General features: G+C 40.1%; 2 protein-coding genes across 2 annotated transcripts; one reads left to right on the forward strand and one right to left on the reverse strand.

Annotated features, from left to right (window-relative positions):
* Nucleotides 1–19,298: 19,298 nt before the first annotated feature.
* Nucleotides 19,299–20,816, reverse strand: LOC140793709 (uncharacterized). The gene has a single exon (XM_073145363.1). It carries the CDS (start codon nt 20,814–20,816, stop codon nt 19,299–19,301), a length of 1,518 nt encoding a protein of 505 aa, XP_073001464.1.
* A 4,005-nt stretch (nt 20,817–24,821) lies between these two features.
* Nucleotides 24,822–37,002, forward strand: LOC140794224 (probable carboxylesterase Os04g0669500). The gene is made up of 6 exons (XM_073146152.1): nt 24,822–25,106; nt 27,606–27,658; nt 33,575–33,698; nt 33,780–33,901; nt 36,466–36,573; nt 36,677–37,002. Exons 1-6 carry the CDS (start codon nt 24,959–24,961, stop codon nt 36,815–36,817), a joined length of 696 nt encoding a protein of 231 aa, XP_073002253.1. The 5' UTR covers nt 24,822–24,958; the 3' UTR covers nt 36,818–37,002.
* Nucleotides 37,003–72,089: the final 35,087 nt, after the last annotated feature.

Here is a 72,089-nt window from a genome sequence, read left to right on the forward strand (position 1 = left end):
CCTTGACCCCCGTCATAACTGCACTGTCATCATGAACAACCAAAAGTGCATATGCCATTCTGTTAGTACACCGTGCAAACTTCTGGGCCTTTTTCTTCTCGGTCTACTAACTGCAATTAATTTTCCTTTCTGTAAAATTTTCTGAGCTGAGGTCTCCACCTTATGCGAACTTGAGTCTCCTACATCCAAATTTGTAGACTTTAGCGGAGCACTAAGGATTTCATTCTCCACCTGCTGTGAAAAGTCTTTGCTTATGTCATTCTGCCAAATTCTTCGATTCAAAATAGAAGACTCTCTAAAAGTTACAATTCTCTTGGAGACCTCATTCTTCAAATTTGGGCTTTGTGATTCATGACCATGTTTGCCTTTCACAATCTTGCCCTGCAAAAAATACAAATTCATTTTCCGAAAGCCTTTCATCACAACTCGAATTCCCAATGCAATTTTCAAAGTTCCATCTATCATTGTGATTGTGAAGCCTTTGGATTCCAATGCACTCAATGAGATGAGATTCTTCTTCAAATGAGGGACATATCGTACCCCTATCAACTCTCTCACTGATCCATCATGCAACTGTAAACGAACTATGCCAGTTCCTTCAATTTTATAGGTATTATCGTTACCCATAAAAACAATGCCATTGCTCAGTTCTTCAAAAGTGCAAAACCAATCTTGATGAGAACACATATGATAAGTGCAACCCGAATCCAAAATCCACTCATCTGTATGACATGGTACAGATGAACTACTAAGTGCAATATCGAGATCCAAATCATCAAACTCATCTTCAAGATCTGCCACATTTGCCTTTCCCTTCTGCTGATCATTGCCACATTCCAAAGTTATTGGTGCCATCAAATTTCTCTATGTCAAATTTTGCATTTGAAATAAGTTTCCCCAATTTGGATGATCCCGACATATTTCCAAATCAATGCTATCCCCAAATTTAGAGCTATCCCCAAATTCAAAGCCATAGGTTTGAGACATTGAAGCTCTGATACCAAATTTTTGTGCAAATACTCAAATGGGTGAGGGAAGCAGAAACAAAATCCTTCACCCTCAAACAAATCCAAATAGAATAGCAATAATTTGGGGCAAACCAAATATTAGCAAACCTAATATCAATATCAATGTGAGAACTCCAAATGCAAGATGCTAGTTGTAGAGAACTTCAAATACCCAAGGTAATCACAAATATGAACACCAAATCAATGCAAACCATAAAGAGAAAAGAGAGAGAGACACAATTTACGTGGTTCATCGATGTGCCTACATCCACGATCAGAGTAATCTTCAATCCACTATGCAAATCTTTAAATACAAAGAGATTATAACTCTAATCTCTCTCTAAACAATAATGGCTCTCCCCTACAAACTTTTCTCTCTTGCAAAATACCCACACAAAACCCTAAAACCCAACATTTCTATTTATAGGGCCGGTTCAGATTGGGATTTTCCACGTCACATTCGAACGTGAAAAACCCCTAGACACAAGTATGTATCTAAATACTAGGCAATGATAACACTCATTCGCTTAAGTAAAAGTCCGTAGAAATATTAAGAACGAAAACAGAGATGAACGCCAAGATTTTAACGTGCAAAAACCCAAATGGGAAAAAACCACGGATCCAAACTTAGATCAAAACCAATCATTAGAATAGTAGCAGTTACAAGACTGACTCACAAAACAACCCGTTGATCAAAATGACTTTGTTCTTCTCAATCTTACTCGCTAGAATCCACGATTCACTGCTTCTCGTGATTGAAGTCCAACCTCAGTAACCCTCGAGATTGATCTTTCGTCTAGATAACCCTTAAGACGAAATATTAACTTTTTAATGATGAGTGGAACCTTGTTAGTTGAAAGGCCTGCTACTCATGCACATAAGATTATTGTCACGGCTAGTGAACAAGATGGAAACATTAGAAAATAAAAGGGACAAATGTTTACATTCAAGGATCCAAGTATGAATTCCAAGGGATTTCTTCTGCGTTGGTAGTCTTAAAGGCATTCATCATATTGTGGCAGTACGAAAAGATAATCGCCTTCCACCTATATGATAGGTTACGGAACAATTCCTTCAAGATCTAAATTTATTACACGAAGCAATCCGCACCACCGAGAGAAAATATTCATCAAATATTCTCTCATAGTCAAAAAATTATAAAGCCAAGTTGGATATGTTAAAAATTGGCTCAAATTTAATTTCAGCAAAAAATTCAGCAAGTATCAGTATTTCTGTGCCATGCGTTCGAACGGGCCCTAGGGGCATTCAAACACGGGACACAGCCAGAGAGCAATCCGTGATGCAGGCATTCGAATGGCCCCAACCATGTTCGAACGCGAGCCAACCCAAGAGCAGCTATTTCTGCAGGCATTCGAACGGGGCTTTGGTGTTCGCCAGTCTGCATTTGCACTCGGTGCATTCGAACGCGCCCACCGAGCGTTCGAACGCCCCTTTGGTTCTGCTGCTTTGATATGTGCGCGTTCGAACGCGCCTCCGAGGGCGTTCTGTTAGGTTTTTATTTGTTGGCAATTGTCTACAAAATATTCTAAGTGTATTTTTTTCATGTATATGAGCTTTACACAAGTCTAAAATATCTCTGGTTTGAAGAATTGCAAGATTATTGGACTTTCGTGAGTACGGATAAGACTTGGATTTGGCTCTATCTTGGAGATCATATATAAGGATTGTGATGCCCTATCTCTAGGGTGGTTGAAGAAGCATTATTGAAAGAGACTTCTTGAGGCTACATCGGTTCTTCAACTAACAAGGTTCCACTCATCATTAAAAAGTTAATCTTTCATCTTAAGGGTTATCTAGACGAAAGATTAATCTCGAGGGTTACTGAGGTTGGACTTCAATCACGAGAAGCAGTGAATCGTGGGTTCTAGCGAGCAAGACTGAATTGTGAGTCAATCTTGTAACTGCTACTATTCTAGTGATTGGTTTTGATCCGAGTTTGGATCCGTCGTTTTTTCCCATTTGGGTTTTTCCACGTTAAAATCTTGGCGTTCATCTCTGCTTTCGTTCGTAATATTTTTATGGACTTTTACTTAAGCGAACGAGTATTATCATTGCCTAGTATTTAGATACATACTTGTGTCTAGGAGTTTTTTTCAATTGGTATCAGAGCAGGTTCTCTCACCTTTGAGAGAGATCAGATAGGCATGAATTTTCATAGAGATGGACCATCATCTATTAGACCTCCTATCCTAGATGGATCAAATTATAGATATTAGAAAGCTAGGATGAGAGCTTACTTGAAGTCTATAGATGAACGAGTATGGTTTGTCGTTGTGAACGGTTGGAGTCCACCAATGTACATGGTGGATGATAAACTTGCTGATAAACCGATAGAATCATGGGATAGGTTAGACTATGAAAAAGTTGGATGGAATAGCAAGGGAATAAATACAATTTTTAGTTGTGTTTCCTCGGAATAATTTAGAAGAATCTCTACTTGTGAGATAGCAAAACAAGCTTGGACGATCTTAGAAATTACTCACAAAGGAACTATGGCTGTAAAACTTTGCGTTTGAACGCCCCTTTTTTTTAAGTAAAAAATCTAAGAAAAAATCAAAAAATCTTTTTGGAGATGCACCTCTAAAAATTCAAAATAGATTTAAGACATAGAATATGACAATCGAATGAAATAAGTCATACACAGATCAATCAAATCATCAAAAGCATATTATAATCAATTCTAATGCATCACTCAAAATTAAATTAATCTTGATTGATCATAACAATATACATATGTAAGGTGAGCATAGATAACATAAAATATTCTTCTTAAATAAACTTTCCTATTTAAACAATGATACAACAGAGTAGTCAAACCAACTTAGTATTTAAATTTGCACTTTTCGACTTATTCTCCATAACCGAACAGGAATTTTTCTTGTAATATTTTTTATACATAAACCATATAGGTGCAATGATGGCTTTCACACATGAGTAGGTAGCCATTTTCTTTCAGTACATATCAAACAATGTGCAAGAAGATATTCACAAATATCGAAAATTTTATTTAATTTGCAAGCAATGTATTGAGTCAAACTAGACTCTAAACAAGATGGCTTTCACACAAACTCATTGTACCCTTTTTCATTGATTTTTTATGAACACATTTATGATGACTAAGCATGAGGTCAAACTGTGCAAATCAACGTCAATAGTGAGCTATTTAAAAAAAAATTTAGGACAAAAACTCTTGACAAATCTGGAACTAAAACCGAAGAAAAGTTCAGAGTAAAGAAAAACTAAAAAGAAATGAAAAGAAATAATAAAAAAAACACGCAAACCAAACCAAAAAAAAAAATCAATCCAAAGCACAAATCCCTAAAGAAGTACGAAGATACTCAAATCTCTGTAAATCTAAAGATTTTGTAAATAGATCACCCAACTGTTTCTCGGTCTCAACATATTCTAGTGTTATTGTTTTGTCTTCAACTAACTCGCGTATAAAATGATGTCGGATATCAATATGTTTTGTATGCGAGTGTTGAACAGGATTTTCGATATATTAATAGCACTCATGTTGTCATAATAAAGCACCATAGTATCTTGTTCAATGCCGTAATCTTTGACCATCTATTTCATCCATAGTAACTGAGAACAACAACTTCCCGCTGCAATGTATTCGGCTTCCGCAGTAGATAAAAATATCGAGTTTTGTTTCTTACTGTGCCAAGCAACCAGATTGTTTCCAATATAAAAATATCCACCTGAGGTACTTTTTCTTTCATCACATGAACCTGCCCAATCAGAATCCGTGTATCCAGATATGATAGCTCCCGAATCATACATAAACCAGATACCTAAGTTAACTGTGCCACCGACATATTTTATAATACGTTTCACAGCAAACAAATGTGTCTCCTTAGGTTCAGACTGAAACCTAGCACATACACCGACACTAAATGCAATGTCTAGTTTACTAGCGAGTTAAGTACAAAAGACTACCAATCATGCTCCTATACGATTGTCGATCAACACTTTTTCCTGAAATATCCTTACCTAGTTTGGTAGTTGTACTCATAGGAGTTCTAGCATGTTTTGCATTTTCTAAACCGAATTTAGTCACAAGATCCTTAGAATACTTGGTTTGAGCGATAAATATCCCTCTTTCCAACTGAGTAATTAGAAGTCTCAAAAAGAACTTCAACTCACCCATCATGCTCATCTCAAAATGACTATGCATAAGATCTGCAAACTCCTTAGCTAATGATCGACTCGTTGCCCCGAAGACAATGTCATCCACATATATTTGTGCCACAACTAAACTCTTGTTTGACCGTTTAATTAACAATGTCTTGTCCACTCCCCCTCGAGTGAACCCCACATCCACTAAAAAAGTGGTCAACTTCTCATACCAAGCTCTTGGAGCTTGTTTTAGCCCGTAGAGGGCCTTTTTCAGAATAAACTCATGAGAAGGAAATTTTTGATCTTCAAACCCTTTTGGTTGTTCCACATAAACATCTTCATTCAGAGTACCATTTAAAAAAGCACTTTTAACGTCCATTTGAAACAATTTAAATTTTAAATGACAAGGAATAGCAAGCAGTATACGAATAGATTATAATCTAGCAACAGGAGCAAATGTCTCATAAAAATCTATACCCTCAACCTGAGTATATCCCTGTGCTATGAGTCTAGCTTTATTTCGAACTATATTACTATGTTCATCACTTTTATTCTTGTAAATCCATTTTGTTCCAATGACGTTCACATTCTTAGGTCTAGGAACTAAATACCAAACATCATTCCTAGAAAATTGCTCTAATTCCTCGTGCATAGCATTAACCCAAGAATCGTCTAACAATGCTTCCTTCACATTTTTAGGTTCAAAAGAAGATGTATAACAAGTAAATTATAACATTAGCAGATTCCATAACAGTAGAAGTGTCAAGATTAAATACTCTGTAGGCTCTACTATTATTCGAATACCCCAAGAAGATGGCTTCGCTACTTCTAATGTCAAATTTAGTCAAATATTCTCGATCACGCAAGATATAACATTTACTACCATAACTCGAAAATATTTAACACTAAGTTTCTTACCTTTCCAGATTTCATAAGTAGTCATTTTTGTACCTGGTCTTAGATAAATACGATTTATCACATGTACCGCTGTATTGACCACCTCCACCCAAAATCTTTGAGTAACCTTTTTAGCGTGAAAGGCAACCCAGGTATATCTGGAGTAATCATCGACCATTAAGAATATATAGCGTTTACCTCCAAGACTTCTCATTTTTGTTGAACCCATCAAGTCCATGTGAACTAATTGAAGCACACGGTCGGTGGTAGCTGCATTTACCTTCTTGTCTGAAATCTTAGTTGGTAACATATCCTGATCATCTGTACTATCAGTATCAACAACAGAATCGATATTAAGTAGAGGAGAGGCAAAAGCAACAAAGTTTTCTTCGTCTTTTCCAGAATCATCATCAGATTCATCTAAGTCATCTCAAGTAACTTTCATAGCTTTACCCTTCTTCTTAAGGCGATTAGGGCATTCTTGTGCTATGTGTCCAAAACCAGAACATTCAAAACATCAAACTTTATTCTCAAAATTCTTATTTTTCTGTTTGACACTGTTGTTGCTCACACCTATATTTGAACTCGTAATATTCTTCTTTTTCATAAAGGCTTTGCTTTTCTCAAGTTTTTCAGCATTCAACTTGTTTGGCTTTCGAAACTAGTAGTCAACCTTTGAAGTTTAGAAAGTTTTACAGCCATAGTTTCTTCATGAGTAGTTTCTAAGATCGTCCAAGCTTCTTTTGCTATCTCACAAGTAGAAATTCTTCTAAATTCTTCCGAGGAAATACAACTAAAAATTGCATTTATTGCCTTGCTATTCCATCCAACTTTTTTATAGTCTGACCTATCCCATGACTCTATTGGTTTATCAACAAGTTTATCATCCACCATGTACATTGGTGGACTCCAACCGTTCACAACGGCAAACCATACTCATTCATCTATAGACTTCAAGTAAGCTCTCATCCTAGCTTTCCAATATCTATAATTTGATCCATCTAGGATAGGAGGTCTAATAGATAATGGTCCATCTCTATGAAAATCTATGCCTATTTGATTTCTCTCAAAGAGTGAGAGAACCTGCTCTGATACCAATTGAAAAACCCCTAGACACAAGTATGTATCTAAATACTAGGCAATGATAATACTCGTTCGCTTAAGTAAAAGTCCGTAGAAATATTAAGAACGAAAGCAGATATGAACACCAAGATTTTAACATTGAAAAACCCAAACGAGAAAAAACCACGGATCCAAACTCGAATCAAAACCAATCACTAGAATAGTAGCAGTTACAAGATTAACTCACAAAACAACCCATCGATCCAAACGACTTTGTTTTTCTCAGTCTTGCTTGCTAGAACCCACGATTCATTGCTTCTTGTGATTGAAGTCCAACCTTAGTAACCCTCGAGATTAATCTTTCGTCTAGATAACCCTTAAGACGAAAGATTAACTTTTTAATGATGAGTGGAGCATTGTTAGTTGAAGAACCGATGTAGCCTCAAGAAGTCTCCTTCAATAATGCTTCTTCAACCACCCTAGAGATAGGGCATCACAATCCTTATATATGATCTCCAAGATAGAGCCAAATCCAAGTCTTATCCGTACTCACGAAAGTCCAATTTTATCAAACTTCGTTGGTGCGTTCGAACACGACCCGAGTGCGTTCGAACAGCATGACTTGATCTCAAGTGCGTTTGAACGGGCCCGAGTGCGTTCGAACGCGACAACTTGAATTCTTCAGGTTGCGTTCGAACGCGTTTGTGAACGCAGCTCTCGGACTGTGTGAACGCAGTACCCGCGTTCGAACGCGTTTATGAACGTGGCTCTCTGTCTGTGTGAATGCAGATTCCGCGTTCGAACGCGTTTATGAATGCGGCTCTCTGTCTGTGTGAACGCAGATTCCGCGTTCAAACGCGTTTGTGAACGCGGCTCTCTGTCTATGTGAACGCAGATTCCGCGTTCAAATGTGTTTTTGAACGCAGTTCTCTATCTGTGTGAATGCAGATTCCGCGTTCGAACGCGTTTGTGAACGCGGTGTGAACTCAACTGCTTTTCTCCAATAATCTTGCAATTATTCAAACCAGAGATATTTTAGACTTGTGTAAAGCTCATATACATGAAAAAATACACTTAGAATATTTTGTACACAATTGCCAACAAATAAAAACCTAACAGAACACCCTCGGAGGCGCGTTCGAACGCGCATATATCAAAGCAGCAGAACCAAAGGGGCGTTCAAACACTCGCTGGGCGCGTTCGAATGCACCGAGTGCAAATGCAGACTGGCGAACGCCAAAGCCCCGTTCGAATGCCTGCAGAAATAGCTGCTCTTGGGTTGGCTCGCGTTCGAACGCGGTTGGGGCCATTCGAATGCCTGCATCACAGACTGCTCTCTGTCTATATCCCGTGTTTGAATGCCCCTAGGGTCCGTTCGAACACATGGCACAGAAATACTGCTACTTGCTGAATTTTTTGCTGAAATTAAATTTAAGCCAATTTTTAACATATCCAACTTGGTTTTATAATTTTTTGACTATGAGAGAATATTTGATGAATATTTTCTCTCGGTGGTGCGGATTGCTTCCTGTAATAAATTTAGATCTTAAAGGAATCGTTCCGTAACCTATCATATAGGTGGAAGGCGATTATCTTTTCGTACTGCCACAATATGATGAATGCCTTTAAGACTACCAACGCAGAAGAAATCCCTTGGAATTCATACTTGGATCCTTGAATGTAAACATTTGTCCCTTTTATTTTCTAATGTTTCCATCTTGTTCACTAGCCGTGACAATAATCTTATGTGCATGAGTAGCAGGCCTTGCAATTAGTACTAAGCAATGTCTTGTTCAAGCTACCTTTAATATTAGCATATCTATAATTGGCAAAAGAATGAAGTTGACTACAATCATTATCTCAAAAAAAAAATAGCTAACTTGGCTAGAAATTCTCCAGATTTCTAGTCCTTGTTACTTTTTGATATCTCATATGATTATAGCACAAGAGGGATGTAACTAGCTCTTGCGCTCTTTAATCAGAAAAAAAGAAATCTCCAAATTCAATTTTGTTTAGTCCGATTTTCTTAATCTATATTTAAATCAACTATAGAAAATTAAAAACTTTCAACATTTGAATCCAATATGGTAGTATCGTACTAACCTAAGAGTTCAATTTAATTTGTATAAGGGTAAATATGTCAAAACACTCTACACCATCTTCCCAAACTCCCCCTAATCTTTCTACCATTGCAAGTCAAACCTCAACCGCTTGTCAATATTTGCAAGGTCAATAAGGATTACAAGGTCGTCTTTCTCGTCTTACAGTGCAGCGACAACTAACGCGGCGGTGGTCAACACAAGGACAATCATAAAGGAAAAAAAGAGAGAAATAAAGAAAGTAAGTAAGAATGTGGAGTGTGGGCCGATCGATTAGGGGTGATGTCGTAGGATGATGATAGCAATGGTAAAATATTTGCCTCCAAATACACACATATCTTGTGCGGGTGAAATGTATTTTTTTCATGACCTGTTAATCAATATTTATACATAATATATAAAATAAAATTTTAAAATTTTCACAATAACTCAAATAAAATGAAGCTCAACATACCTCATGTCATAATAAGCTCCAAAATACATATCCATGTACACATCTAATACAAATGCCTACATAGGGGCTACAACTCATCCAACTTATTTACACGAATAAAATAAATATATAAATTATAGATAATGCTCTCGAGCTTCTCCATGAATTTGAGATCATGTATTAATATAAAAATATTTCTATTGAAGGTGAGTATAAAGCTTAGCAAAGTATACACCTCTATAATATAAAAGTAACGTAAAGAATGATACAACATAATAAATATATGTCAACTATGATCATAGTGATGCATACATATAATATGACAATCATTTCCATAACTATAGCTCACAAGTATTAATAATTAAAAATATTATAATTCTGATTGGCTGAGAGCTTTTTTAGATGCTATATTAATGGATGCATCTAATCTAAAAATTATTATTTAATTTGATGCACCAAATCTAAAAAATAATTAAACTTAGATATAATCTTTGAGTATCCACTTAGAACAAATAAATGTCAAAAGATTGCATCTAGCTATCACAATCTGATCTCATCTTTCTCATCTCATTTGATCCCAACCAATCTTTCTCCTCTTATCTTCTACCATTTTCATTCTCTACCCTAATTCATATTTTCTCTCCTATCTTCTATTTTCTTCTAACTAAATACTTTTAATTACTAAATATAACATTATGAAATATAACTAACTAGATATGTGTTTTACAAATACAATATTATGAAATACAATAAATCAAATAAGTTATTTATTTCTCTAGATATACCATCAAAAGAAATTTGCATCTCTTAATAAATATGTATTTCTAAATACAAGAAACCAAACAACTCCTATATGCATCACCCAAGGAAAAGGGGCCTATGCACTCAAAAAAAAATTTTTTTTTTTTTTTTTTTTTTTTTTTTTTTTTTTTTTGCGAGATACAACTGAATGAAAACAAAAAGGAAATAAAAAGTCAAGAGGGAACGATAACTTAGTGTTAGATTCTTTTTATATATTTTTATTACTTTTTTCTTAAGTGTGATACATAGGTACCAAATTCATGAGAGCTACAAAAATATATAAAATACTTGCCCAATCCAAATATTGTAAATTATAAGTTTGTCACAATACGAGAAAGAAGTAGGAAAGATAGATCTCCAACCTTATATCGCACAATCACTAAAACATGTATTAAATCTACACGAGGTACAAAAATATGGAAAACAGTAATGGGAGCCATCCCCAGCCGGTTGGGTAAAGCTCAATTCAGTTGGGGCTTATGACAAAATGGACTATCAAGGAGGGGCCGACTGTCATTCACAATGAGAGTGGACAAGTTGTGGTAACAATAGCAGAGCCTACTGCCAAGGTGTCTTCGGAATTCAGCGAGGCAGCGGCGATTGCTTTTGGGTTGTAGGAAGCTATAGGTAGAGCTGACAGATTGGTGGATGAAACAGATGTGGAAGTCATCATATAGATTCTTCAAAGGACATAGGGTAGTATCGTGGCAGCTTCTGGGTATCATAGTGGAGTGTTTAGAGTTAACAAAGGCACTCAGGAATGTAAAATTTTGTCATATCTATAGGGAAGCAAATAGAGCTGGAGGAATTATAGGTAATCCTCCGGAAGGATAGGATGAATTAATTTGTAACTTTACTATACTAGTCAGCTGGCTTTCAGCTCCTTAATAAAAAAAGGAAAAAGAAAATAGTAGCCAAATACAAACACTATATAGCATCTAAAGATATGTTTTTGGAGAATCAGGTCCACACTTAAGCTCGATCTACAACGTCATCAACTGCCACTACCTATAGTGAACCCAACTTTATTTATGATGTCTTCAACTAAGAAGGAAAGCTGATGTTGAGCATAATGCATTCCACAACAACAAACTACGCATAGATAAAATAACCCAAAAAAGTAGTGGAGAAGGCAAAACCAACAACAAATCAAACCTAAAGTTGGAGAAATAAAAAATCTACCAAACAATTCTACTAGCATGCTCTTCCTTCCTTTGGAATATCACTAGGGTTCAAAACTGATAGAAGTTTAGCTCGGCTTGGCTCGAACTCGAGAGCCTAACACTATGGGGGTTTGGCTCAGCTTGTTAAGATTATTAAGCTGGCTTAATTTTTAAAAAATATTTGATTACATATTTACTTTATAGCTACAACAATATAACCTTTTAAGGGTTGGGTATATATATAAAGATGATTCTTAACTCTTCATTTCTCCATGTGGGATTAAATTGTCATCCAACCAATTTAAGAAATTGAATTGAGCATTACTAGCTTGCTTTACTATAATATGTAAAATCTAAGATTCAAATTCATATCATCATATTTGAGATTGAAGTGCATTACTAGCTTGATACAACACAATATTATACATACATTTTAACAAACAATATACATTATATTATATTAAAAGAATATATATCAAGCTAATTCAAGTCGAGCTCGAGCATGCTTTCTAGCTCAGCTGGACTTATTTAGAGCTCTAACTAATGTCGAGCTTAGCTCATTAACTTTAGGAGCTATTTTGACGGTCCTAAATTGAGCATATGAGACTAATGTTGCTTATGAAGGAAGCCAATAGATATTTTAGTTTGAGTTAAGAAATTTCATTATGAATTATTCGCATCAAGCATCCAAAAAGATAAAATCTTAAAAATTAGCATATTCTTGCTTTGTGAGGTATCCAAGGATATAAATGGAAATCTGCTGATACAATCCATCTATATAATTTTTAAATAAAAAAACTAATATTGTTAGCATCCAATGGTTTGGATCCACCTTTTCCCTGACTAGAAATTTAATGAGACGAATTAAGCATCTAGAATATATTTGTTTTCTCGTGAAGCAGAATTTGAACAATGAGATGCAAAAAGGACTACTATTATGTCTATAGTAAACTAATAGTCATAATTAGTATTAGGTATACTTTTATTTACATTAAATAAATAAATGTCTATGTTCTGGTGAGCAATTTGCAGTAAAAAGCTCTTCAGTTTTTTAATTAGCAAAAATATGTCTTCCTATTATTGAATTGCAAATTTAGGTATTTTTTAATGATTTAGATAATTTACTATTTCTCTAACCCAATCCAATCGTTTAATTTTAATTCGCGTATTGTTAAAAATTAGAGTGTACTCTTCACATAAGCGATGCATATAAATTATATAGGTGATGTATAATTATATTTTTTGAAATTTCGATGCGCATATCGTTAAAAATTATAGTTTTGGATAAGCAATACGTATATATTACTTAAGTAATGCGTGACGTTATTTTTAAAATTAGAGCACACATTTTTATATAGACGATGTGTATAAATTACATAAGTAATACATAGCCTCCAATTTTAAAATCTTAATATGTATATTGTTAAAAATTATGGCGTATATTTTGCATAGTCGATGCTTATAATTTACATAACTAATGCGTGACGTTTTTTAGGACACGTCAGTTCTTTTGTAATTTGTTAGGACTAAATCAGTAAAAAAATGTCAAAATTTAAAATTGATAATAGGGAGGCTATTTCTGCCTATTAGAAAACTAGAAACCTTCTTACTATAAATTTTGCCCATCTTCCAGCTACACTAATAAAAATTCATTGACAATTTGCTGCAGAGTTGTATAATAAAGAGTCCCGCAAACAGGCACAGTTTGGACAATTAATATATGCAATTTGGCGGATACCAATATTGACCGTGCATATTGGATGGTCACAATCTCATATGAATTGGAAATATAAATGGTTATTATGTTTTGCCTTTATATGATCGTAGTGGTTCAATATGTATAATGTATACATTGGTATGCATCAAGTAATTTGCCCTTATGTATGTTAATACTTATACCATTGACTAGGTAATTGAAAACTACATCTACTAGTATAGTCCAATAGAGGAGATAATATCCAATATCATATGTGAAACACCCAAACCTCCAAATACACGTGTAAACCGCGTGAGTAAATCCTCCCTCGCGGTGCATCACATAACCTGTCAGTACAAAGATTTCACAAGGCACACAACAGCACAATTTCACCATAAATAAACTCAACTATAAGAGTCCGGATACAAGTTTCACAGGCCACAACAAGCCTTCCAAATATATATCCAAAATACAATGCTAAAGTCCAAAATACAACATCATCATAACGTCCTCGCAGGGGCTTAATACAACTAACATACATACTGAAAAGGAAAGGCAGCTACTCCTCGCTACTCGCACCTGCGTCCCCTAGCTCTGAAATAATACCACCACGAGGTGGTGAGCTTACAGCCCAGCGAGTAGGATCCATATAATATAAAATAATGAAATCACATTTGTATATCCAATTTATGCCCATATTTGCTAACAATAACGATATGCTTGTTGAAATGACTTACCGCAAATTACTAAATCAATGCAATTGATAAAGATTACCAGCCACTATCCTGGAACATGTTCCTAAACGTATCACGATAAGTTCACACAAATATAAAGCTTAATACAATCTCTTATTCGTACACATCCCAATCATAGGTTTTACATGTATGCATAGCAATAAAATAGCAGTTTAGTCATCTCATGTCTACCAAAGCATTAATCATACTTATCATCGCTCACCGAGCTATTCACCACACAGGGTAAATACTCTCAAGAAATAATCATCCATCACATAATCATCCATCATCTCATACATCGAGGGGGATATATACACATCTAGCGGTAATGCCACCTACACGTGTATGGCGACACTACAAGTGACCGGTTGTCTCTAGCCATCAGACTAAGGACCTCGGTCGTGAGCCCATATCTCACTCTCTCTAAATCATCACCGCCCTCAGCAGGAGAATCGGGAGCCCTCAGCTCACCAACAGTCGCCCTAATCCTGCGTCGTCGGGTACCGCTAGAGTTATATCCTCGCCACACAATCATGTTATTCTATCATCATAATCGAGTTCTGACTATGCAGTGTAACTACCTAAATGCCACACAGGCTCTCGACCTCAGGTGTAGGCCGCTAAGTATAGTCATATAAACTACACTCTGCTCTTAACTCTGGGCTGAGTGAGTAAGGGTACTGCCTAGTCAGGATTCGACTACTAATGATAGGTGGAAGTGGTGCAGTGTCTATGAGTGTATCAAACATGTCATAGTCATCATAATTGTTACATTCTACATTCACAACAAGTATACATATAGAGCATCATCACACTAATGTTTATGCTATATTAACATTCTCATAATATCACAATGAGCAAATCATCAATAACTGCATATGTAAAGACATAGCATGGTATACTAAATGCATGTATTAACACTGACACTTCCTACAGTGTCATGACATGTATAATGACTGAAACTACATTATTCTAGATTTTGTATAACTCTACTCGCCTAGGGGGTCTACACGGTATGGTAAATCTCGTCAACTAGCCGACTCCTCCGGAATCCCAAAATCCTCCTCACGCGGTGTCAATCCTATTAATTCACGCAAGTAACGCCATACGTAAAATTAGCGAACTAATATAATTAATTATCTTGTTAGCGCATTTATGCTTGACAAATACATGAGTTGGGATCTCCTAGGGTGAGTCTTATGTTATCCTACAATTCACATGATACTAAATTGTCATTACAACGGATCAGGCTAATTTAATCAGGTGAAAAAGATAAACAGGATTATAGGGTCCAAATGGCTCCAAATAGGCTAGGCTAGAGGCAATGGGTAGGCTCAAAACTAACCCAAAAAGCAAAAGGGCCTCGGTGGGCTAGGGGCCAGCCACAGCCAACCAAGATTGGATTAGTGGGCTGCAGACTGCAGCCCACCAAACATTGGGTTAGTGGGTTGCAGCTTGCAGCCCACTCGGGTCCAAGGCCAAGTGGCTGCGGCCTACAGCCCACCCGAAACCAGTCCAGACGGGCTGCGACCTGCAACCCACCCACACCCATCTCTTTAGAGCGAGGGAGATAGCAGGGCAAGAGGAAAGCCCAAGGGCGGTGACGATGGCGGCGCGGCACGAGGCCGACGGTGCCGACGGCACAGCACGGGACCGGTAGCACAGCGCGAGGTCGGCGGCGCAGCACGAGGCCGGCGGCACGGCCACGAGACCGATGGGTAAGAAGGGGGAAAAGAAAGGGAAAGAGGGGAGGAGGAGGGCCGACGGCAACGGGCTGCGCTCCATAGTCGGCGGCCATGGAGGCACCTCCTCTCCTCAACGAGGGCCTGAAGCCCAGAGATGGCTTCTCTCCCTCCAACGGGGCTTCTCGGATCGGCGGCTAGACGCGAGGTCGTCGGCCGTCGTGGGCTCCGACGACGGCGAGGGAGGGGGGTACACTATTGAAATTAATGGCAGGGGGGAGGCTTACCGGGGGGTTGGTCGGCAGGCTCGATAGCTCTCGGTCCGGCTTCGTCGGCAACCCGCGAGAGAGGGAGAGAGGTAAACGGTGGAGAAGAAAATGGCGCGGTCCGGGGAGGGGAAGGTGGAGGTTAATGGAGGTGGGGGGGGGGGGGGGAGGTAGCGTGCACGGCAAGGGAAGGGGAAGAAGAGGAGAAGATAGGACGGGGGTGGTTAGGGGGTGGCAGGCGCCTATGACGCACGCGCTCGGCGCGTGCGTCACGAGATTTTTTTTTTAATTTGCTGTGTTACAACTGTCCCCAACAACAAGAAATTTCGCCCTCGAAATTACGCACCTGAGTCAATAAATAAATGAGGGTAGGTAGACTGAATCTCTTCCTCAGGCTCCCATGTAGCTTCCTCTACTCCATGGTGCCGCCAAAGGACCTTGACCAAGGGTACGACTCTTCTTCGGAGCGTCTTCACACATCTATCAATGATCTGTACCGGTTGCTCCTCATAGGACAAGTTCTTCCTCAGCTGGATAGGTTCTTCCCTCAAAGCATGTGACGGGTCATACAGGTACTTCCTCAACACCGACACATGGAATACATTATGAATCTGAGATAGCTCTGATGACAAATCCACCCAGTAAGCAACCGATCCTATCCGTGCCAAGATCTCATAAGGGCCTATATATCGAGGGCTCAGCTTGCCCTTTTTCCCAACTTGAAATACCCCTTTCCACGGCGAGACCTTGAGGAAGATCTTGTCCCCGACCAGAAACTCTAGATCTTGACGTCGATAGGCAGCATAGCTCTTCTGTCGACTCTGGGCAACCTGCAAGTGTTTCCGTACCTTTCGTACTTTGTCCACGGTCTCCTGTATCAGCTCTAAGCTCTCTATCCTCCGTTCCCCCACTTTATCCCAATTGACAAATGTCCGACATTTCCGTCCATATAAAGCTTCCTAGGGGGCATCCCAATGCTTGGAGTGATGACTTATTATAGGCGAACTCAATTAGGGGAAGATGTCAGTCCCAACTGAGTTCGAAGTCTGCAACTGAGACACGTAGCATGTCTTCTAAGGTCTGGATCGTCTGCTCTGACTGACCGTCAGTCTGAGGATGATAGACAGTGCTGAATTACAATTTGGTACCTAGTGACTTAGCAAAATGATGCCACAGCGTAGAGGTGAACCTAGGGTCACGGTCAGAAGTTATAGAAACTGATACCCCATGGCGAGCAAAGATCTGATCCCGGAATAAAGTGGCTCGATGATCCATAGAATCAGTGGTACTGACTGGGAGGAAGTGAGCTGACTTGGTCAATCGATCCACAATCACCCATATAGAGTCCTTTTTCTTCAAGGTCTTCGGCAGACCCACCACAAAGTCCATAGTGATATGCTCCCACTTCCACTCAGGAATAGGTAATGGCCTGAGTGTCCCAGCCGGCCTCTGATGTTCAATTTTGACATGCTGACAAATCAAGCATCGAGCTACCAACTCTGCAATGCTCTTCTTAAATCCCGGCCACCAAAAGTATCTACGAACATCATGGTACATCTTCGTCTCCCCAAGGTGCACACTGTAAGATGTCTGGTGAGCTTCCTCCAAAATCTCCCGACGAAGTCCGCCCACGTCAGGTACACAAAATCTATCTCCAAACTTCAGGGTTCTCAATCGATCGAGGAAAAAACCCTTTTTACCTGAATCTCGAACTTGCTGGAGGACTTGTACTAAATGGGGGTCTTATGCCTGTGCAACTCTAATCCTCTCCGCTAGAGTCGGTCTCATAGTTAACTGGGTCAGCAGTCTAGCACCCACATCTTTGGCTATGATGTGCGTGTCCATCTTCTGCAGATCTCATAGGATGTCCTGCTGCTGAGTAATCAAACTAGCCAAGTTCCCTATCGACTTCCTGCTCAAGGCATCAGCCACCACATTTGCCTTCCTAGGGTGGTAGTTAATAGTGCAGTCATAATCATTCACCGGCTCAAGCCACCTGCGCTGTCTCATGTTCAGCTCCCTCTGGGTGAATAGGTACTTCAAACTCTTGTGGTCAGTGAAGATCTCGCACTTCTCCCCATAGAGATAATGCCTCCAAATCTTCAGAGCGAACACTAACGCTGCTAGCTCCAAGTCGTGGGTAGGGTAGTTCCGCTCATGGTTCTTGAGCTGCCTAGATGCATAAGCGACAACTCCGCCCTCCTACATGAGGACACAGCCCAAGCTTGAGTATGAAGCATCACAGTAGACCTGGTAGCCTCCTCCACTGTGAGGAACTACAAGGACATGTGCAGATGTAAGTCTCCTCTTCAGCTCTTGGAAGCTCTCCTCACAATCAGCTGTCCATTCAAAGCACTAATTCTTCTGGGTTAGCTTAGTGAGGGGACTGGCAATTTTCAAAAATCCTCCCACAAAACGCCGGTAATACCCGGCCAAACCCAAGAAACTACAGACCTCCGAGACAGTACTCGATTGCCTCCAATTGAGGACAGCGGTGATCTTGGATTGATCAACCCGGATGCCCTCTCCTGAGACCACATGCCCAAGGAACACCACTTCCTCCAACCAAAATTCACAATTGGAGAACTTAGCAAATAACTTTTCCCTCCTTAGCACCTGTAGTACCAACCGTAGATGCTCTTCATGCTCCTGCTTTGAGGCAGAGAAAATCAAGATATCATCAATGAAGACCACCATGAACCGATCCAAGAAAGGGCGGAAGACTCAGTTCATCAAGTCCATGAAGATAGATGGTGCATTGGTCAAGCCGAAAGGCATAACTAGGAACTCATACAATCTGTACCGGGTATAGAAAGTGGTTTTTGGGACATCCGCTTCCCTAATTCTCAATTGATGATACCCAGATCTCAGATCAATCTTCGAGAAGACACGCGCTCCACGCAATTGATCAAACAGGTCCTCAATGCGAGGCAATGGATACTTGTTCTTCACAGTCAGCTGGTTCAGTTGCCGATAATCAATGCAAAGGCGGAGGGTACCATCCTTCTTCTTCACAAACAAGACTGGAGCGCCCCAAGGGGATGAGCTAGGCCAGATGAGTCCCCTACTTAGCAGGTCATCAATCTGCTCTCTCAGTTCTTCCATCTCCTTCAGAGCCATACGGTAAGGTACCTTGGAGACTGGCCCCACCCCCGGAATCAGGTCAATGATGAACTCAACTCCTCTGTCTGGGGAAAGCCCTAGAATATCCTCAGGAAAAACATCTAGGAACTCCTGCACCACTAGTAAGTCAGTCAGGGTTTGGGTCCTAGCTGACTCGATAGACATGATCGCCACCAACTGTGAACGGTCCACCTATCGATCCTTACATAATCGACACTCAATGCCATCACTAAGCTGCAAGATGACCTCCTTGCTGTAGCAGTTAATATTGGCATGGTAGGCAGCTAACCAATCCATCCCCAAGATTAGGTCAAAGTCCTGCATCTCGAGGGGTAGGAGGTCCGCCTTAAAGTCCCACTCGCCAAAAGTCAAGGTCCAAGAACGATAAACATGGCGGACTTCCAAAAAGTCTCCAAGTGGGATAGCTATGACTAAGGGCTCCACAAGAGGTCCTGGCGCCACATCCGCATTCTCCAGGAATGATGTAGAAATAAAAGAATGGGTGGCCCCGGGGTCAAATAAAATCCTAGTGGTGTGTGCAAATAAAGTCATAATACCTGTGGCCACGTCATTGGATGCTTCAGCATCCTGTAGGGTCATAGCAAAAACCTGGCTGGTACATCCGCCCTGCCCTCTGCTAGGAGGTCCCAATCGTGTGCCCCCACGACCCTTACTCACGGCAGTACTGGCTCCCGATGCTCTAGATATAGCAGGTGTGGTACGAGTGGCTAGCGCTCTGCCCAATAGGGGACACTGCGTGCGGATATGCCCAATAACGCGAGCACCAAGGCAGTCACGAGATATGTGACCCCTCTTGCCGCAAGCAAAACAAGTTCGACCCTCAGGGGTAGGCGGCCGTGCAAAACCACCACTGCCCGAACTACTCGACACTGCTGATGACCTCCCTCCACTAATAGAATGTCGAGCCCTACTCGGCCCGCCTGAACCCTGAGGGATGGGTCTACTCGGGGTAGCACTAGATCCTGCACCATCAGCATAGGGGTGACACCTCAGTCGAAGGAAGGTCCCACCAGAATGGCCCCCATGTGGATGCCCATCAAAGCGGTCGGTACGACCCGCTGCCCGCTCCTGATGCTGTGAGCGCTCCTCAAGTAAGTCCCTCTCCGCTATCCCCGCACTCTCTACCAGCTCTGTATAAGACAGGTTCTTCTCCATGTTCACCTGCTTGCGGATCTCAATCCGGAGGCCCATCTTGAACTGATCAACCCTAGCAGTATCGTTAGGTATAACTCTAGGGCAGAAGCAAGACAAGGCATTGAATCTGTCCTCGTACTGTGCCACGGTCATATCCCCCTGCCTCAACTGGGTAAACTCCCTCGTCAGCTCGAAATGTTGAGATGGAGGGAAATATTTCTGGTCGAAGGAGTCCGAAAATGCCCTCCAAGTGATGTACTCCCCAGCAAGGCGATCCGGCATCATGCGCTCAGTGGCCCTCCACCACTCTTCCGCCTCCCCGCGGAGAAGGAAAGTGGCGAAGGTCACCTGACGACTCTCCGGGCACTCAAAAGCGGTCAAGATCTTCCGCACATCGACCATCCACCTATTAGCTTCCATGGGGTCCGTCGTGCCGCTGAATAAAGGGGGCTTAAGCTGCATGAACCGATTCAGCGACCAGGCGGACCCACCTCCAGTCTGCTCGACTGGAGTAAAATGCCCTGACGGTTCCCTCGGTATGTGCATCCTAGACATGGCCGCTGTGCGCTCCCGAACTAACTCCTCGATGAGCCTCTCTTGCTATCTGACAAGCTGTCCCAGGGCCTCAATGCTAGCTGAAGTACCGGCAACTGGTTCGTCAACGGGGGCTGAAGCCCGTCCACGACCAGTCGCACGAACAAACCGAGCACGTCTAGGCGGCATTCCTGGTAAGTTCAACGCAGTTTAGTTCTTAATTCACAAGTATATCACAAGTCGTGTGTGACTCTATTATTCATTACTCCTAGTTATTCATTATTATTATTCATTTCCTATGTATTTGGATGATATCTAGGAAGACTTGCCGGATTTATGGTGAACCTAGGCTCTGATACCAAGTTGAAACACTCAAACCTCCAAATACACGTGTAAATCGCGTGGGTAAATCTCCCCACGTGGTGCATCACATGACCTGTCAGTACAAAGATTTCACAAGGCACACAATAGCACAATTTCACCATAAATAAACTCAACTATAAGAGTCTGGATACAAGTTCCACAGGCCACAACAAGCCTTCCAAATATACATCCAAAATACAATGCTAAAATCCAAAATACAACATCATCATAACGCCATCGCAGGGGCTTAATACAACTAACATACATACTGAAAAGGAAAGACAACTACTCCTCGCTACCCGCACCTGCGTCCCCTAGCTCTGAAATAATACCACCACGAGGTGGTGAGCTTACAGCCCAACGAGTAGGATCCATATAATCTAAAATAATGAAATCACATGTGTATATCCAATGTATGCCCATATTTGCTAACAATAACGATATGCTTGTTGAAATGACTTACCACAAATTACTAAATCAATGCAATTGATAAAGATTACCAGTCACTATCCTAGAACATGCTAGTTCGTAAACGTATCATAATAAGTTCACACGATATAAAAGCTTAATACAATCTCTTATTCGTACACATCTCAATCATAGGTTTTACATGTATGCATAGCAATAAAATAGCAGTTTAGTCATCTCATGTCTACCAAAGCATTAATCATATTTATCATCGCTCACCAAGCTATTCACCACATAGGTAAATACTCTCAAGAAATAATCATCCATCACATAATCATCCATCATCTCATACATCGAGGGGGGATATATATACATCTAGCGGTAATGCCACCTACACGTGTATGGTGACACTACAAGTAACCGGTTGTCTGTGGCCATCAGACTAAGGACCTCGGTCGTAAGCCCATATCTCACTTTCTCTAAATCATCACCGCCCTCAGCAGGAGAATCAGAAACCCTCGGCTCATCAACAGACGCCCTAACTCTACGTCGTCGGGTACTGCTAGAGTTATATCCTCGCCTCACAATCATGTTCTTCTATCGTCATAATCGAGTTCTGACTATACAGTGTAACTACCTGAATGCCACACAGGCTCCCGACCTCAGGTGTAGGCCGCTAAGTATAGTCATATAAACTACACTCTGCCCTTAACTCTGGGCTGAGTGAGTAAGGGTACTGCCTAGTCAGGATTCGATTACTAATGATAGGTGGAAGTGGTGCAGTGTCTATGAGTGTATAAAACATGTCATAGTCATCATAATTGTTACATTCTACATTCACAACAAGTATACATATAGAGCATCATCACACTAATGTTTATGCTATATTAACATTCTCATAATATCACAATGAGCAAATCATCAATAACTGCATATGTAAAGACATAGCATGGTATACTAAATGCATGTATTAACACTAACACTTCCTATAGTGTCATGACATGTATAATGACTGAAACTACATTATTCTAGATTTTGTATAACTCTACTCGCCTAGGGGGTCTCCACGGTATGGTAAATCTCGTCAGCTAGCCGACTCCTCCGGAATTCCAAAATCCTCCTCACGTGGTGTCAATCCTATTAATTCACGCAAGTAACGCCATACGTAAGATTAGAGAACTAATAGAATTAATTATCTTATTAGCGCATTTATGCTTGGCAAATACATGAGTCAGGATCTCCTAGGGCAAGTCTTATGTTATCCTACAATTCATATGATACTAAATTGTCATTACGATGGATCAGACTAATTAAATCAGGTGAAAAAGATAAACATGGTTATAGGGTCCAAATGGCCCCAAATAGGCTAAACTAGAGGCAATGGGTAGGCTCAAACCCAACCCAAAAAGCAAGAGGGCCTTGGTGGGTTGGGGGCCAGCCACAACCAACCAAGGTTAGATTAGTGGGCTGCAGACTGCAGCCCACCCAACATTGGGTTAGTGGGCTGTAGCCTGCAGCCCACTCGGGTCCAAGGCCAGGTGGGCTGCAGCCTGCAGCCCACCCAAAACCAGTCCAGGTGGGCTGCGGCCTACAGCCCACCCAAGACCAAGTCCAGGTGGGCTGCGGCTTGTAGCCCACCCACACCCATCTCCCACCCACACCCATCTCCCACCCCCATCTCTTTAGAGGGAGGGAGACAGCAGGGCAAGAGGAAAGCTCGAGGGCGGCGATGCTGGCGGCGCGGCACGAGGTCAGCGATGCTGGCGGCGCGGCACGAGGTCAGCGACGCAGCGCGAGGCCGGCACACAGCCACGAGACCGACGGGTAAGAAGGGGGAAAAGAAAGGGAAAGAGGGTTGGAGGAGGGAAAGAGGGGAGGAGGAGGGCCGACGGCAACGGGCCGCGCTCCATGGCCAGCGGCCATGGAGGCACCTCCTCTCCTCAATGAGGGCCCGAAGCCTAGAGATGGCTTCTCTCCCTCCACCGAGGCTTGTCGGATCGGCAGCTAGACGCGAGGTCGTCGGCCGCCGTGGGCTCCAACGACGGCGAGTGGGGGGCGGGGGGGTTACACTATTGAAATTAATGGCAGGGGGGAGGCTTACCGGGGGGTTGGTCGGCAGGCTCGGCAGCTCTCAGTCTGGCTTCGTCGGCAACTCGTGAGAGAGGGAGAGAGGTAAAGAGGTGGAGAAGGAAATGGCGCGGTTTGGGGAGGGGAAGGTGGAGGTTAATAGAGGTGGGGGGGAGGTAGCGTGCACGGCAAGGGAAGGGGAAGAAGAGGAGAAGAGAGGACGGGGGTGGCTGGGGGGTGGAGGGTGGCAGGCGCCTGTGACACACGTGCTCGCGTCACGGGATTTTTTTTTTATTTTTTAATTTGCGGTGTTACAATATGATTCTATATATTAGTTTGATCAAATATGAACCTAAATTAATCTTTGCAAAAAGAAAAAGTTCTAATATTGTTTTCATGATATCCTATTGGTGTTAGAATCAATTTCACTATGTTGTGACCTTTGGTTTTTTGGGATTCTAATAACCTCATAGAATGAGATTTGCGGTGACACGTCAATCACGCACATTTGACAGCTTTACTCGCACATACTCGAATTCTATAGTATTTATGCTCTCTTTTGGATATAATTGAAGCTGTCATATTTGAATTTGCGGCATTATAGTAGAATCATTACCAACAACACGCTGTGCATTTAAGTGTGAAAAGACAGTGCAAACTTTGTTATGCCTTGTGTGATCAATGTATTGATGCACATTCAATGACGCTCCAAGATGCCACTATACAATTAGAAATCGTGGTAGACTTCTTAAGTTTTGATAATAACTATTTAAGCCATAATTATTAGAATTGGGTTGGACCAAGTGGTCGCACATATAAACTGGTGAACTGACCATCAAGTCGGTTCAGTTTGATTATAGGATCGAAAACACAATTGGCCCGTTAAAAGTCTACGGACCTAGTAGTTCAACTATTTAACCGTGCAACTTAGACGAGATTTTGCAAACCGACTAGGTCGCAAATATTTACATTATTATGTTTTTTTTTATCATTCATGAGCACAAATACTAGATAAGAGCTAGGCAAAGAGCTAGGGCCTCACTAAATTCTTTTAGCTAAGAGACAGACGGATCTAAGCTCCAAGTCACTCTTCCAAGCAAAACCACCAAACACCCAAATAATATAGACAACAATTTATTTAGAGATAACTTAAACTTATGACCTTATTGGTACATACATACCTAATTACGAGAGATTGGAAATACAAATTTCCCACGTTCTGGTCAAAGTCTCGGGGAAGACAACCCCTCCACTTCCCTCCACTTCAAGTCGCCCCCTTTCGCATCCTTCCCCCACCTCGCGAGCCCTTCGCCTTCGTCTCTCCCATGGCGGACAGCTTCATCCTTTGGCTCCACGGCTTGGGCGACAGCGGCCCAGCAAACGAGCCCATCACTAACTTCTTCTCGGCTCTCGAATTCAAGAACACCAAGTGGGCCTTCCCCACTGCTCCTTCCGCTCCAGTCACTTGCAACCGTGAGTCTTTCGCACCAAATCCTTTATCTTTGTTTCTATTTCTCTGAATGTCTCCGTGTATACATTTTTTTTAAAATCTTTGTTGATCTCTTTTTGGATCCAATGAGAGATTGGTTTGACGGAAAGTTGAAAAGTGTCTGAAAGGTCTAATCGACGGATCTCAAATCGATTTTGAATAATTTAATGCCTAATTCTTTATGCCCTGGCGATTGCACTGGTCTATGGTGAATTGGACATTTTGGAAAACAAATCAATTCATCATACAACTCCTCCACTGGAAGAAAAGATGTTTTAAGTTTGATAAACGTAGAGACTGTAAGATGTTGTCAACCACAAAAATAGATAGATTTAACGTAACTGGTATGAAGTCAAACTGGTAATATGATATTTTTTCGATTTATCTGGACGGATAACATGCACATTGTGATGATCTGAGTACATTATGGAAGGAAATTTGGGCTTGTCTCTATCTTAGCAATTACATTAAATTGCAAATAAATAGAGGCTATCTGTAACATTAACAAACTAAATTTAGCAGTCAATACAAATAGACATGCAAAATCAAATTCCACAGTAAAGCAATTTTCTTGCAATTCATTGAAGGAAACTCTGATGTTTGCTAATGCAAAACTAGCTTTTTTGTACCCCCGTGACTGTTTGATACTCCTTGGCATTTGGAATTGTGATGACTTTTTCTTCATGGATTGCGTGAAGCATTGGATGATAGCAGCCTTGCACCGTGCAGGATTTGCTCCGGAATTGTTCTTCTTCATTGGTTATTTTGCTGTGGAGAACAAAAGCCATACTTCTTATAATTTTGGTCCAACAATGATGCTTGAACCTTAAATCAACACAATTAGCTCATTTCTGCCTATGCTTTAGTTATCTTCTGCTGTTACAAGATGCAAAGTCTTCTAGAATAGATGCTTATTATATAAATGTTTTAGGTTTTACAGCAGATCTTTAGTAGGATTTCCTGATTTTGTATAAATGATCTCTAAAAAGCGTAAGCTGTAGTTAACTTATGAGTTTGGAAGTTTGGTGAACTTCTAAGGGAAATTTCTTTTAGATATTCAGATTTGGTAAGATTAATAATCTCAAACCAGCATTTGTTATTGCAAATCAAGATTTGGTAAGATTAATAATCTCAAACCAGCATTTGTTATTACAAATCAAGGATTGCCGTACTGAGGCTGGTAATGGTAAGGGCAGGCATGTTTTTCCTGTCCCTTTTCACTTTAATTTGTGCAATGAAGATTATATATTCATATGTATATTGCATAAGAGACACTATTGCTTGTTTTTCATTCATAAACACTCTTTCTCCTATTCTGCAAATGGAAGATCATTTCTAACCTTGAAACTTTGGATCAGAGTTGGTTCAGGATTGCTGTAATTTGTATAAAATGAGCCTTGAAAAGATAAGCCCTCAATTTTCATCAATTGTAGTTTTTTATGCATTTTATATTTGAGCTTATCAAATTTCAAATAATGAACTGGAGATTAATTTTGCCCCAATTTTATGGAAAATTTCACTCTAAATCTAGAGACTTTTGGATGAGCTAACATATTAGAAGATATGAGCACTTAGTGTGATGGTAAGGCTATCCTCTTGAACCCTTGTAGCATACGTTTGGGTTATGAAAGTAGCTTCTCTAGTAATGAATGTAAGGTTTGTCAAATTTTGCCCCCTCGATTAATGTTACTGGGACCCTCCTTTATGGTGTTGTTGTTGAAAGTTTCTTCTATTAGTATATAAGCTGCTTCGGTTGTGTCACCCCAATTTCTGTCGGATTGGATGTTTCCTAACCGATAATATATTCATTAATTTATCCTTAGACCCTGAGTTTCCTTGTACAACTTGCAAATTCCAAAAGAATAACAATAGGCCTTCTTTTGTGTCTGTTTCTCAAGTAAGCATCATAATCTTTAGTGAAAATTCCATCACATTTTTTTAGGCCAAGTATATTTGGACTTGTAAATCTGTAATTTAAATATGATTGTGAGAGATAGCTTATATCATGATTACTTGCAATTGTATCTAGGTTGTTTATCTTTGTCCACTTTAGTTTCATCTTTGCAATAAGGAAGAATCCCTCTGCATGTTCTTGCGAAACTTTCAGCCATATTTGAAAAATATCCTATTCTCTCTTTGCTTCTTGCAAGCTGAATAAGGTTCGTTTTTCGAGTTTTTGGATGACGAGCACTACTACAGATCCCCTCAAATATGCTGACAACTGATATGGTCGGGGATAGAGAGAAAATCACGTAAAATATTAGTAGCAGAAGGGGCCCATTTAACCTTTTCAACCCTACCATGACAGACACCCAGATGTCTGCAGGCATTTAGGTCCTTTTTCGTGTCTAAAGCATTTCCATGCACAAGAGACATTGCCAACTGAAGCAGAAAATGAAAAAGTTTTCAGATATTATTGCTGATTGTTTGCAACATATATGGGATGTGAAAGAGCTGATCTTTCTAATGGTCTCACCTTGTAGGTGGTGCTATTATGCATTCATGGTTCGACATTTCGAATTCACCAATTACTTCGGTAAGTTATTTTTTTGTGATATTGTTCCACTTTATTGTACACATGGCTGTCAGTAACAAATGTTCGATTTTCGCGTTGCCATTTTTATGAGGTTTAGATAATCCAATTTTCAGTGAGATTACTTTTATTTTTACTGAATCACTTTCATTAGTTGAAGCAGGCTCATCAAGAGTTGTGGCAGTGAAGGATTTTGCAGTTATTCTTATGAACAAGCTGAGTCAAGTCAGATAAAATTGATAAAAAAGAGAAAGCCAACCAAAGTGCAACCTGAGTTCTCCGGGGGGTGGAGCATGATAATCTTTCTAATCCAAAACTTATAATAAATAAAAGCCCATATTTAACAAGAAAAGGTAGAAGATAGGTCTAATATAAGTTAGCCACTTAGCCTTAATAGGTTTAATTTAACACCTATAATTACAATATTATTCTTAGGGTATTGATAATATATATAATTCTTCAATAATGTGGCAGATGGTGTCAAGCTTCACACTAATTAGTAATTTGAATAATACATAATTGGATTTTTGTTAGTGTCTTTTAGATAAGATTGTAGAGGTAAAGCCGCTCTACTATGGCTTACATAAGAAAAGAGCAGGATATACCCTTCCCTCTTACCAAACGGCAGAAAAGATAAAAATAACTCTATAATGACTCACTATAAATTAAACAACAGAGAATAGAAATTAGGCCTAAAGATCAGAATAGATAGAAAAACAGCTCAATTTTAAAAGCATTATTTTTCAGAAAACTCTGGCTTTTAATGCGGCTCCCACCTTAGATAGAATATAACTAGCCTTTGCTTAGATCTTGCCTAGGTGGGTCTTAGTATCTCGTATCATATTTTAATACGTAGATTGATTTTGAAACTCAAAATTATTGTACAAGTTGATGATTTCATGGATTATAATAGCTTACTATAGTTCTTAATGAGAATGCATTAATATATTTTTTAAATTATAGGTATTAATTTTAACTTCTTCTCTAAATATTAAATTTTTATTTATTCTCTAACAATCTTGAATTTTGGGTGTTAGCTTAGGCACTACATAATCTCTTGTCTGCCTGTTTACCGGCTATAATCTTTTAAAATTGAGTTTGAAAGTTTGATTGAAAAAAAGATGATAATATAATTTCAAGCATCTGAATTTTATCCAAAATACAATCACGTTTTGCTTTGTGTGGGAGGTGGGTAGGATCTGTTAAGAATGCATTTTTTTTATGATTACTACTCCAAGAAGCTAAAGCATCAGCACAATAATTTCCTTCTCTAAAATAGTGACTGATATTAAATGCAACTCAAACAGTCATCTGCTTAATATCCTTCAATATAGACTTTATTTTCCAAGGACATCTTCACGTTATTTTCTAAGAAATATTATTCATTATCCGCTTTGTACATTTTAATTGTTTAAGCATAATGGCTATTCTCAAACGTATGATATACATTGTTGACATATTACTTAACAACTTAAGTTTTTGGCTCATCTAATTATCTAATAGTTAAAGTCTTTTATACGATAATATTTGTTTAAAAATCAATCCAAACTACATTCTCGATATGGAGCCTATAAGAAAAATATATTAGAGTTTCAAATATAATTACATAAACAAGCTTTTATTTGTTTTTGCTATTTCCGTAGTATGTTGATAAATATATATATATATATATATATATATATATATATATGTATATATCTACATAACCTTTCCAATTCATGTGATGGGAATTAGATTTTCATTTTTTTTTGACGCATTTTTATCTAAAAATTAGATTTATTTTTGGAGTGTCATATTTTGGTTAAACTCCTAAATTCCAAGAGATATAGTTTGTTTTAAGATAAGTTTTATAAGTTCTATTTGGTCGATTATTAAGTTGAAAGAGTCCTAGTTTAGTTATAGATTAGACCAGGAAAGATTATGACAAGTTTAAGTTATGATCTGATATAATTTTTGTCTCTTTTTATAGAGGTGATGGGAATTCCGAAAATGAAGAAAAAATCATGAAAAATTGAAAAATAATATTTTGTATAGGATTCCAGGTTTATCTCTTCTTTCCTCTTCTCCCTTTTTTCTTTTGTAGTAATCTCCACGCTTTCTTTACCACCACATTCTAGGTGGGTTTTCTTCTTCCTCCCTCTATAATAACTAAGTAGGTTTGATGTTCTTTCTTTTATGGATTCACGAGTCATCTTTTACCTTTATTAGTTTGGAAAATGTAGTTGGAATGAAAAAGGAGAAGTCCTATATTTTCTCTTTGGGAATGGATTTGTGTATTTAGTTATCTTCCCCTATATTGGCATCTTTTGTCATCTTAAGGCTACATCAATATGTTGATCATATGACCGGTGACTTTTTCATCTTTACTAGCCTCACCCCTACTTCTATCACTCTTCTTCATGTTCGCATAGTTGATGGGACCCATCATCCCATCTCTCACATTGGCTACATTACCCCTACAATGGATTCCACGAGTCGTCTTACTTTATCTAATCAATCGAACTCCATGTTCAGTCTTTGATGGTGTGACCCCGTACGAGCGTATCTATGTTATTTTACCATCTTATGATCATTTTCGTGTCTTTGGATGTACCTGCTTTGTTCTTCTTCCTTCCGGTGAACGCAACAAGTTGTCCCCTTGAGCAGCTAAATGCATTTTTTTATGATATAGTCCTGAGCATAAAGGTTATTGTTATTATGACACTTATGCTCATCGACTTAGGATATCACGCCATGCCATATTTTTGGAAGAGATACCATTCTTCACCTCCGATACATTGGCTCCCTCAGACTTATCATTTTTGGATCTCTCTACACCTATCCTATCCTTTGTCCCTTCAGATATCCCTACCTCAGCCCCATCATCTGCTCCCCACTTGTTTGATACTCTTCTACCCATAGACACTCCTTAACTATCACTTCCATCTGCCTCTCCAGACTGCTCTATCGTTGAAGGACCTTGGTTCTCTTCAATACTTTTTGGGTATTGAAAATAGTTAGTCATCCCATGGCTTTTTGCTGTCTCAGCAAAAGTATATTACAGGCATTTTCTGTCATGCCACCATCATTGATACTCATCCTGCTGCTACTCGAGTTGAGCTTCATGTGAAGCTTCAGCCCGACGATAGTCAGCTTCTTCTAGAACCACCAGATATTGTCAGTTGGTAGGGGCACTCGTCTACTTGACCATCACCCGACTTGATAATTCTCATGTAGTTAGTCTTGTTACTCAGTTCATGCAGGCTCCTTGATCTGTCCACTATGCCACTCTTATACGTATTCTTTGATATCTTCGTGGCACCATCTCTTAATCTCTTTTCATACTATCGACTTTCATCTTAGCTCTATGAGCTTATTTCGATGTAGATTATGCTGGTGACATATCTGATCGAAAGTCTATTACTGGCTTCTATATTTTTCTAAGAGATTCTCTAATTTCTTGGCGTAGCAAGAAGCAGAATATGGTGTCTCTCTCTCCAATACTGAGTCAGAGTATCGTGCTATGTGTGCGGCGACAAAGGAGATTGTTTGGCTTCGTTGTCTCCTTAGTGATATGTGTTCTCTTACCCCTCCCAATCTCTTTTCATGTCGACAATGATAGTGTTAAAATCTTTGTTGAAAGTTTTATTTTTCATGAGAGGACGAAGCATATTGAAATCGATATGCACTACACTTGTCAGGAGTACCAAACTGGTATTATTTCGCTCTATCGCCTCAGCACTAAGGAGCAGATTGCTGACTTCTTTACAAAGTCTCTTCTCTTTCCATGCTTTGGGCATTTAGTTAGCAAATTTTTGGTTTATGATCCACCTTGAGTTTGAGGGCAGATATTAAAGTTATTAGATATAATATATATATTATTCATTTATCTTATTTTATGATGACTTTGTATAAATAGGACTTTGCTCCCTCTTTCATGATAAAGCAAATATAAAATATTTTTCTCCCAAACTCTTCTCTTCTCCTTCTCTCTTCTCCCTTAACCCAACCTAGGGTCAAGGCTAATATCGTTACAACTATCATGCTTCATAGACTGTACAAGTCCTAAACTTTTCTTTTCCCTTTTTGAAATTTTCTTCTATATATTCTTACTAATTGAAGCTAGGGATATAAATGATTAAGCAAACGAGAGTATGGAAGGAGTTGTAATACCTTGGAGCTTCCCTCAATGCCAATATTACTACACAGCACTAACTAATTTAAACTTGCCAGACAATGAGAATGTGCATGAGCTTCAATCAACTAAATATGAAGATGAAGTTCTAAGAGAGGTTGCAGAAAACTGTTGCCTGTTGGACTACATGTAGGTAGGAGTTAGAAAACAATAATTTTAGTCTGTTATATTAAAACAGTGAGTACTACTTCAGTCTCTAAAGTCTAAACCACGTAAAAGGTAAGAAAACCCTATTCTTCAATACAAATTTGATCAAAATAAAATGAACATAGTTAATCAATCTGCTGAAGTATTTCAATATAAGAAAAAGATAATTTTTGAAAGTCTTTTGTTTGCTTTTCTTTTTCCTAGCTTTAATAAATATTAAATTTTCTTATGGATGACCTCAAAATTTTGGAACCAAAGGCTTGTTCTGCATTTTAAATATTTCTCCCATTGTAAGCCTCTATTTACTGCTAAAATTCAACAAATTAACTCAATTTCTCTTCTCAATAAAAAGCAGGAATTCTTACATCAGGAAATGAAATTTCTTATAAGGTTCTATGAAGATAGATCAGTACTAATTTTTTTCCTCTATTGTGATATCCAGTTCTTCATGATTATAAAGTTAAGATTTGATTAAACCATTCCCAAACAGGAAAAAATTGAAAAGGGTGATCGACCAATAGACTTGAAGCACTTAATTTTTAGAAACTTAAGCCTTCAGAGCAGAAGGCATTGAATTCCAATCCCACCTAGCTTATTTGGTATTAAATGTTAGACCTCTATCCGTTAAATTTTAAATGCACTTCTTGGGCCAATTAAAGTTTCTTAACCAAAGAAGTGAGTGTATCAGCTTAAGAATTTAGAGTAATTGGTGAGTTGTCACTGACAAACCAGGACAACTGAGATCTTTTTAAGCGGAGCAAGAAGATATCCAGGTACTTGTTATGGTTTTCCTGACTCGAAGAGTCCTTTTAAGTTGCATGTAGAAATTGTGTTGTGGTTGTTCTGAATCTTCTAATGTCATCTTGAGAACCTTGTATATCATTAATTTCCATTGAGTTGAGGTATTATAGGAATCCATGGTTAGGAGGAGAGATGCAGAAGAGGTACTGGGATCTAGAACCAATTTTATTGCATTAATGCTGGTTCATCTTCATGGGTGCTTGTTAGTATTTAATATCTACAGGTCTAGTATGCCATTTACATATGCAAAATTGTGATCTTAATCTTGATAATAGGGAGTTAGTGTGCTAAGAGCCTAACAAGAGAGTTTATAGTGTTGGAGTCCACGTAGTGTTATTTGTTCTTCCACATTCCCACATCTTGCTGTAAAATCCTACATATTAACTGAGATGCCCAGGATGCATATGCTTCTCATGTACTTAATATAGGATAAAGACTGTACTATGAAATTAAAGGATCAAACTCTTCCCAGATGTTGCAACATAGAACGAAGCTTCTTTGTTTCATTTATTCAAGAAACTGTTGGATAAATATTCAGCATCAAATTTACATTTGTTCTCTTTTATGGGGATCGTTTCAAGCTAAACCACCTAGTAATCAAGTCTTTGTAATCGAATAGTTGGAAGAAAAAATATGTAATAAGAACACTATCAAATTATGGCTTACAAATTATGTAAGAATGATGTTCTGTTGAATGTATCTCCTGCAAATGTGGGGTCTAGGTAGATACGCAAATGTATGTGGATCGACATGCATAAACCTAGCGGTTGTATTCTAACACAGACTGCCTCTGCTAGAAATCTGTGAGAGATGAGAATGACGTTCTTAAAGCTGTCCATGATGTCCACGCTATTCTTGACACAGAGATAGCCTCTGGAATAAGTCCAGGGAACATATTCATTTGTGGACTTAGCCAAGGAGGTATTCCATCTTTGGTATAAGTTGCATTACTAGTAGTCATAAAAACAAGACATGTGGTTAAAGCTTGTTACAATTTTGCAGGCGCCATGGCTATCGCAAGTGTTTTGCTCTATCCAAAAACTTTGGGAGGAGGTGTAGTCTTCAGTGGATTTGTTCCCTTTTGTTCACCAGTGGCAAAGAGGGTTTCACCTGAAGCAAGAAAGGTGCTTATCTTCGTCGAAGTTTCCACTTTATCTGATCACTTCGATAGGTGTTATTAAACCTTTGCTTTTTCTGTCTTGTGATGCTTGATCTTATAATTTAACTGCTGTAGAAGGTATGTTTCTTAATGTAATGAAGTGAACAGAAGATAGTACTGTAGAAGTCATCTTTGCTTTTATTCCTTCAAATCGGAAAGTGAATAAAACAATATCCAAGTTCTTGCAACCGAAGCTGATGTACATGGGCAGGCAGTTATTCCTCATTTTGTGTCTGCAGTGTCCCAGTCTATAAGAAACTATTAATCATCCTTTATTTTTGCAGTCCTGCATAATATCAGTGTTTTGCTTTATCCAAAAACTTTTGTCATTTATAGAATCTAGTGGATTAGTTCCACTTACTGGAAAATTTTCTATGACGGTATATACATTTTAAGATCTATTTTGTCATCATTGATAGAATACTTAGGTACAAAGATTCTCTTTCTAAACTTCAATTTTGATGTTTTGGTGATGCTTGTTGCCGTGTTTGTTCAATATTAGTTACTGAGTTAACTATAGTTCTTGCCCAATCCTATTAAACTCAACTATATATTTACCTCTCTATTAATCGGTTCCATTTTTTTAGTCTTTTATTGAAGTGAAATTTTTAACTTCAGTTTAAACTGTTATCCTGCATGCAATTTAATCGTCCACAAACAGGATTCTAGAGTTGTCACTACTTTCATCCTTCTAGCGATTTCTGCGACAAATTTCTGGGACAAATTTCTGCACCTTTCTGCATATGGTAAATCTGTGTCCAAAATGTGTCTTGAGACTCAATGTGTTCAATGATTGTCCAAATTTTATTATATATTTTTTAAATATCTGATACATTTTTAAAGTGTCTGACGCATGTCCAAGGAGTGTTATTCGTTCTTCCTTGCATTTGTAAGTTGGTTATAATAACGATGACATGTGGCCTATTCCCTCTATGCATTTCCACTTTCAAGGTAAATTACTCAAGGAACACCTGAGCGCACCTGACCTTTTCATACCTCCAATGAGTCAAAGGTGTTGATTTTTGTTGCTATGCACTGATTACTTAAACATCTCAATTTTATTTCAGGTGCATAATGCATATACTCCTTTTAAAATTAGTATTAACTATTAAGGCCAAAATAAGTTATTTTCATGTTTATTTCTGAGGCCCTATTTGATCTGGTACTAAGATAGACACAAGAATATCATATTCATTCATATAAAACGTTCTTCAAAAACAATAGCTAATTAATCCAATTATGATGTCATGAGATTTGAGATATCATTATGTTTACTACATGAAACTTTGTTCCATGCATGTGTAACGTTAAAATTTTGAACTTACATATTATTTTAATCATTTAGCATTTCTTATTCATGGTTCACATCTTCATGATTGCTAGACATTAGTAAATATAAGATATTTAAATCCTACCCAGTTGGACTGACATGCATATGTATAGAAAATTTTACGAACTGAATTGTTTGTTTGTTAAAAGTAAATTAACAAACAATAACTTTATAATTGCATACACTGCAACCTTATGTGTCAAATGTGAATTTATGCTTCCATATCCAGTAAAATTTGAATTTTTTTTATCATTGCATACACTGGCAGAGTTTAACGTTTTTTTGTTTAGGAGGCTAAGTTATCTAAGGCATAAAAAAAATATTAAAGCTAAAATACAGTGCTAAATTTTGTTTGGAAAGAATTAGGACTAATAGGTTGATGTGGACCATTTTTAATTCTGTCTTTTTTCTAATTTCATCTCGTGTAGTACTAATTCTTAATCTAGTATCCTACAGGAGATTTTTTATGTCAGCCTTTAGATCATTTTTTCCGAGAGGTGTCTATCAACAATTTATATTGACCGGCCATTCAATAATTGAAATAAAACCCTGATAATAATAGGAGTAAAATTCATAGTAAACTTTTATATATTTTTCTCAACTCAAGTATATGATGAATTGATCATACATAGGTAGTAATAATTAAATAAAATATTTAGTATGAATAAAGAAAATGAAATAATCACCTGATCAGTGCATTGAAGCACTAATGAATTTACTGAGATCTTATCTTGTCCATTTGCTGCAGCTTGTTAAATTTAGTAAAATCATGTGTTTCAAGTAATATAAATTAGTTGAATTGATCCCATATGCATTTGTGTGAGCAGCTGTCCTCTGCTTTAGATTTGATATATGTTCCAAATTTGGCTGATGTTCCTAGACCATGAGGATTACTTGTATCCCTTCCATACTGCGTCAAGTGTAATGTTCTTCGAAATATGATGTTTCTAATAGTATAACGAGTAATGCAAGCATATTCTTAAGGATAATTACACTTAACCCCCCTTAAAAAATTGTAGTTGCAACTAAAAAAAAGTAACTACATAAATTCTCTGAACTAAAAATTTTCTTAGGTCAAAGAATGAATATGAAAAATGTTGATAGTTTATGAGGGTCAAGTATACTTAACCTTATTCTTTAATGTGAATGATAGAACAAAATTTCTTATTTTTTTAATCTGATGAGTTCAAATTATGCAGACACCAATACTATGGTGTCATGGAAAGGTGGATACACTTGTCCCGTTTGAGGCTGGGCAGGATGCATATAAACTTATAAAACAAATTGGAATGAGATGTGAATTCAAGGTATTTTCTGCATCATGTTTTTCTGCCCTTCCAGACTTCAGAACCTGAATATTTTGATGAATTGATCTGACAATGACTTGGACTTCTTTTCTGAAAATTTCAGGCATATCCTGACCTTGGCCATTCATTAGAGGATGAAGAGTTGCAATATTTTGCATCATGGATCAAGAATCGTCTTGGGGGCTCCAGTGAAGTCGCCAACCACAAGTTCTTCTGCCGTCTCTTCAATTTGTGCTCCACTTAAGCATTTATCTCTCTTCACCTACATTTTGTGGTTCATGTTTGCCAAATTCCAATTTTTTGCCTTTTGTGTTGTAATATGCTATTATGCTTTAGCATCCTTTTCCTTTTTCCTTGCGGTTTGTAAAGATAAACCAGTTATAAATGGTATGGAGAGGTTTTATGAAGTTATCAATGGATTGAAACCTATATTCTGCACTCTAAACCAACCCCAAAATCGAATTTAGCCCCTAAACTAAACTCTTAGGGCTGTTTGGTATGTAATGTGTTCGGAATACTGCTTCAGTATGTATTTTAGAACAGTGTTCTAATATTATGTTGTAGTGGCGGCCAGGACTCTGGCAACCGCCCTCAGCGAGTAGTCCACCATGGCAAACAGAATGATGACCAATAGTAATTTCTTTTTCCTGTTTCTCAATTTGTAATTAGGATATAAGTTTATCTCAACAGTAGCTGCAAAAGTTCCCTACATATAAAACTTTTCTTTGTTCTTTTTCCTTTTTCTTTTGACAGAAATACAGAACATGAAAACTCGTTCATTTATAGTTTTTCTTTGTTCATTCAATTTGTAATTTTTTTTTTTTGTTATCTTTCTTCTGACTGTAATTAGGGGCTTGTTTGGTTGCTGGGATAGAGGGTGGGATTTGAGATAAAATTCCCTTTTATCTTAGAAAATTTAAATAAAACAGATGCTAATTGATTGAGATGAAAAAATCATAATAAATAAAGTTTTATCGTATTTTCTTTTTCTCAATTCAGAGCTAGGACAGAAATTGAGATAAAAGAGGTGAGTTGTCCCTTTTTGATGAAGACCAGTTTTACCCCCAAGCCATTTATTCAAACTCTAGCTACTGTTCCCTCCATCTCTTCCCATGCCCATTTTAAAGGCTTAATCCCTGTTAAAAATTGTAATACTATAATACTATAATATACTTGCTAATATTATATATATATATATATTTGTGATGGTATACGTATTGTTAACAATAGGTAAATTATGGTGAATTCACTCATTATATTTTGGACAAGAAGTCCAAAACTAACCGTGAGTAGACAATATAGTGGCTTTCTATATACATATATACATAATGAAGTTTAAGAATTATTTACTTTAAACGAAGGAAAGGACGACAACATCAATTTAATTATTTTTATCTCGTATTTTAATCCCATAAATCATTAGATTTATCATTCTTTTTCCCATAGTTATTAGAACCGGATGACTCGGTCAGATGTCGTGTCACTAGGTTATTAGTTCAACAGATAGTTCATCTAGTTGGATTGATGGTTTTTTAAAAATATTTAAATACTATATAGATAGTTCCGTACAATTCTAAAAAATTAAAAAAAATCTATAAAAGTAGTATAATTGTATGTATATCGTTCAAAATATATGTTATTCATACGGATAATATCATGGGTACTTTTCAAATTAAGTCTAGAAAAGATATAAATACCATTAACTAAGAGAAATACTTGAAAACCAAAATAAGGATATTTTTATCTTTTTACATTTAAATTATTTAAATTTTAATGTAAGCTTATTCCAAAGAGTATTCATATAGAAAAATAAGGATTTAAAAATATATACATACAAAAACTATGTATTTTGAGCAATATACATGTAAATATGAGCTTTAGAGGGACATATAAGCAAATAAGTGCCTATTTAAGAGTATATATGCAAAAAATTTAATTTTATAATGCGACTATATTATAAATTAAATATTTTTAATTTTTAGGATGAAAATACCATTAGGATATAGAATAAAATAATTAAAGATTAAGGATGATAGAGTAATCTTGTAAAAATACTTGACTCGACCAATTTGCCAAAAAATAGCTTGGTTGCGAGCTACTGATTCAACTGCTAGGTTTATTAGTTTTTACTGGATCGATTGCTTATCCGATCTAATTTTAAAATGTAATTAGTTTAGTGGTCGGTTCATAGGTTCATTGGTCGACCATCCGATTTGATAATTATTCTTTTTTCAATCAAACATTAAATAAGAATTTAAAATAACACCATCCTTATCTAGTCATAAATTTATAATTTATTCTTATCTTTTTCCCCTTAGCTCTATTACGGTCGCTTTTGGTGTAGATGATTTTCTATCCGATTTGATAATCTAGATATAATTCAATATGGAACTTGCGAAGGTAATTGGATTCGATCCAACCGTTGGAATCCAATTCCCTAGATATGTTGTTCCTCTCGGAGTTAGGAATCCAACGCCATCGGAATTTCATCAATCGGATGAGTAGATCAAAAGTTAGGTATAAAACAATGACTGAAGGTCAAAAGGTAGCGGGATGGACGTGAAATATGTGGTTAGGGTTATGGGATATGATTATGGGTATGGTAGGTGAATTAGTGCTTGGAACTAGATGAGGGGAGAGAAGGGAGCTTTTAGGTATGACTGGTCGCTAGAGGGACGAGAGAGAAGTGCGAAGATTAACCTCGACAGTAGACGAGAACTAGGGTTGGATTCCGAGGGGGAGGAAAGAGGAGGGAGAATATGACTCAAGCCTAGATGAAAACCAATTCCAATGTTCAATAATCCAAAGATGCTACTTTTTCACATATTTGGAGGCTAGACAAATATCTAAAAACCCTAAACAAATCCTATTACGACTGAACTTACCTATTGTGCGTTTGAACACACCCCAATCACGTTTGAATGGCCAAAATGCGTTCTCTGTATGTCCAAACGTGAGATTAGGCATTTGAATGGCCAAAATGTGTTCTCTGTATATGCGAAAGCGAATCAGGTGTTCAAATGCACATGCGAGAATACTATTTTATTTTCCTAACATAAATCGAAATTGATACAAATTGAAGCAGTTTAATCATGTTAGTTATGCACCTACTATTATGCTTGAAGGTGAGGCACATCTTGCTGAAATCAAAGGTCACAGGCCCGAGGCTCTACGACCACTGTATCCCCTAGTACGATGTCCGTGCCGCGGAGTGCAATCAGATACAAGTCCATGATAAAGGTATGACCCTAAACTCGTACCTGAATTATACTGCATATGTCATCAGCTCTAAGCGTCATACTATCATCAATGGTGGCGTTGAACCCCACCGTCGGCTCGGAAGTGAGTCCAATCTTCCTAACTAGTCGCTTGTCAAGGAATTTGTGCGTGCTTCTCGTGTCACTAAGGATAAGCTCGTAACAACCCGGCGTTTTGTTGCGCTATCATTTGACTCAAGATTTTTATAGTTTAGACAATGATGGTGGAGAAGGTTCATTCCAATGCTTTAATGGACTTTGATAGCATCTTTATGTTCAAGTCGACGATGGTAGATGGAGGAGGAAACATTGTGTGTGCATGGTCCTCTTGCCCTTCGTTGCTCGATGATGGAGTTGTAGAATTCTATGATATATTTAGTTAGGATCTTTTCTTACTGCATTAGTTGTTTATTTTTATTAAAATAAAATTCTTATAGGTTGTGTTCAAACGCCCTTGCGAATGCTTGCATCAGGTTCGCAAATACAGAGAACGCGTAATGCGCATTCAAACGCCTGCATCGCGTTTGCACATACAAAGAATGCTTTTTGTGCGTTCAAACGTGATCGCGTTCAAACGCGATCGACGGGAATCCTCTAGAATTAGGGTTACTTGTTATTTTAGGACTTGTTGGCTAGCCTCTATATATATGTGGATGGCAGCCAAATTTATTATGCTATTGGAATATTGATTTCTTACCTCTCTATCATCTCCCTCTTCATCATCCTTCTATCTCTACCGTTGGCAAGGTTTCTCCTAACTTCTAATCTCCTTCGACTGTCAAGTCACCCCACTTCTTTGGGATCTCGACCACTTCGTTCCCTTAATCACATCCACTATCCACCTCCATCTCCATACCCATCCATAACTCTAACATCCATTCCACCATTACCACCACCATCACTCACGTTATTTCATATTTTCGTTCAAGTTGAAGTTCGAATTTGCGAAGGGCATAAATACAAAATTTGTAGATCAGGAAGTTACGAATTGAATCCACTTAGTTTCATAATTTGCTGATTACCGGAGAATATTTGATGAATATTTTTCCATGATTGTATAAACTAATTCCTATACTATATCCAGATCTTGAAGGAATTGCTCCATAGCCGATCTTTTGGTACAAGAACCCATCAATCTGGTATCAGAGCAGGCGAACCTCAGACCTCCATTAATGGTTGAAACAAATAAGATGACATTAACAAAGAGACCTATGGAGAGCACATCGACAAGGGAAGATTTAATCCACGATGACCCTAACCGTGAGGGCGATTCCTTTGGAGTGACCACCGTAGGACCGAGTAAACCAACATCCATGGGTGTGAATATGGGCTTGGCGGATGAACTTAGGGGCATGTTCCAAACATTGTTGCATAGAGTTGACGCAATTCAAAAGGATCATAATAATTTAAAGAAATATGTCATGAACTAATTGGGTTCGTCATCTCCTCAACGATGATCAGAGCTTCAAGAAGGACCAGGGGATCTTTTGTGAACCCAACAATGCTATTCGGGGGAGAACTGCACGCTCGGACTTTCCAAAATTCTAAGGCAGTGATCTAACGAATTGTGTGTTTCAAGTTGAACAATACTTTGATTGTCAAGGGACAGCGAAAGACACAAAAGTCCAGATGGCAAGCTTTCACCTCCAAGGAACGGCATTGCATTGGCATAGATCGAATATTCGTGGAGGAGGATTTATCGGTTGGGCTGACTTTTGTAGGAGGATTACACACAGATTTGGGACAGCGACATATGAAGATTTTGCTGTCAAATTAAACAAGATGGTTCAGAGGACGATCGTATTGGTGTAGCAAGTTGAGTTTGAAAGAGTTAGTAGTTGTTGTGAGTCACCTTGGCCTGAACCGACATTGCTGAGCACATTTATTTCAAGGCTGCGAGAGGAGATACAGGCGGATGTTCGTGCTCTATGTCCTATCAATCCTGAAGAGGCCTTTAAAAAGGCCATGAGGATGGAGCAAAAACATAAAGCTCTCAAGATAGCAGCAAAAACAAGTTGGGGCAATCGAGATGGGCGATTTGCACCTAGAACGCCGGTCGAAAATTCTGCAGGTTCAAAGACAGCGGCTGTGAGTACTTGACCATGACCACCTTTGAGACCTTCTTTTGATTTTAGAGGAGGCACAAGACCCCCCGTTCGAACTCTCACACCTGCCCAGGTGGAGGAGCGAAGAGCGAAGGGCCTTTGGTTTTGATGCGATGAACGTTTCACCCCCGGTCATCGGTGTTCCAAACCGATCGGGAGTGTGATACTCATCAATGGTCTCGAGGAGTATGATGAGGTAGTTGATGATGGAGCATATCCAGAGGAGGTCCATGAGGAGGCCGTTGAGGAGGGCGCGGAGGAAGATATCGAAGCTGAAATATCGATACATGCATATTCGGGTACTTTCGTGCCGACAACATTACAGGTTGACAGACTCGTTAGAAAGCATTGTGTGCACATCCTCATCGATTTTGGGAGTACACACAACTTTCTAGACGAGAGTTAGTGAGGATATTGAGTTTGGATGCTGAACCGACCACGGGATTTGACATGGCTATTGGAGATGGCACAAAGCATAAGGCGGAGAGCTTGTGTCGCCGGATCGGTATTTGGGTGTAACGACACAACATCATTGTTGACTTGTATCCGATGGCACTATGAGGAGCGGACATTGTCCTTAGCACTCAGTGGTTACAGCATTTGGGACCCGTCATATTCGATTTCTGGAGCATGTGGATGAAATTTAAACAAGGAAACAAAGATGTGCGACTTGATGGCCTTCGGTCTTCGTCGATTCCTGCGATGTAGCCTATAGTGGGGCTGCCTTGTGCGTATGATTTGATCTATCTTTTTCAGTTAGGACCAGCAGGAGATGAGCCTCAAACGAGTTCAGGTACTACTATTAAATTGTCTAATTTATTAGATAACTTTTATGGACTGTTTGAGGAGCCATAGGAGTTGCCATTGAGGCAAACGACGGACCATCGCATAGAGATTGTACCCGAGGTTGCACCAGCAAACGTGAGGCCATATCGGTATCCACATGTGCAAAAAGAAGTTATTTCTAAGGTGGTAACTGAGATATTGGAGCAAGGCCTGATTCCACCAAGTCATAGCTTATACTCATCTCCCGTGCTAGTGGTGCGAAAAAAGGACTGGACATGGTATTTTTGTGTTGACTATCGGGCACTAAATGCTATTACTGTCAAGGATTGATATCCTATTCTGGTTATAGAGGAACTACTGGATAAGCTTGTAGGGGGCGACTATATTCAGCAAGCTTGACTTGAGGGCCGTGTATCATCAAATTAGAGTTCGCTCAGCAGGATGTGCACAAACCGCATTTCGGAGTACGGACGGGCATTACGAGTTCCGAGTGATATCTTTTGGTCTCACTAATGCTCTAGCTACCTTTCAAGACCTCATGAATAATATATTTCGGCCTCTATTGGGAAGGTATGTCTTGGTATTCCTTGACGATATTTTAGTGTATAATAGGACTGAATTGGAGCATTGGCGGCATTTGAAGGACATGCTGAATATGTTGAAGCAAAATCAATTGAAGATCAAGAAGTCCAAGTACCTATGGGGAGTACCACAAGTGGAGTATTTAGGCCACATTATTTCAGCAAATATGTTGAAGCAAAATCAATTGAAGATCAAGAAGTCCAAGTACCTATGGGGAGTAGCACAAGTGGAGTATTTAGGCCACATTATTTTAGCAGATGGTGTAGTAGCGGATCCTCAAAAGGTTGCATGTATGACCGCTTGGCCTATTCCTACTACTATCATTGGATTGCGAGGATTTTTGCGACTGACTGGATATTATCGCCGCTTCATTGCCGGGTATGGCAAGATTGCTGCTCCTCTCACTTCTTTGTTGAAGAAGGACTCTTTTAGATGGATGGATGAAGCCACTACAACTTTTGAAAAACTAAAAATAGCAAAGACAACGACGCCTGTTCTAGCTCTACCGGACTTCACTAAAGAGTTCATTATGGAATGTGATGCGTCGGGAGTTGGCATAGGAGCTGTACTAATGCAAGGAGGACGTCCCATTGCCTATCTTAGCAAGGCTTTATTACAAAAATCTTAGCAATTATTGACTTATGAGAGAGAAATATTGGCAATTCTAAATGCGGTGACAAAGTGGAGGCCTTATTTGATCGGTAGACAATTCGTTATACGAACCGATCAAATGAGTCTTCCATAATTTATGGAACAGTGTATAGACACTCCGGCACAGCAGAGATAGGTCACAAAATTATTGGGGTATGATTATGAAATACAATACAAGAAGGGAACGAAAAATAGAGTGGCGGATGCACTATCACACCAACCCAATACCACTGAGCTTGCAGCCTCTTCTGCTGGTACACTTAGCTAGGATCTTTTTTTAATTCATTAGGTGTTTATTTTTATTAAAATAAAATTCCTATAGGTCGCGTTCGAATATAGGAGGGGTCACGTTCGAACGCCATTGCGAACGCCTACATCAGGTTTGCAAATATAGAGAACGCATATTGTGCGTTCGAACGCAGTCGGGCGAGTTGGAATGCTCGCGTTCAAATGCCTGCATCACATTCCATATATAGAGAACATCTTTTGATGCGTTCGAACGCGATCGGGCGCATTCAAATGCTATCGACGGGAATCCTCCAGAATTAGGGTTTCATATTGTTTTAGGACTTGTTGGCTAGCCTCTATATATATGTGGATGGCAGCCAATTCATTATGCTATTGGATTATTGCTTTTTTGCCTTCTATCTTCTCTCTAAACTTCTCCCTCCTCCCTCTTCACCGTCCTTCCACCTCTACCGTTGGCAAGGTTTCTCTTAACTTCTAATCTCCCTCGACTATCGAGCCACCCCTTTTCTTTGGGATCTTGACCACTTCATTCCCTTCGTCTATATCCCTTAATCACATCCACAATCCACCTTCATCTTCATATCCATCCATAACCCTAACATCCACTCCACCCGTCACCACCATTTTCACCCACGTTATTCCATATTTTCGTCCATTCTACAATTCTAATCTGTGAAACGTAAATTTATAGATCAGGAAGTTACGGATCTAACCCAATTAGTTTGGTAATTTTCTGACTACTATAGAATATCTGACAAATATTTTTCCATAGTTGTGCGGACTGATTCCTATAATACATCCAAATCTTAAAGGAATCTTTGTGTAGCCTATCTTTGATATCAGAGCCTAACAATTTGATATCAGAGCCTAACAAATTAGCATAAGAGCCTATCAATTTGGTATCAGAGCCTAACAAATTGGTATCAAAGCCTATCAATTTGGTATCAGAGCCTAACAAATTGGTATTAGAGCAGGCAAATCTTATACCTCCATTAATGGTTGAAACTAGGAAGATGATATCAACAAGGAGACCTATGGAGAGCACACTGACAAGGGAAGACTCAATCCACGATGACCCTAGCAGTGAGGTCAATTCCTTTTGAGTGACCACGGCAGAACCGAGTCAACCAACGTCCATGAGTGTGAATATGGATGAACTTAGGGGCATATTCCATACATTGATGCATAGAGTTGACTCCTCAACAGCGATCAGAGTTTCACGAAGGACCAGCGGTGGGACCTCATCGAACTGATACCCCACAAGTCCAGGTGCATCATGTGAGTGTCAATGATCCCCTCTTACCTCTTCCCATACATCAATCCTCACCTCCGTTGCAAAACCCAAGACCGACGGTGGTGGAACCCGAGAGGCGTGCGGCACCGGCCCACTTCGTCGATGAGGAGGATTGGCACTTTGAGGATTAGGTTGATCCCTTTAGAGATGGTGATGGATGTGCTCGAGGATTTAGAAAAGGTGATCAACGTGCACAAAGGTTTCGATCTGAACCAATGATCTTTCACGAATCCAACAATGCTATTTAGGGGAGAACTACACGCTTGGACTTTCCAAAATTCCAAGGCGGTAATCCAACAGATTGGGTGTTTCAAGTTGAACAATATTTTAATTGTCAAGGTACAGCGGAAGATGCAAAAGTCTATATGGCAAGCTTTCACCTCCAAGGAAGCGCATTGCATTGGCATAGATCAATTCTTCGTGGTGGTTGATTTACCAGCTGGGTTGATTTTTGTAGGAGGATTACACGCAAATTTGGGACAACAGCATATGAAGATTTTGCTGCCACATTAAGCAAGATGGTTCAGAGGACAACCGTATTGGAGTACCAAGCTGAGTTTGAAAGAGTTAGTAGTCGTTGTGAGCCACTGTAGCCCGAACGGACATTGATGAGTACATTTATTTCAGGGCTGCGGGATGAGATACAAGCGGATGTTCATGCTCGATGTCCTATTACTCTTGAGGAGGCCTTTGAGAAGGCCATGAGGATGGAACAAAAACATAGGGCTATAAAGATGGCAGCGAAACTAAATTGGGGCAACCGAGATGGGCGGTTTGCACCTAGAATGCTAGGTGGAAATTCTACGGTTTCAAAAACAACGGCTGCGAGTACTAGACTACAACCACCTTTGAGACCTTCTTTAGATGTTAGAGGAGGCACAAGACCCCTCCCGTTCAAACTCTCACACCTGCCAAGGTGGAGGAGCGAAGAGCGAAGGGCCTTTGCTTTTGATGTGATGAGCATTTCACCTCCGGTCATTGGTGTTCTAAACCAATCGGGAGTGTGATGCTTATCGACGATATTGAGGAGGATGATGAAGTTGTTGATGATGGAGAGTGTCCAGAGGAGGTATATGAGGAGACCGTTGAGGAGGGTGTGGAGGAAGATATCCAAGCTGAAATATCGATGCATGCATATTCGGGTACTTCCGCGCTGAGGACATTATGAGTAGACGAATTCGTTATAAAGCATTGTGTGCACATCCTCATTGATTCAGGGAGTACACATAACTTTCTAGATGAGAGGTTAGTGAGGAGATTGGGTTTGGATGCCGAACCGACCACGAGATTTGACGTTGCTATTGGAGACGGCACGAAGCATAAGGCGGAGAGCTTGTGTCACCGGGTCGGTATACGGGTGCAAGGACACGACATCATTGTGGCTTGTATCCATTGGCACTGTGAGGAGCGGACATTGTCCTTGGTACTCAGTGGTTACAGAGTTTGGGACCCGTCACATTTGATTTCCGGAGCATGTGAATGAAATTTAAATAAGAAAACAAAGATGTGCAGTTTGATGGTGTTCAGTCTTCGCCGATTTCTACAATGCAGCCTATGATGGAGCTACCTTGTGCGTATGATTTGACCTATCTTCTTCAATTAGGACGAGCAGACGATGAGCCTCAAACGAGTTCAGGTACTACCATTGAATTGTCTAATTTATTAGATAATTTTTCTAGACTATTTGGAGAGTGAAAGCATATAGCTCTCAAGATGGCAACGAAATCAAGTTGGGGCAACCGAGATGGGTGGTTTGTGCCTAGAACGCTAGCTAAAAATTTTGCGGGTTCAAAGACAGCGGCTGCGAATACTAGATCACGACCACCCTTGAGACCTTCTTTTGATGTTAGACGTGGCACAAGTCCCCCCGTTCGAATTCTCACACCTGCCCAGGTGGAGGAGTGAAGAGCGAAGGGCCTTTGCTTTTGATGCGATGAACATTTCACCCCTGATCATCGGTGTTCCAAATCGATAGGGAGTGTGATGCTCATCGATGTTCTCAAGGAGGATGATGAGGTTGTTGATGATGGAGAATGTCCAGAGGAGATCCATGAGGAGGCCGTTGAGGAGGGTATGGAGGAAGATATCCAAGCTGAAATATCCATACATATATTCGGGTACTTCCGCGCCGAGGATATTATGGGTAGACAGACTCGTTAGAAAGCATTGTGTGCACATCCTCATTGATTTAGGGAGTACAAACAACTTTCTAGATGAGAGGTTAGTGTGGAGATTGGGTTTGGATGCCGAACGACCACGGGATTTGACGTTGCTATTGGAGACGGCACGAAGCATAAGGTGGAGAGCTTGTGTCGCGATATATGGGTGCAAGGACATGACATCATTATGGACTTGTATCCGTTGGCGCTGTGAGGAGTAGACATTGTCCTTGGTACTCAATGGTTACCGAGTTTGGGACCCATCATATTTGATTTTCGGAGCATGTGGATGAAATTTAAACATGGAAACAAAGATGTGCGGCTGGATGGTGTTCGATCTTCGCTGATTCCTACGATGCAGCCTATGATGGAGCTACCTTGTGCGTATGATTTAGCCTATCTTCTTCAGTTAGGACGAGCAGGCGATGAGCCTCAAACGAGTTCAGGTACTACCATTGAATTGTTTAATTTATTAGATAACTTTTTTGGACTGTTTGGGGAGCGACAAGAGTTGCCGCCGAGGAGGGCGGGGGATCATCGCATAGAAATTGTACCCAGGGCTGCACCGGTAGATGTGAGGCCATATCGGTATCCACATGTGCAAAAGAAGTTATCTCAAAGATGGTAGCAAAGATGTTGGAGCAAGATCTTATTCAACCAAGTCATAGCTCATACTCATCCTCCATGCTATTATTGCAAAAAAGGATGGGACATGACATTTTTGTGTTGACTATCGGGCAATAAACGCTATTACTGTTAATGATCGGTACCCTATTTTGTTTATCGAGGAGTTGCTGGACGAGCTTGTAGGAGTGACTATATTTAGTAAGCTTGACTTGAGGGTCGGGTATCATCAAATTAGAGTTCACCCGATAGATGTGCACAAAATTGTATTTTGGACTCCGGACGGGCATTACGAGTTCTGAGTGATGCCTTTTGGTCTCACCAATGCTCCAGCTACCTTTCAAGGTCTCATGAATGATATATTTTGGCCTCTCTTGTGAAGGTATGTCTTGGTATTTTTTGACAACATTTTAGTGTATAGTAGGACTGAATTGGAGCATTTGCGGCATTTGGAGGATGTGCTGAATTTGTTGAAGCAAAACTAATTGAAGATCAAGAAGTCCAAGTGCCTATGGGGAGTACCACAAGTGGAGTATTTAGGCCACATCATTTTAGCTGATGATGTAGCGGCGGATCCTCAAAAGGATGCATGTATGACCGCTTGGCCTATTCCTACTACTACCACCAGATTGAGAGGATTTTTGGGGCTGACCGGATATTATCGACGCTTCATCGTCGAATATGGCAAAATCGCTGCTCCTCTCACTTCTTTGTTGAAGGACTCTTTTAGATGGACGGATGAAGGCACTTCAGTCTTTGAAAAACTAAAACAGCAATGACGACGGAACCCGTTCTAGCGCTACCGGATTTCACCAAAGAGTTCATTGTGGAATGTGATGCTTCATGTTTTGGCATAGGAGCTGTACTTATGCAAAGAGGACATCCCATAGCCCTTCTTAGTAAGGCTTTGTCACAAAAATCTCAGCTATTATCGACTTATGAGAGAGAGATGTTGGCAATTCTGCATGCAGTGACAAAGTGGAGGCCTTATTTGATTGGTAGACGATTCATTATCCGAACAGACCAAAGGAGCCTTCGCCTATACATTTCCTATCTTTCCCTTCCTTGACAAGCTAAGGTATGCATGTATATCTGACCCAGATATTTTGAGATTGTTGCAGGAGGTGATGGATGATCCGGAGCACCATATAGAGTTAGAAATTGAGGCACTTTGCTGCTGGATCGTGGATGCATTTGAGTGCCCGCAAATGATGGATTGAGGCAAAAATTGTTAGAGCACTTTCACCATACTCTAGAGGCTGGTCATGAGGGTATCTTGAGGACTTATGGGAGGATATCTCAGAGTTGCATATGGCCAGGATTGAGGCGGGATTTGAGGAGTTTTGTTCGTGCTTACGAAGTCTATCAAAGGGCTAAAGCAACCACATTGAAACCGGCCGGATTACTTCAGCCTTTACTAATACCGAACCATGTTTGGGATGACATTTCTATGGACTTCATAGAGGGTCTTCTGCTGGTATGTGATTATTCTATTATCTTTGTGGTGGTTGACAAATTAAGCAAGTATGTGCACTTTTCGGCATTGTCACATTTGTTTTTAGCCAAGTTGGTGGCTGAAATTTTTGTTAGAGATGTTGCTTAGTTGCATGGCCAGCCAGGCACAATTGTCTCGTATCGTGATCGTGTATTTATGAGCGACTTTTAGACAGAGTTTTTTAGATTGCAGGGGACTCGATTGAACTTCAGTTCGGCCTACCATCTATAGACGGACGGCCAAACTGAGGTGATCAATCGAGGCATTGAGCAGTACTTGAGGTGCTTTGTTGGAGAGATGCTGAAACGATGATTGGAGTTCTTACCGTGGGCGGAGTGGTCCTACAACACTGCCTACGATAGCAATATTGGCATGACTCCATTTGCGATGGTGTATGGACGCACGGCTCCGATGTTACGTGCTTATGATCTAGCAAATCAGATAGAGTTGGACTTAGTAAGGTGGGGGAAGCGTGGTGGGCTGATACACTTAGTTAGGATCTTTTCTTATTGCATTAGGTGTTTACTTTCATTAAAATAAAATTCCTGTAGGTCGCGTTCGAACGCAAAAGGGGTAGCGTTCAAACGCCCTTGCGAACGCTTGCATTAGGTTTGCAAATACAGAGAATGCATATTGTGCATTCGAACGCCTGCATCGCATTCTCACATACAGAGAACGTCTTTTGGTGCGTTCGAATGTGATCGACGGAAATCTTCTAAAATTAGGATTTAATATTGTTTTAGGACTTGTTGGCTAGCCTCATGATGGCAACCAAATTCATTATGCTATTGGATTATTGATTTCTTGCCTCCTATCTTCTCTCTAGACTTCTCCCTCTTCCCTCTTCACCATCCTTTCACCTCTACCGTTGGCAAGGTTTCTCCTAACTTCTAATCTCCCTCAACTGACAAGCCACCCCTCTTCTTTGGGATCTTGAGCACTTTGTTCCCTTTGTCTATATCCCTTAATCACTTCCAGAATTCATCTTCATCTCCATATCCATCCATAAGCCTAACATTCACTCTACTCGTCACCACTACCATCACCCACGTTATTTTGTATTTTCTTCCATTCTATTGTTCGAAGTTGCGAAGGGACTAAATATAAAAGTTGTAGCTCAGGAAGGTACGGATCTAACCCAATTAGTTTCATAATTTTTTGACTACCAAAAAATATCTGAAGAATATTTTCCCATAGTTGCGCGGACTGATTCCTATAATATATCCAGATCTTGAAGAAATCGTTGCATAGCCTATCTTTGGTTCGAGAATCTATCAATTTGGTATTAGAGCTTAACAATTGGTATCAGAGCCTATCAATTTGGTATTACAGCCTAACAAATTGGTATCAGAGCTGAGGTATGCATGTACATCTGATCCAGATGTTTTAAGATTGTTGTAGGAGATGTTGGATGATCCGGACCAACATCCAGAAATGGAGAATCGAGGCGGTTTGCTACTGGACCGCGGATGCATTCAGGTGCCTGCAAATGATGGATTGCGGCAGAAATTATTGGAGCACTTCCACCAAACTCTAAAGGCTGGTCATGAGGGTGTCTTGAGGACTTAAAGGAGAATATCTCAAAGTTGCATGTGGCCAGGATTGAGGTGTGATGTGAGAAATTTTGTCCGTGCTTGCGAAGTCTGTCAAAGGGCTAAGACAACCATATTGAAATCGGCCAGATTACTTCAGCCTTTACCTATACCGAACCATGTTTGGGAAGACATTTTTATGGATTTCATAGAGGGTCTTCTGCTGGTATATGGTTATTCCATTATCTTTATAGTCGTTGACAGGTTGAGCAAGTATGGGCACTTTTTGGCATTGTCACATCCATTTTTAGCCAAGTTAGTGGCTGAAATTTTTGTGAGAGATGTTGCTCGGTTACATGGCATGCCATGCAAGATTGTCTCGGATCGTGATCATGTATTTATGAGCGAATTTTGGATGAAGTTTTTCAGATTGTAGGGGACTCGATTGAACTTTACTTCAGCCTACCATCCACAGACGGACGGCCAAACCGAGATGGTTAATCGAGGCATTGAGCAGTACTTGAGGTGCTTTGTTGGAGAGATGCCGAGACGATGGTTGGAGTTCTTACCGTGGTCAGAGTGGTCCTACAACACCACCTACCATAGCAACATTGGCATGACTCCATTTGAGGTGGTGTATGGACGAACGGCTCTAATGTTATGCACATATGATCAAGTGGCATCGGCAGATCAGACGGAGGTGGACTTAGCTTTAATGGATAGAGACACCACATTAAGGAGGTTGCATGTCCCATCTTAAACCACAAGGAGCAGTAGTTTGACATCCGTTTTGGGTGTTAGAGCATATTGGTCCAATTGCATATCATTTGGAGCTGCTCGAGGGGTCGAGAATGCATCCTGTCTTCCATGTTTCATTGTTGAGGGAGTGGATTGGAGATCATGAGGTCGTTGGATCAGTTCTTGATGGATACAAGTCCACAATGATGTCGTGTCTTTGCACCCGTATACCGACCCGGCGACACAAACTCTCCACCTTAAGCTCCGTGCTGTCTCCAATAGCAACGTCAAACCTCGACATCCAAACCCAATCTCCTCATTAACCTCTCATCTAGAAAGTTGTGTGTACTCCCAGAATAGATGAGGATGTGCACACAATGCTTTCAAACGAGTCCGTCAACCCGTAATGTCCTCAACGCAGAAGTACCCGAATATGCATGCATCGATATTTCAGCTTGGATATCTTTCGCCGCGCCCTCCTCAATGGCCTCCTCAGGACATGCTCCATCATCAACTACCTCATCATCCTCCTCGAGACCGTCGATGAGCATCACACTCCCGATCGGTTTGGAACATCGATGATCGAGGGTGAAACGTTCATCGCATCAAAAGCAAAGGCTCTTCGCTCTTCGCTCCTCCACCTGGGCAGGTGTGAGAGTTCGAACGGGGGGTCTTGTGCCTCCTCTAAATTCGGAAGATCTCAAAGATGGTCGTGGTCAAGTACTCACAATCGCTGTCTTTGAACATGCAGAATTTCCAACCAGCGTTCTAGGTGCAAATTGCCCATCTCGGTTGCCCCAACTTATTTTTGCTACCATCTTGAGAGCCTTATGTTTTTGCTCCATCCTCACGGCCTTATTCAAAGGCCTCCTCAAAAGTGATAGGACATAGAGCACGAACATCCGTCTGTATCTCCTCTCACTGCCCTGAAATAAATGTGCTCATTAATGTCGGTTCGGGCCAAGGTGGCTCACAATGACTACAAACTCTTCTAAATTCTACTTAGTACTCCAGTATGGTCGTCCTCTGAACCATCTTGCTTAATGTGGTAGCAAAATCTTCATATGCCGCTGTCCCAAATCTGAGTATAATCCTCCTACAAAAATCAGCCTAACCGATAAATCCTCCTCCACGAATAACTGATTCCTCCACGAATAACTAATCTATACCAATGCAATGCCATTCCTTGTTGGTGAAAGCTTGCCATCTGGACTTTAGTGTCTTCCACTGTCCCTTGACAATCAAAGTATTGTTCAACTTAAAACACCCAATCCATTGGATCACCGCCTTAGAATTTTGGAAAGTCCAAGCGTGCGGTTCTCCCCCGAATAGCATTGTTGGGTTTGCAAAAGATCCTTGGTTTACGTCTAAACTTTTGTGCATGTTGATCACCTTCTATAAATCCTCAAGCACGTCTATCACCATCTCCAATGGGATCAACCTCATCCTCAAAGTGTCAATCCTTCTCATCGACGAAGTGCACCGGTGCCGCACGCCTCTCTAATTCCACCACCACCGGTCTTGGGTTTTGTAACGAAGGTGGGGGATGATGTGTAGGGATAGGTAAGAGGGGATCATTGACACTCACATGATGCACCTGGACCTGTAGGGTATCACTTTGATGAGGTCCCACCGCTAGTCCTTCTTGAAACTCTGATCATTAATGAGGAGATGACGAACCCAATCGGTTCATGACATATTCCTTAAAATCATTGTGACATTTTTAAATTGTGTCAACTCTATGCAGCAATGTTTGGAACATGCCCTTAAATTCATCCTCCATGCCCATATTCACACCCATGGATGTTGGTTGACTCGGTCCTACCATGGTCGCTGCAAAGGAATCGGCCTCACAGTTAAGGTCATCGTGGATTGAGTCTTCCCTTGCCGGTGTGCTCTCCATAGGTATCTTTGTTGATGTCATCTTCTTTATTTCAACCATTAATGGATGTCTGAGGTTCACCTGCTCTGATACCATATTGATGGGTTCTTGTACCAAAACGTCAGCTACAGAACAATTCTCTTAAGATCTGAATTTATTGTATAAAATAGTCAGTGCAACCATGGGAAAATATTAGTCAAATATTCTCCTGTAGTTAGAAAATTATGAAACTAAGTGAATTAGATTTGTAACTTCCTGATCTACAATTTACGACAGTTGGGTGTTTGTGTGGGTACAGCGGTATTGATAGGTGACCTCGTCCGATGTATAACCAAAAGTTAGCTCATCGGTACTTTGGTCCATTTCGAGTGTTAGAGCGTATTGGTCCGGTTGCATATAATTTGGAGTAGCCCGAGGAGTCGAGAGTGCATCTTATCTTCTATGTTTCATTGCTGAGAGAGCGGATTGGAGATCATGAGGTCGTTGGATCAGTTCTTGATGGGTTCTTGTACTAAAAGGTCGGCTACGGAACAATTCCCTTAAGATCTGAATTTATTGCAGGAAAAAGTCCGTGCAACCATGGGAACATATTTGTCAAATATTTTTCTGTAATCAGAAAATTACGAAACTAATTGTGTTAGATTCGTAACTTCCAGATCTATAACTTTCATATTTATGCCTTTCTAGATTCGAACTGAAATTAAGACGAAAATAAGGAACAACGTGGGTGATGGTGGTGGTGACGAGTGGAGTGGATGTTAGGATTATGGATGAGTATGGAGATGGAGGTGGATGTGATTAAGGGATATAGAGAAGCGAATGAAATGGTCGAGATCCCAAAGAAAAGGGGTGACTCGATAGTTGAGGGAGATTAGAAGTTAGGAGAAACACTACCAATGGTAGAGGTGGAAGGATGGTGAAGAGGGAGGGAGATTAGTATAGATAGATGATAGAGAGGCAAGAAATCAATTTTTCAATAGCATAATGAATTTGTCTGCCATCCACATATTTATAAAGGCTAGCCAACAAGTCCTAAAATAATAAATAACCCTAATTCTAGAGGATTCCCGCCGATCACGTTCGAACGTGCCTGATCGCGTTTGAACGCACAAAAGGCGTTCTCTCTATGTGTGAACGTGATGCAGGCATTTGAACGTGGGCATTCGAACTCGCTCGACCGCGTTCGAACGCACAATATGCGTTCTTTGTATTTGCTAACCTGATGCAGATGTTTGCAAGGGCATTCGAACGCGACCCCTTCTACGAACGAACGCGACCTACAGGAATTTTATTTTAATGAAAATAAACAACTAATGCAATAAGAAAAGATCCTACTAAATGTATCAGTTCTACCGGAGAAATTTTTTTTGTATGTCACGTTCGAACGCAGGTGGGGTGCGTTCAAACGTGCTCGCGAACGCCTACATCAAGTTCATAAATACAGAGAACACAAAATGTGCGTTCGATTACGTTTGAATGCGGTCGGCGAAAATCCATTGTTTCTAGGGTTAATAATTGTCATTTTTGAATTGTTTGGTTAGCCTCTAAAGGTGTGGATGGAAACCAACGAGTCATTATTGAATGAATTGAGTTTTCCCTAGTCTTCTTCTTATTTTCTCTCGTTATCTCATTCCCTGGCGCCACCACTTCTAGCCTCCCTCGACCGGCCACTCGTCCTAGTCCCTTAGGTGCAGCCCATTCCTCCCCCTTCTTCCAATCTCTCTATTATCTTGTCCTAACCCCTTCCATCTTCCATAATCCTTCCACCACCACTTATCCATTGGTGCCACCCCATTACCGCCAGTCTACCACCATCCATCATCACCTGGGATCTCATGCCTCCATCCACAGATCCATAGATGGACTCCCTAACATTCGTCTACTTCTCGTGCTAGATTCTATCCAGATCTAAATACGGGATAGATCAAACCTTATCCCAAGGGGAGATCATATCACTCCCCTCTAATTTTAAACTTCTCCCTCCTTGCTCAAACCGTAGCTACATGCTGATAGGCTACGGAACAATTCCTTCAAGATCTGAATTTATTATAGGAAGTAGTCCGCACAACCGAGGGAACATATTTACCAAATATTTTCTGAAAGTCAGAAAATTATGAAGCCAAGTGGAATCGATCCATAACTCCCTGATCTACATTTTTCATATTTATGCCCTTTGCATATTCAAATAGAAACTAGGAGGAAAACATGATATTTTGTGGATGATAGTGGTGGTGACTGGTGGAGTGGAAGTTAGGGTTATGGATGATAATGGAGATGAGGGTGGATGGATGGTGTTGTTTAAGGAATAAAGACGAAGGGGAAGAAGTGGTCGAGATCCCAAAGAAGAGGGAGGACTCGATAGTCGAGGGAGATTAGAACTTAGGAGAGACCTTGCCAATGGTAGAGGTGGTAGGTTAGTGAAGAGGGAGGAGGGAGATTAGGGTAGAGAGATGATAGAGAGGCAAGAAACCAATATTTCAATAGCATAATGAATTTGGCTGCTATCCACACCTTTATAGAGGCAAGCCAACAAGCCCTAATAACAATAAATAACCCTAATCCTAGTGGAATCCCGCCGATCGCGTTCGAATGCACAAAAAATGTTCTGTATATGTGCGAACGCGCATTTCGCATTCTTTGTATTTTCGAACCTGATGTTGGTGTTCGCAAGGGTGTTCGAATGCGACCCCTTCCGCGTTCGAATGCGACCTACAATAATTTTATTTTAATAAAAATAAATAACTAATGCAATAGAAAAGACTCTAACAAGGTATATTAGCCCACCACGCTTTTCCCACCTTGCCCGAACAAAGTAAAGTCGGGGAAACGCTCCAAGATATCCGTCTCCAACTCCTATGTAGCCTCATCGGATGGCTTGCCAAGCAACTCAACTAGAATCTCCATCTCTAATCTGGTACCATGACATCATTGGCGCCTAGCAAGTATTTGAACTGGCTCTATGATCTCTGTCTCCTCCAATGGCTCCCATAGAACTGATCCAACGACCTCATGATCTCCAATCCGCTCTCTCAGCAATCAATCATGGAAGACAGGATACACTCTCGAGCCCTACGTCAACTCTAAACAATATGCAACCGGACCGATATGCTCTAACACCTGAAACAGAGTAAAGTAGTGTTGTGCTAACTTTTGGTTACGCACTGGACGCAAGGTTAGCTGTCAATATAGTTGTACCCTCACAAATACCCAACTGTCGATGTCGAACTCCTGCTCCCGATGACTGCAATCATAAACTTGCTTAATGCAGTTTTGGGGAAGTTTAAGATGGGCATGCAACTGATACGATCACACCTCTGGCTATGGAGCTCTGATACCAGCTTGATACGATCTCACCGTTTTGGTGAAGGTTCGATCTCTTCCAATTCTTGATCTGGACTAGATCTGGCACGAAACTTTGAAATACTATCCCGAAATATTCCGCCGTCGGATCGATGTGAAACTTTGATATGTTGTAGCCCCAGAAACGAGCTTTCCAACAAATCTAGTTTCAGGCGAATCGGAGTTGTGGATCTCGAGATACCGTCCGTTTAGTGGACGAACATCAGATGCTCTGTTTTGGATTCGTGGATGGAGGCACGAGATCCTAGGTAATTATGGTTGGTGGAGGACCGGCGTTAATGTGGTGGCACCGGTGAAAAGTGATGGTGGAAGGGTTGTGGTTGATGGAAGGATTAGGGCAAGTGTGGGATAGATTGGACGAAGGGGGAGAAGAGGGCCACCCTTAAGGGACTAGGGTGATTACCCGGACAAGGGAGGTTAGAAGCGGCGTCGCCGGGGATTGAGAGAACGGGAGAGAAGAAGACGAAGGAGGCAAGGCAAAACTCAATCTCAATAATCAATGATAATTTTGGTTGCCTTACACATCCTTTTATAGGCTAACCAACAACTCAAATTAACCCTAAAACACAATTTTCACCGACCGCGTTCGAACTCGCCCGACCGCGTTCGAACGCACCGAGTTCGCTCTTCTGGATTTGCGAACGCGATGCAGGCGTTCGAACGCGCAATCGAACGCGCCTGTCGGTATTTGCGAACGCGATGCAGGCGTTCACAGTGCGTTCGAACGTACCGCGTTCGAACGCACAATACATTCTCTTCACCACGTTCACAACCCCGTTCACAAACCGCGTTCGAACTCACTCCACCCGTGAAATTTGGGTCCATCTACATTGAGTCCACTTGGTCTCGGGTGGTCGAACCAATTGACTCAATGTCAGTTCAGCAATAGAAATCTGGTGCATCCGATTGCGCTCGGGAGGTCGAGTTAGATGCAGTTGGTGGATCCATATTAGGTTCTCCCAGTGACTCAAGTTAGGTTCAGCTAGCCAAACTGATTGTTTGTTGTGCTCATAATCATTCTGCCCACTCCATGGATTAGGATCCGAGTCAAATGTATCCTAGTATAAGCAAACTCGTCTTAAGTCAAGTAGAGGGTTTCTGATCATGTCCCTTATTTGACTTAACTGAGTCCCGAAGTCCAGGGATGACTCCCACTTGACTTGACCCCTTTGGCTCTTAGGTCCAACCCAACTAATGTCTAGCAATTCCACCTGGTCAAGCCCAACAATGTAGCCTTCTTGAAATTCTAACCACTTAGAGTCTTCAAAAAAATTTGAAATCCCTAATCTTTCTCTCTTAGTTCCATCTCCATTAGCCATTGCCATAGGAGTTGCCTTAGCATGTGGCAGCCTTGGCTGAGTAGTGACCACCTCTAGTAGTTGCTTAAGTAGGGTTCCCGACGGTGTGGCAGTAGTCGGCGGCGATGGAAGGCCGAAGTTGGCCCAAAAAATAAAATCTTCAGGTCCTTCTCTGTCCCGTTGCAGCCATGGCAAGGAGCCTTTGGTCATCCGGAATACTACAATAGTTGCTGGTGAGGCCCCTCTTGGGGTGGCGACGGTTGACCTAGTGTGGAAGGCCGAGGTTGACAAAAACAAAATCTTCATCTCCTTCTTCATTTTGTCGTAGCCATGGCAGGGAGGTTTCGATCGTTTGGGTGAGAAAATCATTAGCCCACAAGGTCTTTACGAGGCTGTCAGAGGCTGGTGCTGCCATGGTTGGAAGATTGCGGCCTTCTCCTTCGAGTTGTAGCTCGGCGGGGAGCTGCAACGTCATCGCGGGTGATGGCACTATTGCAGTTGACTGTCGATTGATCGAGGAGAATGGTGGAAGGTCACTAGAGGCCATACATGATTTCTTCATAGTTGCTGACTCACTGTGGTTGCAAATGAAGGTGGTGTAAGGCGGCCCAAGTGCTGGAACTTGCGGTTCTGGATCATCTCCCTCACCAGTGATGAGGATTCCTGATGAGGAATATCCAGCGGCCACGTGTGGTCTTCCTCCATTCAACAGTGGTTCGCACGGTTGTCGACTCGTCGAAGAACTCCGTTCTCACATCAAAAGAACATTTCCAACCGTCGAGCTTGCCAAAGGAAACTGCTGCCTTGAAGCTAGACTCTTCGCCGTTTCTGCAGGGATCGGGAATGGTGCAGCCAGCCCTTCACAGTTTGTCGATGAGGTCTCCGGTGCATGGGATGATGTGGAGGTTCCGAGGGCTGCTACAATGGTTGAGGATCCCATTGTAGCCAACAGCCGTTTGTTGCAGCTAACCATGGGTTGAGGTGTAGAAGCTCGATCTTGCCTGATTGCCGAACTCTCCCCAACTTTTGTGATGAACGGGGAGGCCGTGGAGGATGTTGGGTATGTTGCAGAGGGTTCCCCATGCTGCCTTGTGATTGCCCTGCTTGTTGAAGAAGGTTTCGGCCACGCCCGTATTTCCCACAGCATCTCCATCATCATTTGATTATTGATGGCCATCTGTCTAGAAAGAGACCCCAACACGGCTTGAATGCTAGGTTCTTCCATATTCTGATTAGATCGGGCGGTTCCACGGGAGGAAGTCCTTGCAATCATTTCTCCCTCCTCTATTGGGAGAATCTCTTCTTCATCATCTCGCCGTGCAGCCATGGATCTGGTTGTCGTCATTGGAAGCGCTTGTCTGAGGAAAGGTGGCTCTAATACCAATTTGATAAGATCCCGAAATATTCCGCTGTTGGATCGATGTGAAATTTTGATATATTGTAGGCCCGGAAAAGAGCTTTCCAACAAATCTAGTTTCAGGCGAATCGGAGTTGTGGATCTCGAGATACCGTTCGTTTAGTGGACGAACATCAGGATGCTCTATTTTGGATTCGTGGATGGAGGCACGAGATCCTAGGTAATGATGGTTGGTGGAGGACCGGCGTTAATGTGGTGGCACCGGTGAAAAGTGATGGTGGAAGGGTTGTGGTTGATGGAAGGATTAGGGCAAGTGTGGGATAGATTGGACGAAGGGGGAGAAGAGGGCCACCCCTAAGGGACTAGGGTGATTACCCGGACGAGGGAGGTTAGAAGCGGCGTCGCCGGGGATTGAGAGAACGGGAGCGAAGAAGACGATGGAGGCAAGGCAAAACTCAATCTCAATAATCAATGATAATTTTGGTTGCCCTACACATCCTTTTATAGGCTAACCAACAACTCAAATTAACCCTAAAACACAATTTTCGCCGACCGCGTTCGAACTCGCCCGACCGCGTTCGAACGCACCGAGTTCGCTCTTCTGGATTTGCGAACGTGATGCAGGCGTTCGAACGCGTAATCGAACGCGCCTGTCGGTATTTGCGAACGCGATGCAGGCGTTCACAGTGCGTTCGAACGTACCGCGTTCGAACGCATAGTACATTCTCTTCACCACGTTCACAACCCCGTTCACAAACCGCATTCCAACTCACTCCACCCGCGTTCGAACGCGACTTACAGAAAACTTATTTTAATAAAAATTAAATACTAAAATATGAAATAAAAACACTCCTAAAGTGAATCCATGCTCGAGATGACGTCGGTGAAGTCCGAATCATATCAGCAACTTGATATGATCTCCTATTTAGGCTAAGGTTCGATCTATTCTGATTTTTAGATCTGGGCAGGATCTCACACAGAATGTTGAAAATAGATCCCAAGATATGTCGTCGTTGGATCGACTTGAGATTTTGATATATTGTAGCCTCAGAAAAGAGCTTTCATCACAAAGTTTTAGGCAAATCGGATGTAGAGATCTCGAGAGATCGTCTGATTAGTGAACAAACATCAAGAAGTATGTCTTAGGATCTGTGGATGGAGGCACGCGATCCTAGATGATGGTGGATAGTGGTGGACCGGCATTAATAGGGTGGCACCGGTGAATAAGTGGTGGTGGAAGGGTTATGGGTGATGGAAGGATAAGGGCAGGTGTTGGATAGATTGGAAGAAGGGGGAGGAGAGGGCCTCCCCTAAGGGACTAACATGATTGGTCGGTCGAGGGAGGTTAGAAGCGGCGTCGCCGGGGATCGAGAGAATGCGAGAGAAAAGGACGAAGGAGACAAGGCAAAAACTCAATTCATCAATAGTGACTCTATGGTTGCCATCCACACCTTTAGAGACTAACTAAACAATTCAAAAATAACCCTAAATAGTACATTTTCGCTGACCACGTTTGAACGAAGTTGATCGCGTTCGAACGCACATTTTTTGCACTTCTTTGGATTTGCGAATGTGATGCAGGCGTTCACAGGCGCATTCAAACACGGCGTTCGAACGCACTATTCACACTCTCTAGATGTGCGAACTTGATGTAGGAACTTATTTTTTTAAGAATTAAACACTAAAACAGAAAATAAAGACACCCCTAAAGTGTACCCATGCATCGAGATAACATCGGTGAAGTCTGAATCATATCACAATCTCCTCACTGTGGCATCTCTAACCATCAAAGCTAAGTCAACCTCCGTCCGATCTGTAGATGCCACTTGATCCTAAGCACGTAATGTCGGAGCCGTGCATCCATACACCATCTCAAATGGAGTCATGCCAATACTGTTGTGGTAGGCGGTGTTGTAAAACCACTCGCCCACACAGCACGCGCGGCGCACACAACAGGTCGGGCGGGGCCCATCACACCTAGATACTCTCTTGTGCACATATAATCATGACATCATCAAATAAAACCTGTTAACCTATCGAAAATCACATAATCCATCATCAAATACATCATGCTATCAACCAAATAAACTTGTTAACATACGAATATCCAAGTTCATAATAATATACACTAGACCACTACATAATCTGGCAGGGCCCACACAGGCCACAACAAACCATCAAGATACAACTAAACAACTGATACACGAGTGCTATAAATTCTGATATATACTATACAAATCATCATTCGATACAATAAGACACAAATATAACAAACAACGATACAACTCAATATCTGGTTAAACTATCTTCTATATCGTCTCGCATCAATAGCTCACCTCATCATCACTCTAAAATATCTTCTCAAGATATCTCAGGTCGCTATCACGTACCACAAATCTGAGGGGTTAGAAAAGAAATAAAGAGAGTCATGAGCAAAAAGCTCAGTGAATAGACCTTACCCCGAATCAGTGATGCCAAACAGAGAGTAAATCATATACTGGATAATATGAATCAGAAAGAGTATCATGCCATGAATGAGTATATGAATGTATCATTAATAATATATAAATGAAAAGTAGATAACATGTCATAACTGATAAAAGTATATATATAATCCTCGACCATGAGTAAACAAATCTCCGTATCATACTATCATCATAACTCTCTCTCAAATATGACACATGATGCATGCCGACTATGACCACGTTATGATATCAAATGCAATCATATATGATGAATATTGACCACTCGATAATCAGGTAATCAAATGATAATGAAATCATATGCATTTCTCAACATCATAATCATCACCGACATCTCAGTATAATATCGACATACTAGACCACTATGCAAAGTCAATACCTGGTACCCGGTCTCAACATCATGTCCAAAGGCTCAGAGTATACTCCGCCACCCGCAAGAGTATCTCTAATATAACCATACCCCACCATCGCTAGGGTATCAACATCCATCCAGACCGGACACCCACATAGTTGATAGAAACCTCGTGAAGATAACTCGCCACATATGCCCTAGCGAACGGCATGTGTCCGAATGTCTGTTGCGCACACAGACTAACGACCTCAGACATAAGGCCAACAGGATTGCGACTATGTCGAGCGATCAATCATCTCCAGGCACGCCCTAACCCTCGCGCCCACTCGGGTATCCTCACGCTTTCTATCAACTATTCTATCAATCACATTTCTTGTTTTCCTTCTAAATGACAAATCATATGCATATATCCAGTACGATAACAAGTCAATGCATAACAGGAATTTAGGTGGAATAGGAATCAAGAGAAAATGATGCAATGTAGTCTCCAACTGTATCGTCAACACATGCATACTCATGCTAATCTATTACATGCATACTCGTGCTAATCTATTACATGCATACTCATGCTACAGATCAACTCGGTAAATAATCATAATAGTAGAATCATCTTTGATCATCTCTGTATATATCACCAATGTACTCATATTCTAAATTAGTATAATCGAATGCATGATAAAATATGCTCGACTATAATCATCTCTAGATAAAATCATATAATCATGCTGGAGGCCAAAACATGCATATACATAAATATATAATATAACATAATTTGAGAAAGGCGTCTAAGGGATAAGACCACTCACCGTCTGATCAGAAGCTACAAACCACGCATCTCTCACGTCCGTCAGGTAACCAAGTGACACTCATCGCTAGCAAGGTCCACGGGGTCTCAAATAAGGGGGTTCGGGATCTGAAATATTTAAGTAGTATGATGTTAGCCGTTTATCTAATTATAATTAATTTAGTTAAAATATAAAGGTTTATTAGATTTAGAATCACTCTTCTTTATTTTTGATTACATAACTAGGTCTATAATATAGATACGATTCAAATATTATAATTCTTTATTATTATAAAATGTTAGTTATAATATATGGAGAAGAGGCCTGTTTCCTTTTATATAAGAGTATTTCTAAATATATAATTATAAAATAAAATAAAAGGCTAAATAAGTATAGAGGTGGTCTAATTTTAATTAATTTTATAATTCATACACTATCTTGATTAATTAGGGACAACGCAGTCTTTACTCAATAAAATAATAAATAAATAACTAAATAGACTTAGTATTTTATTTGTTGCAGAATAATCATAAAATTAATAGAAATACTTAAAATATATATGATGAGGGTATTAGAATATAAATCTAATAATTATAATTTACAAATCTATCTATTAATCTAATAGATATGTAAATAAATAAATAAATATAAGTATTACCTATATTTATACCTAATTAATCATTAATTATAAAAATTATCATTAATAAAATTTTATTGAAGGATATATAATATTATTAAAATAGTTAATGTCTAAATAATCTATTTGCATTAATTAAGAAGAAAAATACCTAAATAAATAACATAAATAAACTAATTAATTAATAAATTAATTACATCTACCATCAGTGCTGGGCCGAGCCCAACACTGTGAAGAAAGAAAGAGGAGGAGTTGAGGAAGAAGGAGAAAAAGAAAGAAAGAAAGAAAGAAAGGAAGAACGAAAAAAGAAGAAGAAGAAGAAGAAGAAGAAGAAGAAGAAGAGAAGAGGAAGAGAAGAAAGAGAGGAAGTGAGGGAGGAGGTTGTGGACCCGGGCCGGCGGGGAGGGCACCGGCCGCTGCTGGCCAGCCGGCGCCGGCAACTCGGCTCCGACGATCCCAACCTCGGGCAAGAGAGAGAGAGAGAGAGAGACGGAGAGAGAGAGAAGGAAAGAGAGGGGGAGTGAGAGATCTCACCGGTGGCGGCGGCGGCGGCTCCAAGGAAGGTGCCAGTATAGATAGAGAGAGTAGAGTGAGAGGGTGGCCGAGAGAGAGAGAGATTTAAAGAGAGAGAGAGAGAGAGAAGGCGGTGGGGGAGGAGTAGTGGCAGCGCCGGGGCCCACCGCGGCCAGCTGGCCGCAGCCGGTTGGCTGCGGTAGCAGCCACAGGCGCGTGGCGCCCCACCAAGCTACATGAGCATGGGCACGAGGCCGGTCACGTCGTGCCCATGAATGTTTTTTTTTTTTTTTTTTGGGATTGGGTTGTTACAAGAAGAATAGGCAGTGAGCTCGACGGTATCGAGTTGGCGCGATAGTGCATCCGCCGCTCTATTTTCCATTCCCTTCTTGTATTGGATTTTTTTAATCATATCCTAGCAATTTTGTGACCTATCTATGCTGTGGCGGAGTGTGTATATGCTGTCCCATAAAGTATGGAAGGCTCCTTTGATCAGTTTGGATGATGAATAGCCTACCAATCAAATAAGGCCTCCACTTTGTCACTGCATGCAAAATTGACAACATCTCTCTCTCGTAGGTCAATAATTGCTAAGATTTTTATGATAAATTCTTACTAAGAAAGGCTATGGGACGTCCTCCTTGCATTATTACAGCTCCTATGCCAACTCCCAACGCATCACATTCCACAATGAACTCTTTGGTGAAGTCCGGTAGAGCTAGAACGGGAGCTGTTGTAATTACTATTTTCAGTTTTTCAAAAGCTGTAGTGGCTTCATCCGTCCATCTAAAAGAACACTTCTTCAAAAAGAAGTGAGAGGAGTAGTGGTCTTGCCATTGATACGATTCAAACTTCACCGATGTCGTCTCGAGCATGGATACACTTTAGGGGTGTCTTTTATTCTTGTTTTGGTGTTTAATTCATAGAAAAAATAAGTTTTTTGTATGTCGCGTTCGAACGTGGGCGGAGTGCGTTCGAATACGCTTGTGAATAACTAGAAATGAATAACAATCCAAACACAAGTTATCAAGCAAGTATAAGTTCACAAGTACTCAAGTAAAGTTATTATGCAGTAAACATAAACTAGTAAACTCTAATAAACTCCCCTTATGCCAACACTCCCCCTACACCAGTAAACTCCTAAACTTTAAACTCGCATCTAAACTCACCACACTGATACGATTCGGACTTCACCGACGTCATCTCGAGCATGGATTCACTTTAGGAGTGTTTTTATTTCATGTTTTAGTGTTTAATTTCCATTAAAATAAGTTTTCTGTAAGTCGCGTTCGAACGCGGGTGGAGTGAGTTCGAACGCGGTTTGTGAACGGGGTTGTGAACGTGGTGAAGAGAATGTACTGTGCGTTCGAACGCACTGTGAACGCCTGCATCGCGTTCGAAAATACCGACAGGCGCGTTCGATCGCGCGTTCGAACGCCTGCATCGCGTTCGCAAATCCAGAAGAGCGAACTCGGTGCGTTCGAACGCGGTCGGGCGAGTTCGAACGCGGTCGACGCAAATTATGTTTTTAGGGTTAATTTGAGTTGTTGGTTAGCCTATAAAAGGATGTGGTAGGCAACCAAATTGATTATTGATTATTGAGATTGAGTTTTGCCTTGCCTCCTTTGTCTTCTTCGCTCCCGTTCTCTCAATCCCCGGCGACGCCGCTTCTAACCTCCCTCGTCCGTCTAATCACCCTAGTCCCTTAGGGGTGGCCCTCTTCTCCCCCTTCGTCCAATCTATCCCACACTTGCCCTAATCCTTCCATCAACCACAACCCTTCCACCATCACTTTTCACCGGTGCCACCACATTAACACCGGTCCTCCACCAACCATCATTACCTAGGATCTCGTGCCTCCATCCACGAATCCAAAACAGAGCATCCTGATGTTCGTCCACTAAACGGACGGTATCTCGAGATCCACAACTCTGATTCCCTGAAACTTGATTTGTTGGAAAGCTCTTTTCTGGGGCTACAACATATCAAAGTTTCACGTCGATTCGACAGCGGAATATTTCGAGATCTTATTTCAAAGTTTCGTGCCAGATCTAGTCCAGATCAAGAATTGGAAGAGATCGAACCTTCACCAAAACGGCGAGATCGTATCAAGCTGGTATCAGAGCTCCATAGCCAGAGGCGTGATCGTATCACACAGACTACACTCTCCCCATTTTTGACAGAAATGCCAAAGACTAGGAACTCGGAGGGAACTGACGATGAAGTAAGGGTTATCCGATCATGAGCTTGACTCCACTTAAGAGTTATCCGATCCAACGGTTTTTGCGAAGTAAGGGAAGGTTCCGAGGCATCCACTCGCACCATACTCTGAGTGCACAAATTGGTAATAAATATGCCAAATGGTAACCCTTCACGAGGCGCTTCTTTCTGTGCAGCTGTTAGAATTGAATCGTAGATCACTGCAGCCAAATCAACAGAAACTCCCGACAACATCGCATGAAGGAGAAAGGCACGATCCGGACTAATACTGGAATGTCGAGTCTTGGGGGTGACATTGTACAGACAATGCAGGTGAAGCATGTGAGGCACTAATGTCGGTTTCGTATGAGGCATCATGTTTCCCTTCCAACATTCCCCTTTGATTAACATAGTACCAGTATATTCGTTGACATCAATAAGTGGAGCAGACGATCGATACTGGAACTCACTATCAGGAAAATGGAGTTCAGCACAAATAACATCGGAGTCCAAGTATATCGAAACCCCACGGATAGTAGAACGTATACAGCGTTCTAAAACCGTGGCATTACTGAAAAATTCCCTAACAACTTCCACATATGCAGTCCCGCTCATCCGACACGCGGATAACCATCCTTGCTCAGTAAAGATCTATTGGATCCCCAAGGCAGAAAAATCAGAAATGACCACGGGCCGTTCACAAATAACAGGTCGAGTGCCAAAATTATGTTTGTATCGCCATGCAGCCGTAGATATAGAAAACTTGGGAGCCGAAGTAGGTGATGAAGGCGGCCTTAGTTTCTTGGAAACTGTAGCTTTTCTAGGCATTCTTTAGAAAGAAACAAGTTGCAAGATTCAATACATGCCCAAAGCAAACAAAAAGATAGCAAGAAATCCAAAATATTCTAGAAACCATGAAGGCCCTAAATGAAATCTATCTTCCACTTGAAAAACTAAGATATCATGTTCAATCACACAAGAAACATCAAGATAGTAACTTTAATGTGATCAAAACTCGAAAATGCATGAAATCAATCAAGATCAAGACTTAATTGAATAAAAAATAGGAAAATTGATGGATGATCATACCTCGCAAAAGTGAAGAAAAACTATGAGATTTGGCCGAAAGACGCTAGATCCGGAGGAGAACTACACTCTAAAAGGGTTTATAGTGAGAAATTTTATTAAAAAGACCAAGTTCTTGAAGATTTGAGAGGGAGAAAATAAAGGGTTTCTAGGGTTTGGTAGATGGAAGATGAAAACCCTTGGGTTCAGGCGCAATATATAAAGAATCCTTGAGTGCGTTCGAACGCACTAGTTTGTGCGTTCGAACGCGCTAGTCACCGCGTTCAAACTCAAAAATTTACGTTCGAACGCCCTTTTTTTTTAAGTAAAAAGTCTAAGAAGCAATCAAAAAATCTTTTTGGAAATGCACTTCTAGAAATTCAAAATAGATTCAAGCCATAGAATATGACAATCGAATGAAATAAGTCATACACAGATCAATCAAATCATCAAAAGCATATTATAATCAATTCTAATGCATCACTCAAAATTAAATTAATCTTGGTTGATCATAACAATATGCATATGCAAGTTGAGCATAGATAACATGAAACATTCTTCTTAAATAAACTTTCCTATTTAAACAATGATACAACATAGTAGTCAAACCGACTTAGTGGTTAAATTTGCACCTTTTGACTTATTCTCCATAACAGAACAAGAATTGTTCCTATAATTTTTTTATATACTTAGACCATATAGGTGCAATGATGGCTTTCACACATGAGGAGGTAGCCATTTTCTTGTAGTACATATCAAATTAATGCGCGAGAATATATACACAAATAGCAAAAATTTTATTTAATTTGCAAGCAATGTACTGAGTCAAACTGGACTCTAAACAAGATGGCTTTCACACTAACACATTGTAGCCCTTTTAATTGATCTTTTATGAACACATTTGTGATGACTAAGCATGAGGTCAAACTGTGCAAATCAAAGTCAATAGTGAGCTATTTAAAAAAATATTTCATGATGTCATGCTCACTCAAGAATATACACACGTTATGAGTGCATTAAATTCAGTTTAATTATCATAGAAGTCGAGAGAGTGAATAAATCAGAAATAATACAATATACTACAAGATGACAAAATTAACTATAATAACTCATAATCAAGAGAAAAATCATATTTATATTTCAAGAGTAAAGAAAACCTAAAAACAAATGAAAAGAAATAATAAAAAAGAAACACGCAAACCAAAACAAAAAAAAATCAATCCAAAGCACAAATCCCTAAAGAAGTACGAAGATACTCAAATCTCTGTAAATCCAAAGGTTTAGTAAATAGATCACCTAACTGTTTCTCCGTCTCAACATGTTCCAGTGCTATTATTTTGTCTTCAACTAACTCACGTATAAAATGATGTCGGATATCAATATGTTTTGTACGCGAGTGTTGAACAGGATTTTTCGATATATTAATAGCACTCATGTTGTCACAATAAAGCACCAAAGTATCTTGTTCAATGTCGTAATTTTTAACCATCTGTTTCATCCATAGTAACTGAGAACAACAACTTCCCGCTGCAATGTACTAGGCCTCCGTAGTAGATAAAGATATCGAGTTTTATATCTTACTGTGCCAAGCAACGAGATTATTTCCAATATAAAAACATTTACTTGAGGTACTTTTTCTATCATCACCTGAACATGCCCAATCAGAATCCGTGTATCCAGATATGATAGCTGCCGAGTCATAAGTAAACCAGATATCTAAGTCAACTATGCCACTGACATATTTTATGATACGTTTCATAGCAAACAATTGTGTCTCCTTAGGTTCAGACTGAAACCTAGCACACACACCGACACTAAATGCAATGTCTGGTTTACTAGCAGTTAAGTACAAAAGACTACCAATCATGCTCCTATACAGTGTCTGATCAACACTTTTTCTTGAAATATCCTTACCTAGTTTGGTAGTTGTACTCATAGGAGTTCTAGCATGTTTTGCATTTTCTAAACCAAATGTAGTCACAAGATCCTTAGCATATTTGGTTTGAGCGATAAATTTCCCTTTTTCCAATTGAGTAATTTGAAGTCCCAAAAAGAACTTCAACTCACTCATCATGCTCATCTCAAAATGACTATGCATGAGATCTGGAAACTCCTTAGCTAACGATTGACTCGTTACCCCAAAGACAATGTCATCCACGTATATTTATGCCGCAACTAAACTCTTGTTCGACCGTCTAGTGAACAATGTCTTCTCCCCCTCGAGTGAACCCCGCATCCACTAAAAACGTGGTCAACTTCTCATACCAAGCTCTTGGAGCTTGTTTTAGCCCGTAGAGGGCCTTTTTCAATTTAAACACATGAGAAAGAAATTTTTGATCTTCGAACCCTTTCGGTTGTTCAACATAAACATTTTCATTCTAATAACATTAGCAGATTCCATAACAGTAGAAGTGTCAAGATTAAATACTCTGTAGGCTCTACTATTATTCGAATACCCTAAGAAGATGCCTTCGCTACTTCTAGTGTCAAATTTAGTCAAATATTCTCAATCACGCAAGATATAACATTTACTACCAAAAACTCGAAAATATTTAACACTGGGTTTCTTACCTTTCCAGATTTCATATGCAGTCATTTTTGTACCTGCTCTTAGATAAACACGATTTATCATATATACCGCTGTATTGACCGCCTCTGCCCAAAACCTTTGAGTAAACTTTTTAGCGTGAAGTATAACCCTAGCTATTTCCTGCACAACTCGGTTCTTTCTTTCCACAATCCTATTCTGTTGTGGAGTTATAGGAGCTGAAAATTCATGTTGAATACCAAGAGAATCGCAAAATATAGAAAAATTTTCATTTTCAAACTCTCTTCCATGATTAGAACGAATCCTAACTTGGGTAGTAGATTTTTTATTCTGCAATTTTAAGGATAGTGATTTAAAAAAACTTTAAAGGTTTCAGACTTCTCACGTAGAAAGGAAACCCAGGTATATCTAGAGTAATCATCTACCATTAAGAATATATAGCATTTACCTCCAAGACTTTCTGTTTTTGTTGGACCCATCAAGTCCATGTGAACTAATTGTAGCACACGGTCAGTGGTAGATGCATTTACCTTCTTGTGTGAGATCCGAATTTGTTCTCCAATTTGACATGAACCGCACACTTTTTTTGACATTTCTTTCATCTTAGGTATTCCTCTTACCACTTCTTGTTTGGACAGAGTAAATAATTCTTTGTGATTCACATGTCTGAGACGTTGATGCCAAAGATATGCAGTGTCGAAAGAGGCACTGTTAGATTTTAGTTTATGTGATGTTCTAACAACATAGCAATTATCGGATGTTATAGATCCATAACATATAACATTACCATCATGATCTAGAATAGTACAATCAGTTTTGTAGAATTTTACCTCATAATCTTCATCACAAAATTGACTGATGCTCAGAAAATTTGCTTTCAAGCCCTTAACATAAAGAACATTTTCAAATAGGAACCCCCGGAGAACTTACCTTTCCTTTACCTATTACCTTGGATGAATTACCATCTCCAAAAGTCACAACTCTCCCTTCATATTTTTTGAGATTAGAAAATTAGGACTTGTCACCCGACATATGTCTTGAACAGCCACTATTTAAATACAACAAATCAGAATTTAAAGCTTTCAAGGCTGTATGCACAACATAACATTTCAAATCACTTCTCTTGACCCATATGGCCTTTGTTTTCATCCCATAAATGAAAGGACTTCTAGGTTTTCGTAAAAATTTGCAATGAGGTCGAATATTTCCTAGAATTCCGCAATGATAGCATGTCGAAACAAACCCTTTTCTACTCACCTTTTGTCGAGGAGTGTGACTAAAGTTTACCTTTGGTGCCGTTGAAGATTCACCAGTTTGTAGATTCAACTTTAGTTTAGAAGCATTCATCTAGGACTGCTTTCTAAATGCGGTTGATGACTCCAGATATTCTTCATTTTGTATACCTACACAAACGAAGACAATTTTATTATTATTTGAATTACTAGAGTATCCAATACCATACCTGTCTTTTCCAGAAATCTGAGCTTTTAAAATCTCGTCTAATTTATTCTTCCCATTAAGAAATACCACTTCTTTCTGCAATCACTTTAGTTCAATTTCATCAG

Source organism: Typha latifolia, chromosome 8 (genome assembly GCF_019914945.1).
Source record: "Typha latifolia isolate L0001 chromosome 8, TyphaL0001v2, whole genome shotgun sequence".
NCBI classification, from domain to species: domain Eukaryota; kingdom Viridiplantae; phylum Streptophyta; class Magnoliopsida; order Poales; family Typhaceae; genus Typha; species Typha latifolia.

Excerpts from the sequence above, each read along its gene's own strand:
- LOC140793709 (XM_073145363.1), bottom strand. The coding sequence starts at position 20,816 with ATGTCTAGGATGCACATACCGAGGGAACCGTCAGGGCATTTTACTCCA.
- LOC140794224 (XM_073146152.1), top strand. The coding sequence starts at position 24,959 with ATGGCGGACAGCTTCATCCTTTGGCTCCACGGCTTGGGCGACAGCGGC. Across the intron at positions 25,107-27,605 it reads CGCTCCAGTCACTTGCAACC|GTGGTGCTATTATGCATTCA; the intron begins GTGAGTCTTTCG and ends CTCACCTTGTAG. Across the intron at positions 33,902-36,465 it reads TTTCACCTGAAGCAAGAAAG|ACACCAATACTATGGTGTCA; the intron begins GTGCTTATCTTC and ends CAAATTATGCAG.